Source organism: Eucyclogobius newberryi, unplaced genomic scaffold (genome assembly GCF_026437365.1).
Source record: "Eucyclogobius newberryi isolate DKJ021-1_F unplaced genomic scaffold, fEucNew1.0.hap1 SCAF_6, whole genome shotgun sequence".
Classification (NCBI taxonomy): domain Eukaryota; kingdom Metazoa; phylum Chordata; class Actinopteri; order Gobiiformes; family Gobiidae; genus Eucyclogobius; species Eucyclogobius newberryi.
The window spans coordinates 35949014-36020342 of record NW_027316278.1 but is presented as its reverse complement, the minus strand read 5'-3'; the positions used below and the strand labels follow the sequence as shown (position 1 = coordinate 36020342).

At 49.1% G+C, this 71329-nt stretch overlaps 7 non-coding genes across 7 annotated transcripts; 5 read left to right on the top strand and 2 right to left on the bottom strand.

Annotated features, from left to right (window-relative positions):
• Positions 1 to 7417: 7417 nt before the first annotated feature.
• Positions 7418 to 7504, bottom strand: trnay-gua (transfer RNA tyrosine (anticodon GUA)). The gene is given in 2 exon segments: positions 7418 to 7453; positions 7468 to 7504. It is a non-coding gene; the product is annotated as a tRNA-Tyr (tRNA).
• An 11849-nt stretch (positions 7505 to 19353) lies between these two features.
• Positions 19354 to 19435, top strand: trnas-gcu (transfer RNA serine (anticodon GCU)). Its single transcript has one exon. It is a non-coding gene; the product is annotated as a tRNA-Ser (tRNA).
• Positions 19436 to 24008: 4573 nt separating this feature from the next.
• On the top strand, positions 24009 to 24095 carry trnay-gua (transfer RNA tyrosine (anticodon GUA)). The gene is given in 2 exon segments: positions 24009 to 24045; positions 24060 to 24095. It is a non-coding gene; the product is annotated as a tRNA-Tyr (tRNA).
• A 5665-nt stretch (positions 24096 to 29760) lies between these two features.
• trnay-gua (transfer RNA tyrosine (anticodon GUA)) lies at positions 29761 to 29847 on the top strand. Its single transcript is given in 2 exon segments — positions 29761 to 29797; positions 29812 to 29847. It is a non-coding gene; the product is annotated as a tRNA-Tyr (tRNA).
• Positions 29848 to 35513: 5666 nt separating this feature from the next.
• On the top strand, positions 35514 to 35600 carry trnay-gua (transfer RNA tyrosine (anticodon GUA)). The gene is given in 2 exon segments: positions 35514 to 35550; positions 35565 to 35600. It is a non-coding gene; the product is annotated as a tRNA-Tyr (tRNA).
• A 547-nt stretch (positions 35601 to 36147) lies between these two features.
• trnas-gcu (transfer RNA serine (anticodon GCU)) lies at positions 36148 to 36229 on the top strand. Its single transcript has one exon. It is a non-coding gene; the product is annotated as a tRNA-Ser (tRNA).
• An 18207-nt stretch (positions 36230 to 54436) lies between these two features.
• trnac-gca (transfer RNA cysteine (anticodon GCA)) lies at positions 54437 to 54508 on the bottom strand. Its single transcript has one exon. It is a non-coding gene; the product is annotated as a tRNA-Cys (tRNA).
• Between the last annotated feature and the right edge of the window lie 16821 nt (positions 54509 to 71329).

Here is a 71329-nt window from a genome sequence, read left to right as displayed (position 1 = left end):
TATCATCTGGCACTGTGTCCAGCGTAAGGGTGAGCCAGCGCAAATCAGGACCACAAATGCCAACAACCCCGCAGTGCGCAGGAGCCTTCGAAGCTGGATGAAACCAGAACGGGGCCCTACGATGGCGGTGACCAGCCAGTTGATAGCAAAGTGAGCCCTGGACAGGAGCTGCATTTGACAAACTCAGAGACGAGGAAGGGACCGGAGTCGGACCAAATATATCATCTGGCGCTGTGTCCAGCGTAAGGGTGAGCCAGCGCAAATCAGGACCACAAATGCCAACAACCCCGCAGTGCGCAGGAGCCTTCGAAGCTGGATGAAACCAGAACGGGGCCCTACGATGGCGGTGACCAGCCAGTTGATAGCAAAGTGAGCCCTGGACAGGCGCTGCATTTGACAAACTCAGAGACGAGGAAGGGACCGGAGTCGGACCAAATATATCATCTGGCGCTGTGTCCAGCATAAGGGTGAGCCAGCGCAAATCAGGACCACAAATGCCAACAACCCCGCAGTGCGCAGGAGCCTTCGAAGCTGGATGAAACCAGAACGGGGCCCTACGATGGCGGTGACCAGCCAGTTGATAGCAAAGTGAGCCCTGGACAGGCGCTGCATTTGACAAACTCAGAGACGAGGAAGGGACCGGAGTCGGACCAAAAATATGCGCCGGCCCTGCCCCCCGCCCCGCGCAGAGCCATCGGACACGTTGAGGCTGAAGGGGACTGGCGCAGAGCCCTTGGGCCCAGGGGCTAAGCGCAGCCATCATCCTTCAAGCCGCGCCTCCTGCTGCGCGGGGGTGAGTGACAATGGGCTCGGACTGTGGTTCCGTCGGACGCGTTGAGGCTGAAGGAGACTGGCGCAGAGCCCCTGTAACAGGGGCTAAGCGCAGCCATCATCCTCCAAGCCGCGCGTCCTTCAGTGCGGGGGTGAGTGACAGTGGGCCTGGACTGTTGTTCCACCGGACGCGTTGAGGCTGAAGGGGACTGGTGCAGAGCCCCTGTGCCAGGGGCTAAGCGCAGCCATCATCCTCCAAGCCGCGCGTCCTTCTGCGCAGGGGTGAGTGACAGTAGACCCGGACTGTGTTCCCACCGGACGCGTTCAGGCTGAAGGGGACTGGCTCAGAGCCCCTGGCACAGGGGCTAAGCACAGCCATCATCCTTCAAGCCGCGCGTCCTTCAGTGCGGGGGTGAGTGACAGAGGGCCTGGACTGTTGTTCCACCGGACGCGTTGAGGCTGAAGGGGACTGGTGCAGAGCCCCTGTGCCAGGGGCTAAGCGCAGCCATCATCCTCCAAGCCGCGCGTCCTTCTGCGCAGGGGTGAGTGACAATGGACCCGGACTGTGTTCCCACCGGACGCGTTGAGGCTGAAGGGGACTGGCTCAGAGCCCCTGGCACAGGGGCTAAGCGCAGCCATCATCCTCCAAGCCGCGCGTCCTTCAGTGCGGGGGTGAGTGACAGTGGGCCTGGACTGTTGTTCCACCGGACGCGTTGAGGCTGAAGGGGACTGGTGCAGAGCCCCTGTGCCAGGGGCTAAGCGCAGCCATCATCCTCCAAGTCGCGCGTCCTTCTGCGCAGGGGTGAGTGACAGTGGACCCGGACTGTGTTCCCACCGGACGCGTTGAGGCTGAAGGGGACTGGCTCAGAGCCCCTGGCACAGGGGCTAAGCACAGCCATCATCCTTCAAGCCGCGCGTCCTTCAGTGCGGGGGTGAGTGACAGAGGGCCTGGACTGTTGTTCCACCGGACGCGTTGAGGCTGAAGGGGACTGGTGCAGAGCCCCTGTGCCAGGAGCTAAGCGCAGCCATCATCCTCCAAGCCGCGCGTCCTTCTGCGCAGGGGTGAGTGACAATGGACCCGGACTGTGTTCCCACCGGACGCGTTGAGGCTGAAGGGGACTGGCTCAGAGCCCCTGGCACAGGGGCTAAGCGCAGCCATCATCCTTCAAGCCGCGCGTCCTTCAGTGCGGGTGTGAGTGACGGTCCCATCTCCGGAGACAAGGGGCCAGGCGCGGGGGAAGCCAGTCAGACTGAAGCCCCGCGCCTGGTGGGACCTCTGTCTCGGCCTCGCTTCCAACGTGTCCGGCGTGAGGTTAGCCGGAGCAAACCACAGCCGCAAAATGTAAACAAACCCGCAGTGCGCAGGAGCCTTCGAAGCTGGATAAAACCAGAACGGGGCCCTACGATGGCGGGTCTTGAGTGCCAATAGACCAAGCTCCTTGTCTGGTATACATAGAACCATGATTTGTACCATTTTCATGGTTGATTCACGGATGATCCCTGCTCCGCCTCACGCGAGTTGGACGGCTGGGTGCCTTTTATCCATGAGGCACTGCACTGCCTCCGGCAGCCGAGTTCGGGGCCCGGTGAGGGCTCCAGGCTCCAGGGGCTCCGACCCGGAGCCTCCGACCCGCAGAAGGTGCTCCCTGGCCGGGCAAAGTCTGGCCGTATGCGGGGTGGATGGCCCTGGGTCTGGGCGGCGCTAAGATCACGGAGCGGGTCACCTCCGCGTACAGCCCGTGGTCAGCGTGACACCGTGCTCTGCCCCGAGCAATCAGAGCAAACAGGAAGCTTCTGGAAGTGCCCGGGAGTCTGGTAAAATCAAGCCGAAAATAGACCCTCTCATGCCGGGTCTGAGCGGCGCTTAGAGCCCGGAGGAGCGCGGAGCGCGGGGCTCCATTCAGAGGCTCCGTGATCCGCCTTACAACCAGCTCTCACCTCCGCGTACAGCCCGTGGTCAGCGTGACACCGTGCTCTGCCCCGAGCAATCAGAGCAAACAGGAAGCTTCTGGAAGTGCCCGGGAGTCTGGTAAAATCAAGCCGAAAATAGACCCTCTCATGCCGGGTCTGAGCGGCACTTAGAGCCCGGAGGAGCGCGGAGCGCGGGGCTCCATTCAGAGGCTCCGTGATCCGCCTTACAACCAGCTCTCACCTCCGCGTACAGCCCGTGGTCAGCGTGACACCGTGCTCTGCCCCGAGCAATCAGAGCAAACAGGAAGCTTCTGGAAGTGCCCGGGAGTCTGGTAAAATCAAGCCGAAAATAGACCCTCTCATGCCGGGTCTGAGCGGCGCTTAGAGCCCGGTGGAGCGCGGAGCGCGGGGCTCCATTCAGAGGCTCCGTGATCCGACGCTCACCTCCGCACCTCCGAACCATGACTTGACATTACGGCTGTGAAGGAGCCTTGGAAGCTGGATAAAACCAGAACGGGGCCCATCGATCGCGGTTCTCGTGTGCCCGTCAAACGAGCTCCTTGCCCGGTATCCGCACAACCAGGAAATGTACCTGTTTCGATTGCGAAAAACGTCATTCTCAAAAACCGCCCGCCCCTCCCTCCCAGCATTACCATTTTGCACATTCCGCGTGAGAGCAGCGTAAGAATTTCTCGGGAGCAGCGTGATTTAGCCCGGGAATTTTGAGCTGAACGCTTATTCCCACGAGCCCAAAAAACGACTAAGTCCAACGGTATATAGTGTACTATTGCCGAAAAACGACAGAGTCGCTCTGGTATAGTGTACTATTGCCGAAAAATGACAGAGTCTTTTCAGGTATAGTGTACTATTTCGGTTTTTACTCTAAGTCCCTCAGGGGCATATGGTGCTATACTATGATGGTCAGATCACCTCCAGGCCCCAGGGGAGTGCTTTTCTGGGGGCAAACAGTGCACTGATGATGGGGGATTATTTCATTTTGCTCATTTTGGTGTTTTTTCACATTTTAACCCATTTTCACCCCATTTGCTCACAACTTCATACTACGGCCCGGAAAAACGACAGAGTCGCTCGGGTATAGTGTACTATTGCCGAAAAATGACAGAGTCTTTTCAGGTATAGTGTACTATTTCGGTTTTTACTCTAAGTCCCTCAGGGGCATATGGTGCTATACTCTGATGGTCAGATCACCTCCAGGCCCCAGGGGAGTGCTTTTCTGGGGGCAAACAGTGCACTGATGATGGGGGATTATTTCATTTTGCTCATTTTGGTGTTTTTTCACATTTTAACCCATTTTCACCCCTTTTGCTCACAACTTCATACTACGGCCCGGAAAAACGACAGAGTCCCTCGGGTATAGTGTACTATTGCAGAAAAACGACAGAGTCTTTTCAGGCATAGTGTACTATTTCGGTTTTTACTCTAAGTCCCTCAGGGGCATATGGTGCTATACTCTGATGGTCAGATCACCTCCAGGCCCCATTGGAGTGCTTTTCTGGGGGCAAACAGTGCACTGATGATGGGGGATTATTTAATTTTGCTCATTTTGGTGTTTTTTCACATTTTAACCCATTTTCACCCCTTTTGCTCACAACTTCATACTACGGCCCGGAAAAACGACAGAGTCCCTCGGGTATAGTGTACTATTGCCGAAAAACGACAGAGTCCCTCGGGTATAGTGTACTATTGCCGAAAAACGACAGAGTCCCTCGGGTATAGTGTACTATTGCCGAAAAACGACAGAGTCCCTCGGGTATAGTGTACTATTGCCGAAAAACGACAGAGTCCCTCGGGTATAGTGTACTATTGCCAAAAAACGACAGAGTCCCTCGGGTATAGTGTACTATTGGCTGGAATCTCGGTTTTTTTTCTAAGACCAACAGGGGTATATGGTACTATATTCTGGTGGTCAGATCACCTCCAGGCCCCAGGGGAGTGCTTTTCTGGGGGCAAACTGTGCACTGATGATGGGGGATTATTTCATTTTGCTCATTTTGGTGTTTTTTCACATTTTAACCCATTTTCACCCCTTTTGCTCACATCTTCAAACTCGGGCCCTGATTACAAGTTCTGACCAAATGATGACAAACACGGTATTTATTATGTATTTTTTTCATTTTTTTTATTTTTCCAACTTATACATCCATCATTGGTGCCAGGCAGGTTGTGGAGAAAGCAGTGAAGAAAGGAGAGAGCCATCACAGAAAAGATGTCCATCCAGGGTCAAGGTACCCTGCACTTTTACATATCCAAATGACAGCATTTAAAGTTTTTTAGCGTATGGTATCTCTCGTTGCATGGAACCGCACAGAGGGTTAGGGTTAGGGTTAGGCCACACTGACGGCACCTGTACTTTGTTTGCCGCCTGCCTTTGGTACGAGAGCGGTCAGAGCACACGGCGCAGTCTGGACGTCCCTCTGCTTGACAAAGCCAATGACGCTCTGTGAGTCTCTGTGGCATTTCACCCTCCGGTCTTGAGCGCCTTTCTTGTTTTTTGGAGTGATCAGCCAGTAATGCATCAATAATGTTCTGAATGTAAACCTTTAAAGGTTTGTGTGGGCCTGGAGTGGATTTGGTGTATATGATGTGTGAGTTGACAATACTTATGCTTATAATGGCATTGAATATGCGATGATACCATTTCCGGGACCTGTGTGGAAAGAGGTATGTCTTCATCCTCTGGTCAGCAGTGTCCACTCCACCCATGTAGGCGTTGTACTGGTCGACACATACAGGTCTTTTGATGTCACGGAAGCCAGTGTCATCTGTCTTGGATCGGATCCTCCTCTGAACACAATCATTTCCATGGACTGTGGACAACATGGTGAGACGTTTAGTATCGTGCCAAGCACAAGCCAGGAGTTTTCCCTTTCTGCAAAAAACTGGGTCATCTCCTTTTTTCAGCTGTAAGACACTTTTACCAAGGCATTTTGGCATCCCCAACCTGGTAATCCTTACCGTCCCACACAGTCCAGTTTCCAAATCTGCTAATTCATTTGCAATTACAGGCGAGGTATAGTAACTGTCCATGTAAATCTCGTGTCCTTTGCCCGTAAAGGGAGAAACCAACTCACGGACAACTGCGTGTGTTGCACTGATGTTGCTTGCATTATTTTTGTACTGTCCAGTGTGCATTGACCAGCGCAAAACATACCCTGAACAGCTTTCACTCAGGGCATACACTCTATAGCCATATTTGTCAGGTTTATTCGGAGAGTAACATTTTAGTGAAGATCTCCCCTTGAAAGCTATTGTCATTTCATCTAAAGAAAGCTCCTTGATTGGACTGTAAACTGCTGCAAATTTGGGAATAATCAAATCTATTATTGGGCGGACTTTGAACAGTTTATCGTGCCCGGGCTCTCCTGTTCTCACATAATCATTACTGTTGACAAAATGAAAGAACGAAAGAATGATTTCAAATCTGTTTCTTGACATTACATTTCCAAATCCAGGCGTTTGTGTAAGCCAAAATGTTCCACAGTAATCCTCGATTTCAGGTTTCTCAACAAGGCCCATGGAGAGATGCAAAGCGAAGAAAGCTTTCATTTCGGTGACTGATACATCATACCACTCAAGAAATCTTGAATGTGGCTTCAGAATCATAGGTGCCATACACTGATGTGCATATCTATTTGTCTCATCAGTAATGAAAGTCCAAAACTGATCGGTCAGAAAGAGTGACAGAATATCAAATGGATTAGCATCCGTCAGATCCATCTCTCCTGTGTAGCCAACTGGGTCTTCAAAAGGTTTGATCCATGCCTCAAATACCTCGACCTCTCTCAGCATGTCCCAGCTCTCATCCACCGGGCAAGTTTTACTGCAGCCACTGGTTCCACTGGTTCCTCGCCTCCGTCTGTCCTTTGCACCTGTCCGTTGTTTCGAAGTCCCTTCATCTCCACTTGGAAATCCATCGTCACTCTCGGGGAGATAATACCCTTCAGAGTCAGAATCTGCTGTAAATTGCATGCCACGTGTACTTCCTCCAGCCATTTTTTTCCTTACCGGATCTGCCCTGGATCATACCTGGCTAATAAAGGGAAGTTGCACCGAACCGACCAATGACTGAAGTGATTCATTTTCTACTATTATTTCATTAATTTCCTTGTACGGTAAAGTTGCATTTCTGCGACTTTGGCGCTTAAAGGGTTAGCATACATAACAAGGCAAGGTAAGGCAAGTTCTGTTGTAGAGCAAAATTCGTCCACAAAGCAATTCAAAGTGTTTTACACAACAGGAAAAGATGCAGTATTGATGAAAGAGTAAAACCGAATGGGCACTTCATTTTTTTTTATCTTGCATCTTAAAAATACAAATGGCCTACTAGTATAGGATTTTAACTCCCAGATTCTGAAGAAATAGTCACCTTGCATTAAAAAATGTCATTGCAAAGATGTTGCAAAAAATGGCTAAAATCTGCAAACAATGTGGATTTTCTTAAAGAAACCAAGAAAGAGGGCCTAGCACTGTACCAACTGAGCTATCGAAGGTGACAGAGGGGCACTAAGTGTTGAAAGCTACGACCACAATAAATGTCTTAAATGCCATCTTTTTGTCCTCTTGAGACACGGCTATACAGTTCAAAGGGCAGTCTAAATATTGCTGAAGGACATTGTTGTATTTGGTCTTTTAAGAAATACAAAATCTGTTTACGTAAAGAGCATCAAACTCACAGGGGCATCCGGGTATGAACCGTGGACCCGATAAAAGTACATCCTTCGAGCCGGATTTGAACCAGCGACCTAAGGATTACAGGATTGCAGACTACAGTCCTCCGCTCTTCCAACTGAGCTATCGAAGGTGACAGCACATAACCTAGTGTAAAAAACTATAGCCGTGTATAGCCAACCTGTGTCCGTGCTCTTGCCCTTACAGTCTCATGAACGTTTTCATGTAGTGTGAGCCCAGTCTTTGAGGTCATTTCAAGTCACACAGTAGATATAGTAGCTATAGTATATTCCGAGTGTGAAGAGGCTGGGATGAAAATCAGCACCTCCAAAACCGAGGCCATGGTTCTCAACCAGATAAAGGTGCCACCCTGGACCCGCCCCTTTGCAATCAGTGCAGGTGCGTGCAATTTGTTTTGTGCTGCATGGTCTGGAGCTGGAGGTTTGGGAGTTTTTTGGAGTTTTTAATCGTTATTTTGATCATTTTCATTTACTTTTTGCAGTTCTTTTGTTTGTTCCCCTCCCAGTAAACTTACTGGGAGGTGGATTTTTTGTTTTTTTGTGAGCATGGCTCAAAGGACGGACAACACGGCATCGGACACTGGAATGGACACGACAAAGGCAAGACAAAGTTTGAAAGAATCTGTAAATAATAGAAAGAACGAAGAAAGAAGAATGAAATTTATGAAAGAACTCACTGTGGTGTTGGAGTTGACGGAGGGAGCACAAATCACGCCACTTGCATTCTTAAAAGCGACACAGGAGGTGTGCGGCTCCATAGTAGCATGCAGACTCATCTCGAAGGACAAATATGAAGTAACCGTCAGTACCACCAAAGCGAAGGAGCGGCTCCTGGACGGGTACTGCATTGGAGGAGTCAGGGTTCACGCCCGTGACATCTCGGTGGATGAGCTGGTCGTGTCCTTCATGGGGCTGCCGGCTTATATCGAGGACGAGGAGATCCTGGCCAAGCTCTACGCCTGGGGGGTCTCTGCGGTCTCCGAGGTGAGGAGGAGAATGTGGCCGGGGACGAACGTGGCGGACGGCACCAGGTTTGTACGGGTAAGGTTCACGGACACGGTGCAGTCCTTACCGTATTCTGTCAGGTTTGACACCGCGGGGGGCCCCGAGTACTTCAGGGTAATACACGACAGGCAGGTGCGGGTGTGTAGGGGGTGTCTCCAGCCTGGCCATATTCTGAGGGAGTGCCCTGACTTTCTGTGCCGCAACTGCGGGAGCCAGGGGCATTACGCGCGCGAGTGCGTCGCGCAGCGGGCCCCGAAGTGCAGAGAGTGCCGCATGTTCCGCCACTTATGTCCGTGTGGTGCGGGTGACAGAGAGGAGGACAGAGGGGAGGACAGAGGGGAGGACAGAGGGGAGGACAGAGGGGAGGACAGAGGGGAGGACAGAGGGGAGGACAGAGGGGAGGACAGGGAGGACGCCATTGGAGGAGAGAGCAGTGACGTGGCCCAGAACGTGCCCGCAACTGCTCTCTCCGAAGTAGAGGAGGTTTTGGAGGAGGAGGCTGTGGAGGAGTCAGGGGAGCCAGAGGTGTCTGGCTCCTCTTGCTCCTCTGACTCCTCAGACGAGGAGGCGCCCGTCGCACTGGAGATGGTGCTCGGCTCAGCGCTGGCGTCTGGGAAGGTGGGAGCAGGACAAACTGCTCCTCCTGACCAGAGGGAGGGGACTCGTGAGGGTCCAACTCCTAAGCCCGTGGAGGAAGAGGCTGAACCCGGGAGGAGGATGGGTGCGGGACAGGCCCCGCATCTTACTTCTAAAGGGGGGGACATCACCACAGGGCTGGGTGATGATCCCAAGCTCCAGTCGGACGGTGGTAAGAGGGGACAGGTGGAGAAGAAGGATAAGAAAGGGGCAAGACGCAGGAAGCAGGTGGCAGGAGACGGAGAGGGCGCTGCTGCTGAGAGCGGCTCTGCCTCCTCCGTTCCAACCACCTCAAAAGCGCCAGCAGAAAGCTCCATCAACCCACCATCCTCCACACGCAGCTCTGCCCCACGAGGTGAGCTCGAGACTGTTTTTAATGATGACTTCATGGATTTCTCCACCCGTGAAGTCAGAAAAAGAGTGTGGCAGTCGGATGCGACGGGCGCCAAAAAGAAGTCGAAATAAAAGATGGGTTGTATCCTCCAAAGTCTCCTCTTAATGGCGTTCTCCTTGTCTTCTTGGAACGCAGGCGGCCTGCGGAGCCCAGTGCGGATGCAGAGCGCGTTACACTTTTCCAAGTGGGACGTGCTCTGCATCCAAGAAACGCACTGGGATGTCAGCCACGCGCAACAAGTGCGGAACATGGGACTAGGCTCTGTATTTTGGGCCCTGGGCACGGCGTGCTCGCGCGGTGTGGCCACGGTGGTGAGGCCTGGTGTCTTAGGCCAACCCACCCTGGTACACGCCGACCCAGAGGGCTCCTTCCTGGTCCTGGACTTCACGGACACAGTGAAGTTCAGACTAATTAACATCTACGCCCCGAACGATGATGGTCTGAGGAGGCAATTCTTCAAAAAAATATTTCGCTTTGCGAACGACAATACAATCATAATCGGTGACTTTAATACAACACTTTGCAAGACAGACATCGGCATTAACAACTCTTTTAAAAACAGCACTGCCAGGACAGCCCTGTTGGAAGAAGCCGCCAGCAGGAACCTGACGGAGGTGTGGCGGTTCGTCCACCCCTTCCTGAAGGATTTCTCCAGGCGGCAGGTCGTCCAGGGCGTCCTGAAGCAGTCCCGCATTGACCTCTGTTTTGCCTCCTCAGACCTGGCACAGAGAGTCAGTGGTGCTTCCTACAAGTGGTCAGGCTTGAGTGATCACTCCACTTTAGATATTTATTTTGGGTTAGTTTCATCACCGAGGAATGGAGGACTGTGGGTCCTAAACAGCTCCATCCTCGGTGATGAAACTTTTTGTAGGAAAATGGACTTTTTGTTTGATGTATTTGACATGGAGCTGGAGCTGATCGACAGCGTGGTCGATTGGTGGCCGACGGCAAAAACACGCATTAAAAAGCTCTGTGTCAATTACAGCAAACACAAGGCGTGGCTGTCGACCAGGAGGGAGACCGCTCTCCGCCAGCGCCTGCAGGTCCTGGACCAGGGCGCAGCTTCCACCACTGGCCCTGTGGATCCAGAGTACCTGGTGGTGCGCGCTGAGCTGGAGCAGCTCGAAGGAGAACGCTCGACAGCGTTCTTCTTCGGCTGTGAGAAGGTTACACAGGGAAAGATGCACATAGATAAGTTGATAGATAAGACAGGTAAGATTGTTTCCGAGGTAAGTGAGGTTTTAGAGACAGCGCAGGATTTCTATAGTAGGCTTTTTAGTTCAGACGGAGTGGCAGAGCAGGCTGTAGGTGCTCTGGAGCGCACACTGAGCAGGGAGGATAGGGAGCTGTGCGACGCGCCTCTGTCTCTCATGGAGATAGAGGCTGCAGTCAAGAGTTTAAATACAGGAAAAAGCCCCGGAGAGGACGGACTAACCTGTGAGTTTTTCAAGCGTTTCGCTTCCAGGTTAGCTCCGATCCTACTCCTATTATATCAGGATTTTGAGAGTGAGAGTAGAGTTGGCGATGGTTTTGCGATGAGTGTCGTCACTCTGCTTTTTAAGAAGGGCGACAGGAGCAGCCTCGCCAACTACAGGCCCATTAGCCTTTTGAACGTAGACTATAAAATTTTAGCAAAGGTATTAGCAGGTAGGTTAAAGCGTGTGATTGGATCCGTCATACACCCCTCGCAGGCCTCAGACACAGTTTTGTCTCTGAGATATCTCCTTCGGCAGATGCACGCGACCGGTGGTATTCACGTTAGTGTAGACTTTAACAAGGCGTTCGACAGAGTTGAGCATTCGTTCCTCTGGACTGTATTAGGTAAGTTAGGTTTCGGCGAACGGTTTGTTAATTGGCTACAGCTCATCTATTCCTTTGCGGTCAGTAAGGTCAAAGTCAACGGGTTTCTAACTGACTCTTTCCCCTTAAAAAGATCAGTCAGGCAGGGCTGTCCCCTCTCGTCGCTCCTCTACAGCATCGCCGCTGAGCCTTTGGCGGCCATGTTGAGGGCGGACGCGGCGGTGAGGGGACTGACCACGCCTGCGGGTAGGGAAGTCAAAATTTTTCAGTACGCAGATGACACGAATCTGATCCTCCGAGACGTGGAGAGCCTGAACGCCTCTCTCCACGTGCTCAATGTTTACGGCCTCGCTTCAGGGGCCAAAATCAATTTCGATAAAACCACGGTTAAATTTTGCGGCAGCGTCACGCCTGTTCCTCTCCCTGTCCAGCTCCGGGAGGCCGGGGACTCCTACAAGGTCCTCGGCGTCCCCCTGGGCAGAGACGAGGAGGCGTGTCGTACTGCACTTTGGTCGCCTTTGTGCGAGAAAATTACAGCGCGCTTGAATTTTTGGAGACGTCGTAATCTGACATTAAAAGGTAAAGTCTTAGTTGTAAATTCTTTGTGCATGTCCATGTTGAACCATGCACTCTCCGTGTACGGCCTGCCGGGGGTCTATGCTAACAAATTAAGGTTAGTGATAAACCACTTTTTGTGGAATCGTGAGAGGGGCTTTATTGCACATAAGGTTATGATAGGTGAGTACGATCAGGGAGGTTTAAAGTTAGCAGATTTAGAGTTAAGGAAGAAGGCCTTCAGGCTGAAAACAATTCGGAAATTTCTAGACGTTGAGGTAGATGCTCCATGGAAGGATTATATAGGTGAGTTTGTTAATAGTCTAGGTAAGTTTGGTGTTTATAATTTGTGTTTGTTGCCCCCTGTTTCGGTCCTGGAAGGCCTCCCCCCCTTCGAGAGGGAACTCTTGGAGGCGTGGAGGACTTTCAGGCCCCTGACTGTGGCGGTTCCAGACAGCGGTGAGGGTCTCGCGCACATGCCCCTCCGTCATAACCCTGACTTGCTCTCCGCTCCCCCCGGGAAGCGCGAGTGCATGATCAGTGGGGCGATGGAGGAGGCTGGGCTGGAATATGTAGGTAAGGTATTTGACGTGAAAGGTAATTTTAGTGTAGATTACATAGGGAAGTGTTTTAGGTTAGCAGGTAAAGTGTTTAGGAGAAAGTATATTAGTGGTATGGTAAGTATTTTTAAGAGGAATCTGGTCAGGCATTGGGGAAGCACTTTGGGCCAAATGGGGAGCACGACAGGTAAGTTGAATTTTAATGTATTTGTTAGCATGGGGAGGTTTAGGATTTTCACAGACCTACCCACCCGCATCCTGTATCAGTTGTTGTTGCCGGGAGTGCTCGGGCGTCCCGCCTCGGAACACAAATGGTCATTAACATTCCCCGCACGCACCATCGCAACCATCTGGGCCAACATCTTTAATTGGTACACCCCACATAACGTAGGTCATTTTGACTTCAGATTTAGACACAGGATCGTCTTTACATCCGCAGCACTGCACGCATTTCTTCCCGACAGCTACGCTGCGGACTGCCCCGTGTGCCACGGACCCCCCGAGACCCTGGAGCACATGCTGTACACCTGCCCGGCCGTCCGCCCGTTCTGGTCCCGACTGCAGGACCTCCTCGCTCGGAGGCTGTCCTGGAGGCTCCCACCGCCGGCGGCCCTAGGAGGGGACGACCAGGAGCCCTGGCTCCTCCTCTTTGGTCCCGGACAGAGTCGCTCTGGAGCCAACACCCATCTCGCCCGACTAACCCTCTCCATAGCCCGGTACACATTATATCTCAACAGGAACATCCATCTCCGTGACAATAAAACAGCAGCACCCTGGCCCATCTTCAAAGGACTCTTGGCCGCACACCTCCGACACCTCCACATGGCAGCAGAGCACCGGTTCATCACCCACCTCGTCCCCCACAACACCCTGATCCACCTCACACCCTCTGGAAACCTGGACATCCTCTTCTGACCCCGGCATCACCCCCCCCAACCACGGCATCACCCCCCATCACTGAAGAATGTTTCGAGAATGATTGTGTGTTTGATTTTCTGTAATTTTTTTTTGTCTCGTCTCCCCTTGCCCTTGTGTATCCTATTCCCTTGCCCTTGTGTGTCATGTATGTCTGTACATTCATGTAAATATATGTAAATACTTGTTTTAAGATGTTTTTGATAATAAAAGATAAAAAAAAAAAAAAAAAAAAAAGAACCGCGATCGATGGGCCCCGTTCTGGTTTTATCCAGCTTCCAAGGCTCCTTCACAGCCGTAATGTCAAGTCATGGTTCGGAGGTGTGGAGGTGAGCGTCGGATCACGGAGCCTCTGAATGGAGCCCCGCGCTCCGCGCTCCTCCGGGCTCTAAGCGCCGCTCAGACCCGGCATGAGAGGGTCTATTTTCGGCTTGATTTTACCAGACTCCCGGGCACTTCCAGAAGCTTCATGTTTGCTCTGATTGCTCGGGGCAGAGCACGGTGTCACGCTGACCACGGGCTGTACGCGGAGGTGACCCGCTCCGTGATCTTAGCGCCGCCCAGACCCAGGGCCATCCACCCCGCACACGGCCAGACTTTGCCCGGCCAGGGAGCACCTTCTGCGGGTCGGAGGCTCCGGGTCGGAGCCCCTGGAGCCCTCACCGGGCCCCGAACTCGGCTGCCGGAGGCAGTGCAGTGCCTCATGGATAAAAGGCACCCAGCCGTCCAACTCGCGTGAGGCGGAGCAGGGATCATCCATGAATCAACCATGAAAATGGTACAAATCATGGTTCTATGTATACCAGACAAGGAGCTTGGTCTATTGGCACTCAAGACCCGCCATCGTAGGGCCCCGTTCTGGTTTTATCCAGCTTCGAAGGCTCCTGCGCACTGCGGGTTTGTTTACATTTTGCGGCTGTGGTTTGCTCCGGCTAACCTCACGCCGGACACGTTGGAAGCGAGGCCGAGACAGAGGTCCCACCAGGCGCGGGGCTTCAGTCTGACTGGCTTCCCCCGCGCCTGGCCCCTTGTCTCCGGAGATGGGACCGTCACTCACCCCCGCACTGAAGGACGCGCGGCTTGAAGGATGATGGCTGTGTTTAGCCCCTGTGCCAGGGGCTCTGAGCCAGTCCCCTTCAGCCTCAACGCGTCCGGTGGGAACACAGTCCGGGTCCACTGTCACTCACCCCTGCGCAGAAGGACGCGCGGCTTGGAGGATGATGGCTGCGCTTAGCCCCTGGCACAGGGGCTCTGCACCAGTCCCCTTCAGCCTCAACGCGTCCGGTGGAACAACAGTCCAGGCCCACTGTCACTCACCCCCGCACTGAAGGACGCGCGGCTTGGAGGATGATGGCTGCGCTTAGCCCCTGTGCCAGGGGCTCTGAGCCAGTCCCCTTCAGCCTCAACGCGTCCGGTGGGAACACAGTCCGGGTCCATTGTCACTCACCCCTGCGCAGAAGGACGCGCGGCTTGGAGGATGATGGCTGCGCTTAGCCCCTGGCACAGGGGCTCTGCACCAGTCCCCTTCAGCCTCAACGCGTCCGGTGGAACAACAGTCCAGGCCCTCTGTCACTCACCCCCGCACTGAAGGACGCGCGGCTTGAAGGATGATGGCTGTGCTTAGCCCCTGTGCCAGGGGCTCTGAGCCAGTCCCCTTCAGCCTCAACGCGTCCGGTGGGAACACAGTCCGGGTCCACTGTCACTCACCCCTGCGCAGAAGGACGCGCGGCTTGGAGGATGATGGCTGCGCTTAGCCCCTGGCACAGGGGCTCTGCACCAGTCCCCTTCAGCCTCAACGCGTCCGGTGGAACAACAGTCGAGGCCCACTGTCACTCACCCCCGCACTGAAGGACGCGCGGCTTGGAGGATGATGGCTGCGCTTAGCCCCTGTTACAGGGGCTCTGCGCCAGTCTCCTTCAGCCTCAACGCGTCCGACGGAACCACAGTCCGAGCCCATTGTCACTCACCCCCGCGCAGCAGGAGGCGCGGCTTGAAGGATGATGGCTGCGCTTAGCCCCTGGGCCCAAGGGCTCTGCGCCAGTCCCCTTCAGCCTCAACGTGTCCGATGGCTCTGCGCGGGGCGGGGGGCAGGGCTGGCGCATATTTTTGGTCCGACTCCGGTCCCTTCCTCGTCTCTGAGTTTGTCAAATGCAGCGCCTGTCCAGGGCTCACTTTGCTATCAACTGGCTGGTCACCGCCATCGTAGGGCCCCGTTCTGGTTTCATCCAGCTTCGAAGGCTCCTGCGCACTGCGGGGTTGTTGGCATTTGTGGTCCTGATTTGCGCTGGCTCACCCTTACGCTGGACACAGCGCCAGATGATATATTTGGTCCGACTCCGGTCCCTTCCTCGTCTCTGAGTTTGTCAAATGCAGCGCCTGTCCAGGGCTCACTTTGCTATCAACTGGCTGGTCACCGCCATCGTAGGGCCCCGTTCTGGTTTCATCCAGCTTCGAAGGCTCCTGCGCACTGCGGGGTTGTTGGCATTTGTGGTCCTGATTTGCGCTGGCTCACCCTCACGCTGGACACAGCGCCAGATGATATATTTGGTCCGACTCCGGTCCCTTCCTCTTCTCTGAGTTTGTCAAATGCAGCTCCTGTCCAGGGCTCACTTTGCTATCAACTGGCTGGTCACCGCCATCGTAGGGCCCCGTTCTGGTTTCATCCAGCTTCGAAGGCTCCTGCGCACTGCGGGGTTGTTGGCATTTGTGGTCCAGAGCCCCGGCTCTAAATTAAACCTGTTACCCTAGTAGGCCGGCCTCCGGGTCCCCCTCTCTTCTTCGGTTATGGAGTACATTGGGCGCGGGGGCAGCCAGTGGAGGGCAAGGGCCCTGCCTCCAAGTGTGGTGTAGGGGACAGGGGAGCCAGGGCCTTGGGGTCCTGGTGCTTTTTATCTTTTAAAGTGGCTCAGAGTACCAAGGGCATGGACTTCCAGGGGGCTGCACCAAGGGTGTGTAGCTCGTGTTGGGGTGCTTAAGTGTGGGTACCCGGGGACGAAAGGTGGGCCGGGGCCGGCGCGAGCCTCTGTGGTGAGTGCTGGGCCGTTCCCTTGGTACTCCAGTCGGAGTACCAAGGGCACGGACCTCCAGGGGGCTGAAACAAGGGTGTGTAGCCCGTGTGGGGGTGCTTAAGTGTGGGTCCCCGGGTTCGAAGGGAGGGCCTGGTCCCCGGTGGTCATCCCCGGAGTCCCAGATTCTGCAACCCGGGGAAGAGTGGCCCGTCCCCAGACTGAGTTTGGGGGAATGCGGGGTGGCTCTGGAGGGGCTCCAGGGGTTCCAGGGGGTGCTCGGCGGAGGCCATGCCCAGCCAGAGTGGCCCTTCCCCGGGCAGAATCTGGGGAGAGTGGGGGGTGGCTCTGGAGGTGCTCCGGGGGCTCCAGGGGTTCCAGGGGGTGCTCAGTGGGGGCCATGCCCAGCCAGAGTGTCCCTTCCCCGGGGTGAGTCTGGAGGAGTGGGGGGTGGCTCTGGAGGGGCTCCAGGGGTTCCAGGGGGTGCTCGGCGGAGGCCATGCCCAGCCAGAGTGGCCCTTCCCCGGGGTGAGTCTGGAGGAGTGGGGGGTGGCTCTGGAGGGGCTCCAGGGGTTCCAGGGGGTGCTCGGCGGAGGCCATGCCCAGCCAGAGTGGCTCTTCCCCGGGCAGAGTCTGGAGGAGTGGGGGGTGGCTCTGGAGGGGCTCCAGGGGTTCCAGGGGGTGCTCGGCGGAGGCCATGCCCAGCCAGAGTGGCCCTTCCCCGGGCATAGTCTGGGGAGAGTGGGGGGTGGCTCTGGAGGTGGTCCGGGGGCTCCAGGGGGTGCTCAGTGGAGGCCATGCCCAGCCAGAGTGTCCCTTCCCCGGGGAGAGTCTGGAGGAGTGGGGGGTGGCTCTGGAGGTGCTCCGGGGGCTCCAGGGGGTGCTCAGTGGAGGCCATGCCCAGCCAGAGTGACCCTTCCCCGTGCAGAGTCTGGAGGAGTGGGGGGTGGCTCTGGAGGTGCTCCGGGGGCTCCAGGGGTTCCAGGGGGTGCTCAGTGGGGGCCATGCCCAGCCAGAGTGGCCCTTCCCCGGGGTGAGTCTGGAGGAGTGGGGGGTGGCTCTGGAGGTGCTCCGGGGGCTCCAGGGGGTGCTCAGTGGAGGCCATGCCCAGCCAGAGTGGCCCTTCCCCGGGCAGAGTCTGGAGGAGTGGGGGGTGGCTCTGGAGGTGCTCCGGGGGCTCCAGGGGGTGCTCAGTGGAGGCCATGCCCAGCCAGAGTGGCCCTTCCCCGGGCAGAGTCTGGAGGAGTGGGGGGTGGCTCTGGAGGTGCTCCGGGGGCTCCAGGGGGTGCTCAGTGGAGGCCATGCCCAGCCAGAGTGGCCCTTCCCCGGGCAGAGTCTGGAGGAGTGGGGGGTGGCTCTGGAGGTGCTCCGGGGGCTCCAGGGGGTGCTCAGTGGAGGCCATGCCCAGCCAGAGTGGCCCTTCCCCGGGCATAGTCTGGAGGAGTGGGGGGTGGCTCTGGAGGTGCTCCGGGGGCTCCAGGGGGTGCTCAGTGGAGGCCATGCCCAGCCAGAGTGTCCCTTCCCCGGGCAGAGTCTGGAGGAGTGGGGGGTGGCTCTGGAGGTGCTCCGGGGGCTCCAGGGGTTCCAGGGGGTGCTCAGTGGGGGCCATGCCCAGCCAGAGTGGCCCTTCCCCGGGCAAAGTCTGGTCGTGTGCGGGGTGGATGATCCCTGCTCCGCCTCACGCGAGTTCGAGACCGGCTGGGTGCCCTTTTATCCATGAGGCACTGCACTGCCTCCGGCAGCCGAGTTCGGGGCCCGGTGAGGGCTCCAGGCTCCAGGGGCTCCGACCCGGAGCCTCCGACCCGCAGAAGGTGCTCCCTGGCCGGGCAAAGTCTGGTCGTGTGCGGGGTGGATGATCCCTGCTCCGCCTCACGCGAGTTCGAGACCGGCTGGGTGCCCTTTTATCCATGAGGCACTGCACTGCCTCCGGCAGCCGAGTTCGGGGCCCGGTGAGGGCTCCAGGCTCCAGGGGCTCCGACCCGGAGCCTCCGACCCGCAGAAGGTGCTCCCTGGCCGGGCAAAGTCTGGCCGTGTGCGGGGTGGATGATCCCTGCTCCGCCTCACGCGAGTTCGAGACCGGCTGGGTGCCCTTTTATCCATGAGGCACTGCACTGCCTCCGGCAGCCGAGTTCGGGGCCCGGTGAGGGCTCCAGGCTCCAGGGGCTCCGACCCGGAGCCTCCGACCCGCAGAAGGTGCTCCCTGGCCGGGCAAAGTCTGGCCGTGTGCGGGGTGGATGATCCCTGCTCCGCCTCACGCGAGTTCGAGACCGGCTGGGTGCCCTTTTATCCCTGAGGCACTGCACTGCCTCCGGCAGCCGAGTTCGGGGCCCGGTGAGGGCTCCAGGCTCCAGGGGCTCCGACCCGGAGCCTCCGACCCGCAGAAGGTGCTCCCTGGCCGGGCAAAGTCTGGCCGTGTGCGGGGTGGATGATCCCTGCTCCGCCTCACGCGAGTTCGAGACCGGCTGGGTGCCCTTTTATCCAAGAATCAACTGGAGTGTGGAGCTTCTACGGGCCTCCAGGGGCACTGCCGACCCAGAGCTGTGCCCCGGCTTCAGTTCTCTTTATCTCAGGAAGTTTTTTATTTATACATTTATTTCATCCATAATCTCTGGCGCCTAAAGGGTTAAATACGTGGTGAGATGAATATCGTTTGGTTTTTCAAATCCAAAGGTAATGGCATTATGTATTCATGCAGCAGTGAACCAAATGGAGCTTTCGGTTTTCACTCAGCAAAAGAAATAATTATACAAATATTTGAGATTTGAATTCAAAGAAAGGATCACCTGTGTTCCTACGTACAGTTTGTTGAATGGGACTGTCTCAGAGCTGTGTGACCATCTTTCAAAGGACATCTTCAGTTCGTCTCAGTCACACCAACTTTGGACGGCTCAACCGAGATTACGCAGCTCCTGTGATTTCAGACATCTTTTGGTAACCAGCCAGGGCTGCATGGGCACCACAGCAATATGAAATGGCCCTCGTGTATCTACTGTAACTCTTTTGGAGGAAAGTGAAACCCAAGGATAAATCATTAGTCTGGTTGGAATTTTACTTCCACCAACACGTTTCCATAGGATATAGGAAAGTGCACTGACGAGGTGGCCGAGTGGTTAAGGCGATGGACTGCTAATCCATTGTGCTCTGCATGCGTGGGTTCGAATCCCATCCTTGTCGATATAAGTACCTTGTTATTATACTCCACCAAAGAATTTAAGAGCGTACCAGAAGGTTGATACTGATACTGGTTCAGCACATTTAACAACAGGACACTTAACGTGTCCCTGATTACTTCAGGGCTTTGTATGTTTACACTGGCTCTGTAAGTGCGAGCACATGAGCCAATGTAAACAGTCCTTTCTGTGAGTTCTCTCCCATCTTTTTCCATGATGAGTTCAAATGGTAGAGCATTGTCTATGGACCCCATAAATATGTTGAGACATCATCCATGAGAAAGAGCAGGAAACGGAACACAAATTCTTTCTTGGAGAAAACACAAGGAACATCCAGCAAACGTCCAGCGTTATAGTAACATCAGCCACATACAGGTGAAACAGAGGTACTCAGTTTTAGACTACACGCAGAGCCCCTGAGCTGCTCTTAAGGGATCTAAGGCAAGGCAAGGGCAAGGCAAGTTTTTTGGAGAGCACATTTCATACACAAGGCAATTCAAAGTGCTTCACTGCAGGAAAAATGCATTCAAATCACAAAGAAATTACAGAAACAGAAATACAATAAAATTAACTAAATTAAAAATTATCAATCCAACTGATTTTCTAAACTAATAAAATCACAAACAAAAGAGAAGAGTGCAAAGAAAAAATCCTTTCAGTCATATGCGCAGCTAAACAAAACTGTTTTTAGCTTAGATTTGAACATTGTCAGAGTAGAAGCCTGTCTCACAACTTCAGGAAGACTGTTCCAGATTTTAGCTGCATAAAACTGAAACGCAGATTCCCCATGTTTTGTCCTGACTCTGGGCACCAGCAAGAGGCCGGTCCCTGAGGTCCTCAGAGTCCGAGATGGTTCATATGGCACTAACATATCCAAGATGTACTTTGGTGCTAGGCCATGGAGAGACTTGTACACAAGCAGAGCTGCTTTAAAGTCTATTCTCTGAGCCACAGGGAGCCAGTGCAGAGACCTGAGAACAGGACTAATGTGATCATACTTCCTGGTTCTAGTCAGGACCCGAGCAGCAGCGTTCTGGATGTACTGCAGCTGTTTTACAACTCGTTTGGAGAGGCCAGTGAGCAGGCCGTTACAGTAGTCTAATCTACTGGAGACAAACGCATGGATAAGTCTCTCTAAATCTGGTTTTGACACTATATTTTTGATTTTGGCAATGTTTTTTAGATGGTAAAAAGCTGCTGATGTTATTGATTTGACGTGGCTATTAAAGTTCAAGTCTGAGTCCATTATTACCCCCAGATTTCTAATTTGGTTTGTAGGTTTTAGAGCGAGACTCTGGAGGTGACCGCTAACACTTTCTCTTTGTTTCTGTGGGCCAAAAACGATTATTTCAGTCTTGTCTGAGTTCAGCTGGAGAAAGTTGTTTTGCATCCACAAACTGATCTGTTGGATGCAGTGACAGAGTGAATCTACTGGTCCATAGTCACCTGCCGATAGTGAAACATAGATCTGAGTGTCGTCTGCATAATTGTGATAGGACACATTTTCACTGCGTATCAACTGACCTAACGGCAGCATGTAGAGGTTGAACAGAAGGGGACCCAGGACTGACCCTTGGGGCACTCCACAGGTCAGTGTCATGTGGTCTGAGACACAGCTACCAATTTCAACAAAGTACTTCCTGTCTTCCAGATAGGACCTTAACCAGTTTAGGGCAGTGCCAGTGATGCCCACCCAGTCCTCTAGTCTCTGTAAGAGGATCCCATGATCGACAGTGTCAAAAGCAGCACTCAGATCTAACAGAATTAAGACTGAGGCTTTGCCCGTGTCAGTGTTCAGAAGGATGTCATTTGTCACCTTGACAAGAGCAGTCTCAGTGCTGTGATGAGGTATAAAACCTGACTGAAAAACATCAAATGAGTTGTTTATTAAGAGGAAATCTGTCAGCTGTTGGTAAACAACCTTTTCAAGGACTTTGCCCAAAAATGGCAGATTAGAGATGGGCCGGTAATGACTCAGTACTGCGGCATCAAGACTGCTCTTCTTTAGGAGAGGCTTTATGACCGCAGTTTTCAAAGACATTGGGAATGTTCCAGATTGAAGCGACATGTTAATTATGTGAGTGAATGGTGCTAACAAACTGTTCAGCACAGACTTTAGAAATCTGGTGGGTAACACATCAAGGCAGCATGTAGATGAACTCAGACTGGTGATGATCTCATGGACAGTTTTGTCAGTTACTGGTGCAAAGTGAGTTAGCTCTAAGTGTCTTGGTGGTTTTAGGGTAATTTTTTGCATTGTGGGATTTATAGCATTTTAATGCCCTGAACTTTGTCATTAAAGAATAATGCAAACTCATTACACTTGGATGTGGAAATGAGTTCTAACGGCAGCTGAGCTGGAGGGTTTGTTAATCTGTTTACTGTGGCAAACAGGACACGCGAGTTGTTACTGCAGCTTCCAATTATTTCAGAAAAATATCTTTCCCTAGTTCTACATAAGATTAGGTTGTACATGTTCAGCTTTTCTTTGTAAATCTCTTTTTGAACCTGGAGCTTTGACTTGCGCCATTTCCGTTCGGCCCTGCGGCACTCCCTTTTCTGTGCCCTGACCGAATCATCATTTCTCCACGGCGCCTTCTGCTTATTTTTAACCATTTTAGCCTTTATAGGGGCGATGGTGTCCAGAACATTCAAAACACTAGATGTAACAGAGTTCAACAAATCATTTACATTAGAACATGAGACATTTTCAAAGTTTATCATTTCCATAAACAGTGCACCTGTGCCATCACTTATGTGTCTCCTCTGAACAACTGCAGGACCAACCGGAGGTTGGGGAGAAACAGACAGGTCAAAGAAGACACAGAAATGATCAGACAGAGCAACATCGATCACATTAACATTTGAAATATTTACCCCCTTTGTAATTATGAGATCTAGAGTGTGTCCTTTGCTGTGGGTGGGGCCTCTCACATGCTGAGTAAGACTGAAGGTTTCAAGGACAGCATCAAGCTCTTTAGCGTTTCTGTCACAAATATTATCAACATGCACGTTGAAATCACCTGTAATGACCAAACCATCAAAGTCTGTGCATATGACTGAAAGCATCTCAGTAAAATCATCAATAAAACTTTGGCAGTGCTGGGGAGGCTTGTATAAAACAATGAAGAGAATGGATGGAGACCGTTTTAGCTCCATTTTAAAGGATACATACTCAAATGATGAAAACACCCCAAAAGACAACCTGCGGGTAATTATTTCATCTCTAAAGACAGCACAGACTCCACCCCCTTTTTTGTTTTCTCGTGTTTCAGATTCAAACTTAAAGTTGGGTGGAGCAGATTCTATCAGAACTACATTTCCTGTGTTTTTGTCAAGCCATGTTTCAGTTAAAAACATAAAATCAAGATTATAAGAAGAAATAAAATTATTGATTAAGAGAGATTTGTTACATAAGGATCTGACATTTAGCACAGCAAGTTTCAGACTAGTTTCAGTGGGACTGGGCTTTATCTTTTCACAGGGAATATGAATCAAATTTCTCAGATTGGGCCTGACTCGCATTTTGTTTTTCCATCTGTGTGATGATGTGACTACAGAAATAGCACTAGGGGGGGCTCTTTTTACATAGGGCCCCGGGTTGGTTTGATTTTTAATGTGACAATAAGTCCCGGCAACGCTGAGACCCAGTGCATCCTAGCTATGGGAGATACCAGGTAAAAGGCGAGGTTGGATGGGTGGTGGGGCTTTTGTAGCCAAGGAGAGTTTGGGACCAGGTGAGAGGCGAGGGGGGATGGGTGGTGGGGCTTTTGTTGGTGTAGTCGGCATAGCCCTTGCTATATTGGGCGTGAGTGGAGCCATCTTAATGCCTGATTTGATCAGACTTTCAAAATGGCTGGGAAGGCCCATGGGTGAGAGTGGAGATGAGAAGGAGAATGATGAATCTTTAGTGGGAGTAGATGTTGCAGGGGGAACCCAGGGCTGGTGTGAAGGCAGGGGCGATGACAGGGATGTTGTTGGGCTTGTCACAGATGGGTCCAAGGCCTTTGAAGATTGTTCCTTTGCTGGAGGCGGTGGAGGTGAATGTGGAGCAGCTGGAGCTGAATCCTTTGCTGGTGGTGGTGGAGCAGCTGCTGATGAATCCTTTGGTGGAGGCTGAGGTTGTGGTGCTTTTGATGTTGAAACATTGGCTCGGTCTCTGGCTGAGGGAGGAAGGGATGAGGATTAGCTCAAATGCTACAGTGCTTGCTGAGAAAGCGAGAAGGATGCCCACATCCTCCAGCTGCCTTCTGGACTTTAAGCATCTTCCTTGGTGGAACGGCCCAGTGTCCACGAGATAGCCGAATGTTGACCCATAGATACTGGGGCTTCCCACCCGGCAAGCCACCTTTATCTGGTTGAGAACCATGGCCTCGGTTTTGGAGGTGCTGATTTTCATCCCAGCCTCTTCACACTCGGAATATACTATAGCTACTATATCTACTGTGTGACTTGAAATGACCTCAAAGACTGGGCTCACACTACATGAAAACGTTCATGAGACTGTAAGGGCAAGAGCACGGACACAGGTTGGCTATACACGGCTATAGTTTTTTACACTAGGTGATGTGCTGTCACCTTCGATAGCTCAGTTGGTAGAGCAGAGGACTGTAGTCTGCAATCCTGTAATCCTTATATCGCTGGTTCAAATCCGGCTCGAAGGATGTCCTCTTATCGGGTCCACGGTTCATACCCGGAAGCCCCTGTGAGTTTGATGCTCTTTACGTAAACAGATTTTGTATTTCTTAAAAGACCAAATACAACAATGTCCTTCAGCAATATTTAGACCGCCTTTTGAACTGTATAGCCGTGTCTCAAGAGGACAAAAAGATGGCATTTAAGACATTTATTGTGGCCGTAGCTTTCAACACTTAGTGCCCCTCTGTCACCTTCGATAGCTCAGTTGGTACAGTGCTAGGCCTTCTTTCTTGGTTTCTTTAAGAAAATCCACATTGTTTGCAAATTTTAGCCATTTTTTGCAACATCTTTGCAATGACATTTTTTAATGCAAGGTGACTATTTCTTCAGAATCTGGGAGTTAAAATCCTATACTAGTAGGCCATTTGTATTTTTAAGATGCAAGATAAAAAAAAAAAATGAAGTGCCCATTTGGTTTTACTCTTTCATCAATACTGCATCTTTTCCTGTTGTGTAAAACACTTTGAATTGCTTTGTGGACGATTTTTGCTCTACAACAGAACTTGCCTTACCTTGCCTTGTTATGTATGTTAAATACGTGGTGAGATGAATATCGTTTGGTTTTTCAAATCCAAAGGTAATGGCATTATGTATTCATGCAGCAGTAAACCAAATGGAGCTTTCGGTTTTCACTCAGCAAAAGAAATAATAATACAAATATTTGAGATTTGAATTCAAAGAAAGGATCACCTGTGTTCCTACGTACAGTTTGTTGAATGGGACTGTCTCAGAGCTGTGTGACCATCTTTCAAAGGACATCTTCAGTTCGTCTCAGTCACACCAACTTTGGACGGCTCAACCGAGATTACGCAGCTCCTGTGATTTCAGACATATTTTGGTAACCAGCCAGGGCTGCATGGGCACAACAGCAATATGAAATGGCCCTCGTGTATCTACTGTAACTCTTTTGGAAGAAAGTGAAACCCAAGGATAAATCATTAGTCTGGTTGGAATTTTACTTCCACCAACACGTTTCCATAGGATATAGGAAAGTGCACTGACGAGGTGGCCGAGTGGTTAAGGCGATGGACTGCTTGGTTCGAATCCCATCCTCGTCGATAACAGTACCTTGTTATTATACTCCACCAAAGAATTTAAGAGCGTACCACAAGGTTGATACTGATAGCTTCAGCACATTAAACAACAGGACACTTAACGTGTCCCTGATTACTTCAGGGCTTTGTATGTTTACACTGGCTCTGTAAGTGCGAGCACATGAGCCAATGTAAACAGTCCTTTCTGTGAGTTCTCTCCCATTTTTTTCCATGATGAGTTCAAATGGTAGAGCATTGTCTATGGACCCCATAAATATGTTGAGACATCATCCATGAGAAAGAGCAGGAAACGGAACACAAATTCTTTCTTGGAGAAAACACAAGGAACATCCAGCAAACGTCCAGCGTTATAGTAACATCAGCCACATACAGGTGAAACAGAGGTACTCAGTTTTAGACTACACGCAGAGCCCCTGAGCTGCTCTTAAGGGATCTAAGGCAAGGCAAGGGCAAGGCAAGTTTATTTGTAGAGCACATTTCATACACAAGGCAATTCAAAGTGCTTCACAGCAGGAAAAATGCATTCAAATCACAAAGAAATTACAGAAACAGAAATACAATAAAATTAACTAAATTAAAAATTATCAATCCAACTGATTTTCTAAACTAATAAAATCACAAACAAAAGAGAAGAGTGCAAAGAAAAAATCCTTTCAGTCATATGCGCAGCTAAACAAAACTGTTTTTAGCTTAGATTTGAACATTGTCAGAGTAGAAGCCTGTCTCACAACTTCAGGAAGACTGTTCCAGATTTTAGCTGCATAAAACTGAAACGCAGATTCCCCATGTTTTGTCCTGACTCTGGGCACCAGCAAGAGGCCGGTCCCTGAGGTCCTCAGAGTCCGAGATGGTTCATATGGCACTAACATATCCAAGATGTACTTTGGTGCTAGGCCATGGAGAGACTTGTACACAAGCAGAGCTGCTTTAAAGTCTATTCTCTGAGCCACAGGGAGCCAGTGCAGAGACCTGAGAACAGGACTAATGTGATCATACTTCCTGGTTCTAGTCAGGACCCGAGCAGCAGCGTTCTGGATGTACTGCAGCTGTTTTACAACTCGTTTGGAGAGGCCAGTGAGCAGGCCGTTACAGTAGTCTAATCTACTGGAGACAAACGCATGGATAAGTCTCTCTAAATCTGGTTTTGACACTATATTTTTGATTTTGGCAATGTTTTTTAGATGGTAAAAAGCTGCTGATGTTATTGATTTGACGTGGCTATTAAAGTTCAAGTCTGAGTCCATTATTACCCCCAGATTTCTAATTTGGTTTGTAGGTTTTAGAGCGAGACTCTGGAGGTGACCGCTAACACTTTCTCTTTGTTTCTGTGGGCCAAAAACGATTATTTCAGTCTTGTCTGAGTTCAGCTGGAGAAAGTTGTTTTGCATCCACAAACTGATCTGTTGGATGCAGTGACAGAGTGAATCTACTGGTCCATAGTCACCTGCCGATAGTGAAACATAGATCTGAGTGTCGTCTGCATAATTGTGATAGGACACATTTTCACTGCGTATCAACTGACCTAACGGCAGCATGTAGAGGTTGAACAGAAGGGGACCCAGGACTGACCCTTGGGGCACTCCACAGGTCAGTGTCATGTGGTCTGAGACACAGCTACCAATTTCAACAAAGTACTTCCTGTCTTCCAGATAGGACCTTAACCAGTTTAGGGCAGTGCCAGTGATGCCCACCCAGTCCTCTAGTCTCTGTAAGAGGATCCCATGATCGACAGTGTCAAAAGCAGCACTCAGATCTAACAGAATTAAGACTGAGGCTTTGCCCGTGTCAGTGTTCAGAAGGATGTCATTTGTCACCTTGACAAGAGCAGTCTCAGTGCTGTGATGAGGTATAAAACCTGACTGAAAAACATCAAATGAGTTGTTTATTAAGAGGAAATCTGTCAGCTGTTGGTAAACAACCTTTTCAAGGACTTTGCCCAAAAATGGCAGATTAGAGATGGGCCGGTAATGACTCAGTACTGCGGCATCAAGACTGCTCTTCTTTAGGAGAGGCTTTATGACCGCAGTTTTCAAAGACATTGGGAATGTTCCAGATTGAAGCGACATGTTAATTATGTGAGTGAATGGTGCTAACAAACTGTTCAGCACAGACTTTAGAAATCTGGTGGGTAACACATCAAGGCAGCATGTAGATGAACTCAGACTGGTGATGATCTCATGGACAGTTTTGTCAGTTACTGGTGCAAAGTGAGTTAGCTCTAAGTGTCTTGGTGGTTTTAGGGTAATTTTTTGCATTGTGGGATTTATAGCATTTTTAATGCCCTGAACTTTGTCATTAAAGAATAATGCAAACTCATTACACTTGGATGTGGAAATGAGTTCTAACGGCAGCTGAGCTGGAGGGTTTGTTAATCTGTTTACTGTGGCAAACAGGACACGCGAGTTGTTACTGCAGCTTCCAATTATTTCAGAAAAATATCTTTCCCTAGTTCTACATAAGATTAGGTTGTACATGTTCAGCTTTTCTTTGTAAATCTCTTTTTGAACCTGGAGCTTTGACTTGCGCCATTTCCGTTCGGCCCTGCGGCACTCCCTTTTCTGTGCCCTGACCGAATCATCATTTCTCCACGGCGCCTTCTGCTTATTTTTAACCATTTTAGCCTTTATAGGGGCGATGGTGTCCAGAACATTCAAAACACTAGATGTAACAGAGTTCAACAAATCATTTACATTAGAACATGAGACATTTTCAAAGTTTATCATTTCCATAAACAGTGCACCTGTGCCATCACTTATGTGTCTCCTCTGAACAACTGCAGGACCAACCGGAGGTTGGGGAGAAACAGACAGGTCAAAGAAGACACAGAAATGATCAGACAGAGCAACATCGATCACATTAACATTTGAAATATTTACCCCCTTTGTAATTATGAGATCTAGAGTGTGTCCTTTGCTGTGGGTGGGGCCTCTCACATGCTGCGTAAGACTGAAGGTTTCAAGGACAGCATCAAGCTCTTTAGCGTTTCTGTCACAAATATTATCAACATGCACGTTGAAATCACCTGTAATGACCAAACCATCAAAGTCTGTGCATATGACTGAAAGCATCTCAGTAAAATCATCAATAAAACTTTGGCAGTGCTGGGGAGGCTTGTATAAAACAATGAAGAGAATGGATGGAGACCGTTTTAGCTCCATTTTAAAGGATACATACTCAAATGATGAAAACACCCCAAAAGACAACCTGCGGGTAATTATTTCATCTCTAAAGACAGCACAGACTCCACCCCCTTTTTTGTTTTCTCGTGTTTCAGATTCAAACTTAAAGTTGGGTGGAGCAGATTCTATCAGAACTACATTTCCTGTGTTTTTGTCAAGCCATGTTTCAGTTAAAAACATAAAATCAAGATTATAAGAAGAAATAAAATTATTGATTAAGAGAGATTTGTTACATAAGGATCTGACATTTAGCACAGCAAGTTTCAGACTAGTTTCAGTGGGACTGGGCTTTATCTTTTCACAGGGAATATGAATCAAATTTCTCAGATTGGGCCTGACTCGCATTTTGTTTTTCCATCTGTGTGATGATGTGACTACAGAAATAGCACTAGGGGGGGCTCTTTTTACATAGGGCCCCGGGTTGGTTTGATTTTTAATGTGACAATAAGTCCCGGCAACGCTGAGACCCAGTGAATCCTAGCTATGGGAGATACCAGGTAAAAGGCGAGGTTGGATGGGTGGTGGGGCTTTTGTAGCCAAGGAGAGTTTGGGACCAGGTGAGAGGCGAGGGGGGATGGGTGGTGGGGCTTTTGTTGGTGTAGTCGGCATAGCCCTTGCTATATTGGGCGTGAGTGGAGCCATCTTAATGCCTGATTTGATCAGACTTTCAAAATGGCTGGGAAGGCCCATGGGTGAGAGTGGAGATGAGAAGGAGAATGATGAATCTTTAGTGGGAGTAGATGTTGCAGGGGGAACCCAGGGCTGGTGTGAAGGCAGGGGCGATGACAGGGATGTTGTTGGGCTTGTCACAGATGGGTCCAAGGCCTTTGAAGATTGTTCCTTTGCTGGAGGCGGTGGAGGTGAATGTGGAGCAGCTGGAGCTGAATCCTTTGCTGGTGGTGGTGGAGCAGCTGCTGATGAATCCTTTGGTGGAGGCTGAGGTTGTGGTGCTTTTGATGTTGAAACATTGGCTCGGTCTCTGGCTGAGGGAGGAAGGGATGAGGATTAGCTCAAATGCTACAGTGCTTGCTGAGAAAGCGAGAAGGATGCCCACATCCTCCAGCTGCCTTCTGGACTTTAAGCATCTTCCTTGGTGGAACGGCCCAGTGTCCACGAGATAGCCGAATGTTGACCCATAGATACTGGGGCTTCCCACCCGGCAAGCCACCTTTATCTGGTTGAGAACCATGGCCTCGGTTTTGGAGGTGCTGATTTTCATCCCAGCCTCTTCACACTCGGAATATACTATAGCTACTATATCTACTGTGTGACTTGAAATGACCTCAAAGACTGGGCTCACACTACATGAAAACGTTCATGAGACTGTAAGGGCAAGAGCACGGACACAGGTTGGCTATACACGGCTATAGTTTTTTACACTAGGTGATGTGCTGTCACCTTCGATAGCTCAGTTGGTAGAGCAGAGGACTGTAGTCTGCAATCCTGTAATCCTTATATCGCTGGTTCAAATCCGGCTCGAAGGATGTCCTCTTATCGGGTCCACGGTTCATACCCGGAAGCCCCTGTGAGTTTGATGCTCTTTGCGTAAACAGATTTTGTATTTCTTAAAAGACCAAATACAACAATGTCCTTCAGCAATATTTAGACCGCCCTTTGAACTGTATAGCCGTGTCTCAAGAGGACAAAAAGATGGCATTTAAGACATTTATTGTGGCCGTAGCTTTCAACACTTAGTGCCCCTCTGTCACCTTCGATAGCTCAGTTGGTACAGTGCTAGGCCTTCTTTCTTGGTTTCTTTAAGAAAATCCACATTGTTTGCAAATTTTAGCCATTTTTTGCAACATCTTTGCAATGACATTTTTTAATGCAAGGTGACTATTTCTTCAGAATCTGGGAGTTAAAATCCTATACTAGTAGGCCATTTGTATTTTTAAGATGCAAGATAAAAAAAAAAAAATGAAGTGCCCATTCGGTTTTACTCTTTCATCAATACTGCATCTTTTCCTGTTGTGTAAAACACTTTGAATTGCTTTGTGGACGATTTTTGCTCTACAACAGAACTTGCCTTACCTTGCCTTGTTATGTATGTTAAATACGTGGTGAGATGAATATCGTTTGGTTTTTCAAATCCAAAGGTAATGGCATTATGTATTCATGCAGCAGTAAACCAAATGGAGCTTTCGGTTTTCACTCAGCAAAAGAAATAATAATACAAATATTTGAGATTTGAATTCAAAGAAAGGATCACCTGTGTTCCTACGTACAGTTTGTTGAATGGGACTGTCTCAGAGCTGTGTGACCATCTTTCAAAGGACATCTTCAGTTCGTCTCAGTCACACCAACTTTGGACGGCTCAACCGAGATTACGCAGCTCCTGTGATTTCAGACATATTTTGGTAACCAGCCAGGGCTGCATGGGCACAACAGCAATATGAAATGGCCCTCGTGTATCTACTGTAACTCTTTTGGAAGAAAGTGAAACCCAAGGATAAATCATTAGTCTGGTTGGAATTTTACTTCCACCAACACGTTTCCATAGGATATAGGAAAGTGCACTGACGAGGTGGCCGAGTGGTTAAGGCGATGGACTGCTTGGTTCGAATCCCATCCTCGTCGATAACAGTACCTTGTTATTATACTCCACCAAAGAATTTAAGAGCGTACCACAAGGTTGATACTGATAGCTTCAGCACATTAAACAACAGGACACTTAACGTGTCCCTGATTACTTCAGGGCTTTGTATGTTTACACTGGCTCTGTAAGTGCGAGCACATGAGCCAATGTAAACAGTCCTTTCTGTGAGTTCTCTCCCATTTTTTTCCATGATGAGTTCAAATGGTAGAGCATTGTCTATGGACCCCATAAATATGTTGAGACATCATCCATGAGAAAGAGCAGGAAACGGAACACAAATTCTTTCTTGGAGAAAACACAAGGAACATCCAGCAAACGTCCAGCGTTATAGTAACATCAGCCACATACAGGTGAAACAGAGGTACTCAGTTTTAGACTACACGCACACCCCCTGAGCTGCTCTTAAGGGATCTAAGGCAAGGCAAGGGCAAGGCAAGTTTATTTGTAGAGCACATTTCATACACAAGGCAATTCAAAGTGCTTCACAGCAGGAAAAATGCATTCAAATCACAAAGAAATTACAGAAACAGAAATACAATAAAATTAACTAAATTAAAAATTATCAATCCAACTGATTTTCTAAACTAATAAAATCACAAACAAAAGAGAAGAGTGCAAAGAAAAAATCCTTTCAGTCATATGCGCAGCTAAACAAAACTGTTTTTAGCTTAGATTTGAACATTGTCAGAGTAGAAGCCTGTCTCACAACTTCAGGAAGACTGTTCCAGATTTTAGCTGCATAAAACTGAAACGCAGATTCCCCATGTTTTGTCCTGACTCTGGGCACCAGCAAGAGGCCGGTCCCTGAGGTCCTCAGAGTCCGAGATGGTTCATATGGCACTAACATATCCAAGATGTACTTTGGTGCTAGGCCATGGAGAGACTTGTACACAAGCAGAGCTGCTTTAAAGTATATTCTCTGAGCCACAGGGAGCCAGTGCAGAGACCTGAGAACAGGACTAATGTGATCATACTTCCTGGTTCTAGTCAGGACCCGAGCAGCAGCGTTCTGAATGTACTGCAGCTGTTTTACAACTCGTTTGGAGAGGCCAGTGAGCAGGCCGTTACAGTAGTCTAATCTACTGGAGACAAACGCATGGATAAGTCTCTCTAAATCTGGTTTTGACACTATATTTTTGATTTTGGCAATGTTTTTTAGATGGTAAAAAGCTGCTGATGTTATTGATTTGACGTGGCTATTAAAGTTCAAGTCTGAGTCCATTATTACCCCCAGATTTCTAATTTGGTTTGTAGGTTTTAGAGCGAGACTCTGGAGGTGACCGCTAACACTTTCTCTTTGTTTCTGTGGGCCAAAAACGATTATTTCAGTCTTGTCTGAGTTCAGCTGGAGAAAGTTGTTTTGCATCCACAAACTGATCTGTTGGATGCAGTGACAGAGTGAATCTACTGGTCCATAGTCACCTGCCGATAGTGAAACATAGATCTGAGTGTCGTCTGCATAATTGTGATAGGACACATTTTCACTGCGTATCAACTGACCTAACGGCAGCATGTAGAGGTTGAACAGAAGGGGACCCAGGACTGACCCTTGGGGCACTCCACAGGTCAGTGTCATGTGGTCTGAGACACAGCTACCAATTTCAACAAAGTACTTCCTGTCTTCCAGATAGGACCTTAACCAGTTTAGGGCAGTGCCAGTGATGCCCACCCAGTCCTCTAGTCTCTGTAAGAGGATCCCATGATCGACAGTGTCAAAAGCAGCACTCAGATCTAACAGAATTAAGACTGAGGCTTTGCCCGTGTCAGTGTTCAGAAGGATGTCATTTGTCACCTTGACAAGAGCAGTCTCAGTGCTGTGATGAGGTATAAAACCTGACTGAAAAACATCAAATGAGTTGTTTATTAAGAGGAAATCTGTCAGCTGTTGGTAAACAACCTTTTCAAGGACTTTGCCCAAAAATGGCAGATTAGAGATGGGCCGGTAATGACTCAGTACTGCGGCATCAAGACTGCTCTTCTTTAGGAGAGGCTTTATGACCGCAGTTTTCAAAGACATTGGGAATGTTCCAGATTGAAGCGACATGTTAATTATGTGAGTGAATGGTGCTAACAAACTGTTCAGCACAGACTTTAGAAATCTGGTGGGTAACACATCAAGGCAGCATGTAGATGAACTCAGACTGGTGATGATCTCATGGACAGTTTTGTCAGTTACTGGTGCAAAGTGAGTTAGCTCTAAGTGTCTTGGTGGTTTTAGGGTAATTTTTTGCATTGTGGGATTTATAGCATTTTTAATGCCCTGAACTTTGTCATTAAAGAATAATGCAAACTCATTACACTTGGATGTGGAAATGAGTTCTAACGGCAGCTGAGCTGGAGGGTTTGTTAATCTGTTTACTGTGGCAAACAGGACACGCGAGTTGTTACTGCAGCTTCCAATTATTTCAGAAAAATATATTTCCCTAGTTCTACATAAGATTAGGTTGTACATGTTCAGCTTTTCTTTGTAAATCTCTTTTTGAACCTGGAGCTTTGACTTGCGCCATTTCCGTTCGGCCCTGCGGCACTCCCTTTTCTGTGCCCTGACCGAATCATCATTTCTCCACGGCGCCTTCTGCTTATTTTTAACCATTTTAGCCTTTATAGGGGCAATGGTGTCCAGAACATTCAAAACACTAGATGTAACAGAGTTCAACAAATCATTTACATTAGAACATGAGACATTTTCAAAGTTTATCATTTCCATAAACAGTGCACCTGTGCCATCACTTATGTGTCTCCTCTGAACAACTGCAGGACCAACCGGAGGTTGGGGAGAAACAGACAGGTCAAAGAAGACACAGAAATGATCAGACAGAGCAACATCGATCACATTAACATTTGAAATATTTACCCCCTTTGTAATTATGAGATCTAGAGTGTGTCCTTTGCTGTGGGTGGGGCCTCTCACATGCTGAGTAAGACTGAAGGTTTCAAGGACAGCATCAAGCTCTTTAGCGTTTCTGTCACAAATATTATCAACATGCACGTTGAAATCACCTGTAATGACCAAACCATCAAAGTCTGTGCATATGACTGAAAGCATCTCAGTAAAATCATCAATAAAACTTTGGCAGTGCTGAGGAGGCTTGTATAAAACAATGAAGAGAATGGATGGAGACCGTTTTAGCTCCATTTTAAAGGATACATACTCAAATGATGAAAACACCCCAAAAGACAACCTGCGGGTAATTATTTCATCTCTAAAGACAGCACAGACTCCACCCCCTTTTTTGTTTTCTCGTGTTTCAGATTCAAACTTAAAGTTGGGTGGAGCAGATTCTATCAGAACTACATTTCCTGTGTTTTTGTCAAGCCATGTTTCAGTTAAAAACATAAAATCAAGATTATAAGAAGAAATAAAATTATTGATTAAGAGAGATTTGTTACATAAGGATCTGACATTTAGCAAAGCAAGTTTCAGACTAGTTTCAGTGGGACTGGGCTTTATCTTTTCACAGGGAATATGAATCACATTTCTCAGATTGGGCCTGACTCGCATTTTGTTTTTCCATCTGTGTGATGATGTGACTACAGAAATAGCACTAGGGGGGGCTCTTTTTACATAGGGCCCCGGGTTGGTTTGATTTTTAATGTGACAATAAGTCCCGGCAACGCTGAGACCCAGTGCATCCTAGCTATGGGAGATACCAGGTAAAAGGCGAGGTTGGATGGGTGGTGGGGCTTTTGTAGCCAAGGAGAGTTTGGGACCAGGTGAGAGGCGAGGGGGGATGGGTGGTGGGGCTTTTGTTGGTGTAGTCGGCATAGCCCTTGCTATATTGGGCGTGAGTGGAGCCATCTTAATGCCTGATTTGATCAGACTTTCAAAATGGCTGGGAAGGCCCATGGGTGAGAGTGGAGATGAGAAGGAGAATGATGAATCTTTAGTGGGAGTAGATGTTGCAGGGGGAACCCAGGGCTGGTGTGAAGGCAGGGGCGATGACAGGGATGTTGTTGGGCTTGTCATAGATGGGTCCAAGGCCTTTGAAGATTGTTCCTTTGCTGGAGGCGGTGGAGGTGAATGTGGAGAAGCTGGAGCTGAATCCTTTGCTGGTGGTGGTGGAGCAGCTGCTGATGAATCCTTTGGTGGAGGCTGAGGTTGTGGTGCTTTTGATGTTGAAACATTGGCTCGGTCTCTGGCTGAGGGAGGAAGGGATGAGGATTAGCTCAAATGCTACAGTGCTTGCTGAGAAAGCGAGAAGGATGCCCACATCCTCCAGCTGCCTTCTGGACTTTAAGCATCTTCCTTGGTGGAACGGCCCAGTTTCCACGAGATGGCCGAATGTTGACCCATAGATACTGGGGCTTCCCACCCGGCAAGCCACCTTTATCTGGTTGAGAACCATGGCCTCGGTTTTGGAGGTGCTGATTTTCATCCCAGCCTCTTCACACTCGGAATATACTATAGCTACTATATCTACTGTGTGACTTGAAATGACCTCAAAGACTGGGCTCACACTACATGAAAACGTTCATGAGACTGTAAGGGCAAGAGCACGGACACAGGTTGGCTATACACGGCTATAGTTTTTTACACTAGATGATGTGCTGTCACCTTCGATAGCTCAGTTGGTAGAGCAGAGGACTGTAGTCTGCAATCCTGTAATCCTTAGTTCACTGGTTCAAATCCGGCTCGAAGGATGCCCTTTTATCGGGTCCACGGTTCATACCCGGATGCCCCTGTGAGTTTGATGCTCTTTACGTAAACAGATTTTGTATTTTTTAAAAGACCAAATACAACAATGTCCTTCAGCAATATTTAGACTGCCCTTTGAACTGTATAGCCGTGTCTCAAGAGGACAAAAAGATGGCATTTAAGACATTTATTGTGGCCGTAGCTTTCAACACTTAGTGCCCCTCTGTCACCTTCGATAGCTCAGTTGGTACAGTGCTAGGCCCTCTTTCTTGGTTTCTTTAAGAAAATCCACATTGTTTGCAGATTTTAGCCATTTTTTGCAACATCTTTGCAATGACATTTTTTAATGCAAGGTGACTATTTCTTCAGAATCTGGGAGTTAAAATCCTATACTAGTAGGCCATTTGTATTTTTAAGATGCAAGATATATATGAAATGGCCCTCGTGTATCTACTCTCTTTTGGAAGAAAGTGAAACCCAAGGATAAATCATTAGTCTGGTTGGAATTTTACTTCCACCAACACGTTTCCATAGGATATAGGAAAGTGCACTGACGAGGTGGCCGAGTGGTTAAGGTGATGGACTGCTAAACCATTGTGCTCTGCACGCGTGGGTTCGAATCCCATCCTTGTCGATATAAGTACCTTGTTACTATACTCCACCAAAGAATTTAAGAGCGTACCACAAGGTTGAAACTGGTACTGCTTCAGCACATTAAAAAACAGGACACTTGACGTGTCCCTGATTACTTCAGGGCTTTGTATGTTTACACTGGCTCTGTAAGTGCGAGCACATGAGCCAATATAAACAGTCCTTTCTGTGAGTTCTCTCGCATCTTTTTCCATGATGAGTTCAAATGGTAGAGCATTGTCTATGGACCCCATAAATATGTTGAGACATCATCCATGAGAAAGAGCAGGAAACGGAACACAAATTCTTTCTTGGAGAAAACACAAGGAACATCCAGCAAACGTCCGGCATCATATAGTAGAAAAAGCTTCAGTTGTAGTCATCTGGACTCAGTTTGAAAAAAAAGACGTTTCGACTCTCATCCAAGAGTCATTGTCAATAACAGAATTTAGGTCGAGAACTCCGATATTAATACTGTTCTGTGGTAAGACCCGCCCATGGGGAGGAGCCTTCCTGAAGTAGAAAGAGTTGTTTGTTTCAACAGAAACTCCCCCTTGTATCTACCGAGCTAGCCTATTCAGAATCTTAATGGGCTATTAGAAACCTCTTTGTCTTTGTGAGACCCTGGCTCAACCACCCTGAGTACCTGATTAGCATCTGAATGTCCTCTACCTTTCCAGGGGTTCAGTAACCCATTATAAATAACAGGAAGATTAAACCTTAGCCCTCCATTTCTGTTTAAAGAAGGTCTTTCTTTTTTAACAAAAATAGCTTCCTTGACTCCTCTTTCAAACCATCTTTTCTCCCTGCTTGATGTGAAGGTTTTAAGCAGCCGGTCTCGAACTCGCGTGAGGCGGAGCAGGGATCATCCACCCCGCACACGGCCAGACTTTGCCCGGCCAGGGAGCACCTTCTGCGGGTCGGAGGCTCCGGGTCGGAGCCCCTGGAGCCTGGAGCCCTCACCGGGCCCCGAACTCGGCTGCCGGAGGCAGTGCAGTGCCTCATGGATAAAAGGGCAACCAGCCGGTCTCGAACTCGCGTGAGGCGGAGCAGGGATCATCCACCCCGCACACGGCCAGACTTTGCCCGGGGAAGGGCCACTCTGGCTGGGCATGGCCCCCACTGAGCACCCCCTGGAACCCCTGGAGCCCCCGGAGCACCTCCAGAGCCACCCCCCACTCTCCCCAGATTCTGCCCGGGGAAGGGCCACTCTGGCTGGGCATGGCCTCCGCCGAGCACCCCCTGGAACCCCTGGAGCCCCTCCAGAGCCACCCCCCACTCCTCCAGACTCACCCCGGGGAAGGGCCACTCTGGCTGGATATGGCCCCCACTGAGCACCCCCTGGAACCCCTGGAGCCCCCGGAGCACCTCCAGAGCCACCCCCCACTCTCCCCATCTCCCCAGATTCTGCCCGGGGAAGGGCCACTCTGGCTGGGCATGGCCTCCGCCGAGCACCCCCTGGAACCCCTGGAGCCCCTCCAGAGCCACACCCCACTCCTCCAGACTCACCCCGGGGAAGGGCCACTCTGGCTGGGCATGGCCCCCACTGAGCACCCCCTGGAACCCCTGGAGCCCCCGGAGCACCTCCAGAGCCACCCCCCACTCTCCCCAGATTCTGCCCGGGGAAGGGCCACTCTGGCTGGGCATGGCCTCCGCCGAGCACCCCCTGGAACCCCTGGAGCCCCTCCAGAGCCACCCCCCACTCCTCCAGACTCACCCCGGGGAAGGGCCACTCTGGCTGGGCATGGCCCCCACTGAGCACCCCCTGGAACCCCTGGAGCCCCCGGAGCACCTCCAGAGCCACCCCCCACTCTCCCCAGATTCTGACCGTGGAAGGGCCACTCTGGCTGGGCATGGCCTCCGCCGAGCACCCCCTGGAACCCCTGGAGCCCCTCCAGAGCCACCCCCCACTCCTCCAGACTCACCCCGGGGAAGGGCCACTCTGGCTGGGCATGGCCCCCACTGAGCACCCCCTGGAACCCCTGGAGCCCCCGGAGCACCTCCAGAGCCACCCCCCACTCTCCCCAGATTCTGCCCGGGGAAGGGCCACTCTGGCTGGGCATGGCCTCTTCCGAGCACCCCCTGGAACCCCTGGAGCCCCCGGAGCACCTCCAGAGCCACCCCCCACTCTCCCCAGATTCTGCCCGGGGAAGGGCCACTCTGGCTGGGCATGGCCTCCGCCGAGCACCCCCTGGAACCCCTGGAGCCCCTCCAGAGCCACCCCCCACTCCTCCAGACTCACCCCGGGGAAGGGCCACTCTGGCTGGGCATGGCCTCCACTGAACACCCCCTGGAACCCACGGAGCACCTCCAGAGCCACCCCGCATTCCCCCAAACTCAGTCTGGGGACGGGCCACTCTGGCTGGGCATGGCCTCCACTGAACACCCCCTGGAACCCACGGAGCACCTCCAGAGCCACCCCGCATTCCCCCAAACTCAGTCTGGGGACGGGCCACTCTGGCTGGGCATGGCCTCCACTGAACACCCCCTGGAACCCACGGAGCACCTCCAGAGCCACCCCGCATTCCCCCAAACTCAGTCTGGGGACGGGCCACTCTGGCTGGGCATGGCCTCCACTGAACACCCCCTGGAACCCACGGAGCACCTCCAGAGCCACCCCGCATTCCCCCAAACTCAGTCTGGGGACGGGCCACTCTGGCTGGGCATGGCCTCCACTGAACACCCCCTGGAACCCACGGAGCACCTCCAGAGCCACCCCGCATTCCCCCAAACTCAGTCTGGGGACGGGCCACTCTGGCTGGGCATGGCCTCCACTGAACACCCCCTGGAACCCACGGAGCACCTCCAGAGCCACCCCGCATTACCCCAAACTCAGTCTGGGGACGGGCCACTCTGGCTGGGCATGGCCTCCACTGAACACCCCCTGGAACCCACGGAGCACCTCCAGAGCCACCCCGCATTCCCCCAAACTCAGTCTGGGGACGGGCCACTCTGGCTGGGCATGGCCTCCACTGAACACCCCCTGGAACCCACGGAGCACCTCCAGAGCCACCCCGCATTCCCCCAAACTCAGTCTGGGGACGGGCCACTCTGGCTGGGCATGGCCTCCACTGAACACCCCCTGGAACCCACGGAGCACCTCCAGAGCCACCCCGCATTCCCCCAAACTCAGTCTGGGGACGGGCCACTCTGGCTGGGCATGGCCTCCACTGAACACCCCCTGGAACCCACGGAGCACCTGCAGAGCCACCCCGCATTCCCCCAAACTCAGTCTGGGGACGGGCCACTCTTCCCCGGGTTGCAGGCTCTGGGACTCCGGGGATGACCACCGGGGACCAGGCTCTCCCTTCGTCCCCGGGTACCCACACTTAAGCACCCCCACACGGGCTACACACCCTTGGTTCAGCCCCCTGGAGGTCCGTGCCCTTGGTACTATACCATCGAAGTCCGTGCCCTTGGTACTCTGACTGGAGTACCAAGGGAACGGCCCAGCACTCACCACAGAGGCTCGCGCCGGCCCCGGCCCACCTTTCGTCCCCGGGTACCCACACTTAAGCAGCCCCACACGAGCTACACACCCTTGGTGCAGCCCCCTGGAAGTCCGTGCCCTTGGTACTCTGAGCCACTTTAAAAGATAAAAAGCACCAGGACCCCAAGGCCCTGGCTCCCCTGTCCCCTACACCACACTTGGAGGCAGGGCCCTTGCCCTCCATTGGCTGCCCCCGCGCCCAATGTACTCCATAACCGAAGAAGAGAGGGGGACCCGGAGGCCGGCCTACTAGGGTAACAGGTTTAATTTAGAGCCGGGGCTCTGGACCACAAATGCCTACAACCCCGCAGTGCGCAGGAGCCTTCGAAGCTGGATGAAACCAGAACGGGGCCCTACGATGGCGGTGACCAGCCAGTTGATAGCAAAGTGAGCCCTGGACAGGCGCTGCATTTGACAAACTCAGACACGAGGAAGGGACCAGAGTCCGACCAGATGTATCATCTGGCGCTGTGTCCAGCGTGAGGGTGAGCCAGCGCAAATCAGGACCACAAATGCCTACGACCCCGCAGTGCGCAGGAGCCTTCGAAGCTGGATGAAACCAGAACGGGGCCCTACGATGGCGGTGACCAGCCAGTTGATAGCAAAGTGAGCCCTGGACAGGCGCTGCATTTGACAAACTCAGAGACGAGGAAGGGACCGGAGTCGGACCAAAAATATGCGCCGGCCCTGCCCCCCGCCCCGCGCAGAGCCATCGGACACGTTGAGGCTGAAGGGGACTGGCGCAGAGCCCTTGGGCCCAGGGGCTAAGCGCAGCCATCATCCTTCAAGCCGCGCCTCCTGCTGCGCGCGGGTGAGTGACAGTGGGCCCGGACTGTGGTTCCGTCGGACGCGTTGAGGCTGAAGGAGACTGGCGCAGAGCCCGTGTAACAGGGGCTAAGCGAAGCCATCATCCTCCAAGCCGCGCGTCCTTCAGTGCGGGGGTGAGTGACAGTGGGCCTGGACTGTTGTTCCACCGGACGCGTTGAGGCTGAAGGGGACTGGTGCAGAGCCCCTGTGCCAGGGGCTAAGCGCAGCCATCATCCTCCAAGCCGCGCGTCCTTCTGCGCAGGGGTGAGTGACAGTGGACCCGGACTGTGTTCCCACCTGACGCGTTGAGGCTGAAGGGGACTGGCTCAGAGCCCCTGGCACAGGGGCTAAGCGCAGCCATCATCCTTCAAGCCGCGCGTCCTTCAGTGCGGGGGTGATTGACAGAGGGCCTGGACTGTTGTTCCACCGGACGCGTTGAGGCTGAAGGGGACTGGTGCAGAGCCCCTGTGCCAGGGGCTAAGCGCAGCCATCATCCTCCAAGCCGCGCGTCCTTCTGCGCAGGAGTGAGTGACAATGGACCCGGACTGTGTTTCCACCGGACGCGTTGAGGCTGAAGGGGACTGGCTCAGCCATCATCCTTCAAGCCGCGCGTCCTTCAGTGCGGGGGTGAGTGACGGTCCCATCTCCGGAGACAAGGGGCCAGGCGCGGGGGAAGCCAGTCAGACTGACGCCCCGCGCCTGGTGGGACCTCTGTCTCGGCCTCGCTTCCAACGTGTCCGGCGTGAGGTTAGCCGGAGCAAACCACAGCCGCAAAATGTAAACAAACCCGCAGTGCGCAGGAGCCTTCGAAGCTGGATAAAACCAGAACGGGGCCCTACGATGGCGGGTCTTGAGTGCCAATAGACCAAGCTCCTTGTCTGGTATACATAGAACCATGATTTGTACCATTTTCATGGTTGATTCATGGATGATCCCTGCTCCGCCTCACGCGAGTTCGAGACCGGCTGGGTGCACTTTTATCCATGAGGCACTGCACTGCCTCCGGCAGCCGAGTTCGGGGCCCGGTGAGGGCTCCAGGCTCCAGGGGCTCCGACCCGGAGCCTCCGACCCGCAGAAGGTGCTCCCTGGCCGGGCAAAGTCTGGCCGTGTGCGGGGTGGATGGCCCTGGGTCTGGGCGGCGCTAAGATCACGGAGCGGGTCACCTCCGCGTACAGCCCGTGGTCAGCGTGACACTGTGCTGTGCCCCGAGCAATCAGAGCAACCAGGAAGCTTCTGGAAGTGCCCGGGAGTCTGGTAAAATCAAGCCGAAAATAGACCCTCTCATGCCGGGTCTGAGCGGTGCTTAGAGCGCGGAGAAGCGGGAGCGCGGGGCTCCATTCAGAGGCTCCGTGATTCGCCTTACTACCAGCGGTCACCTACGCGTACAGCCCGTGGTCAGCGTGACACTGTGCTCTGCCCCGAGCAATCAGAGCAACCAGGAAGCTTCTGGAAGTGCCCGGGAGTCTGGTAAAATCAAGCCGAAAATAGACCCTCTCATGCTGGGTCTGAGCGGCGCTTAGAGCGCGGAGGAGCGCAGGAGCGCGGGGCTCCATTCAGAGGCTCCGTGATCCGACGCTCACCTTCGCACCTCCGAACCATGACTTGACATTACGGCTGTGAAGGAGCCTTGGAAGCTGGATAAAACCAGAACGGGGCCCATCGATCGCGGTTCTCGTGTGCCCGTCAAACGAGCTCCTTGCCCGGTAGCCGCACAACCAGGAAATGTACCTGTTTCAAAAACCGCCCGCCCGTCCCTCCCAGCATTACCATTTTGCACATTCCGCGTGAGAGCAGCGTAAGAATTTCTCGGGAGCAGCGTGATTCAGCCCGGGATTCTTGAGCTGAACGCTTATTCCCACGAGCCCAAAAAACGACAGAGTCCAACGGGGTATAGTGTACTATTGCCGAAAAACGACAGAGTCCCTTTGGGCATAGTGTACTATTTCGTTTTTTTTTCTAAGTACAGCAGGGGCATATGGTACTATACTCTGGTGGTCAGATCACCTCCAGGCCCCAGGGGAGTGCTTTTCTGGGGGCAAACAGTGCACTGATGATGGGGGATTATTTCATTTTGCTCATGTTGGTGTTTTTTCACATTTTAACCCATTTTCACCCCTTTTGCTCACAACTTCATACTACGGCCCGGAAAAACGACAGAGTCCCTCGGGTATAGTGTACTATTGCCGAAAAACGACAGAGTCCCTTCGGGCATAGTGTACTATTTCGTTTTTTTTTCTAAGTACAGCAGGGGTATATGGTACTATACTCTGGTGGTCAGATCACCTCCAGGCCCCAGGGGAGTGCTTTTCTGGGGGCAAACAGTGCACTGATGATGGGGGATTATTTCATTTTGCTCATTTTGGTGTTTTTTCACATTTTAACCCATTTTCACCCCTTTTGCTCACATCTTCAAACTCGGGCCCTGATTACAAGTTCTGACCAAATGATGACAAACACGGTATTTATTATGTATTTTTTTCATTTTTTTTATTTTTCCAACTTATACATCCATCATTGGTGCCAGGCAGGTTGTGGAGAAAGCAGTGAAGAAAGGAGAGAGCCATCACAGAAAAGATGTCCATCCAGGGTCAAGGTACCCTGCACTTTTACATATCCAAATGACAGCATTTAAAGTTTTTTAGCGTATGGTATCTCTCGTTGCATGGAACCGCACAGAGGCCAACGCCACACTGACGGCACCTGTACTTTGTTTGCCGCCTGCCTTTGGTACGAGAGCGGTCAGAGCACACGGCGCAGTCTGGACGTCCCTCTGCTTGACAAAGCCAATGACGCTCTGTGAGTCTCTGTGGCATTTCACCCTCCGGTCTTGAGCGCCTTTCTTGTTTTTTGGAGTGATCAGCCAGTAATGCATCAATAATGTTCTGAATGTAAACCTTTAAAGGTTTGTGTGGGCCTGGAGTGGATTTGGTGTATATGATGTGTGAGTTGACAATACTTATGCTTATAATGGCATTGAATATGCGATGATACCATTTCCGGGACCTGTGTGGAAAGAGGTATGTCTTCATCCTCTGGTCAGCAGTGTCCACTCCACCCATGTAGGCGTTGTACTGGTCGACACATACAGGTCTTTTGATGTCACGGAAGCCAGTGTCATCTGTCTTGGACCGGATCCTCCTCTGAACACAATCATTTCCATGGACTGTGGACAACATGGTGAGACGTTTAGTATCGTGCCAAGCACAAGCCAGGAGTTTTCCCTTTCTGCAAAAAACTGGGTCATCTCCTTTTTTCAGCTGTAAGACACTTTTACCAAGGAATTTTGGCATCCCCAACCTGGTAATCCTTACCGTCCCACACAGTTCAGTTTCCAAATCTGCTAATTCATTTGCAATTACAGGCGAGGTATAGTAACTGTCCATGTAAATCTCGTGTCCTTTGCCCGTAAAGGGAGAAACCAACTCACGGACAACTGCGTGTGTTGCACTGATGTTGCTTGCATTATTTTTGTACTGTCCAGTGTGCATTGACCAGCGCAAAACATACCCTGAACAGCTTTCACTCAGGGCATACACTCTATAGCCATATTTGTCAGGTTTATTCGGAGAGTAACATTTTAGTGAAGATCTCCCCTTGAAAGCTATTGTCATTTCATCTAAAGAAAGCTCCTTGATTGGACTGTAAACTGCTGCAAATTTGGGAATAATCAAATCTATTATTGGGCGGACTTTGAACAGTTTATCGTGCCCGGGCTCGCCTGTTCTCACATAATCATTATTGTTGACAAAATGAAAGAACGAAAGAATGATTTCAAATCTGTTTCTTGACATTACATTTCCAAATCCAGGCGTTTGTGTAAGCCAAAATGTTCCCCAGTAATCCTCGATTTCAGGTTTCTCAACAAGGCCCATGGAGAGATGCAAAGCGAAGAAAGCTTTCATTTCGGTGACTGATACATCATACCACTCAAGAAATCTTGAATGTGGCTTCAGAATCATAGGTGCCATACACCTATGAAGTAATTTAGTGTTAAAAGTAACACTAAATTCCTTTTCAGCACTGTAGCTAGGCTAACAAACTGTCACAGTGCAGTAGAGCCCTCAATCCCAGCTTCTCTCAGCTCTGATGATTTCCTCCTATTTTTTTAATAATAAAATAAAAACAATCAGAGATAAATTAGATGAAATTACCCCCGCTATTAGCCCTGAACTAGCCCAAGCTGTAAATCTAACGTCCCATATAAATCCACCTGTAAACCTAGAAAGGTTCACAGCTGTTGATCAAGCAGAGATAACTTCAGCCATTATGTCCTCTAAAAGCTCAACTTGTGTCCTAGACCCCATTCCAAGCAGACTCCTCAAAGACATTCTTCCCCTAATTATAGACCCTATTCTTAATATAATAAATACTTCACTCGAAAGTGGCTATGTTCCACAGTCCTTCAAACATGCAGTCATTAAACCTCTTCTGAAAAAGCCTAATCTAGATCCCGACCTATTGGTAAACTACAGACCTATTTCAAATCTTCCCTTCGTCTCTAAAATCCTTGAAAAAGTTGTAGTAAAACAGCTTTGTCGCCACCTGCAGGACAATAACTTATTTGAAGTTTTCCAGTCAGGGTTCAGAGCCCACCACAGCACTGAAACTGCACTAGTTAAAGTCACAAATGATTTGTTATTAGCCGCTGACGATGGACTGGTCTCAATCCTGGTTCTGTTGGACCTCAGCGCAGCGTTTGACACCATTGACCACAACATTCTACTGCAGAGGTTAGAATGTGATGTAGGTGTTGGAGGAACAGCCCTCAGCTGGTTTAAATCCTATCTATCTGATAGGTTCCAATTTGTTAATGTAAACCTGAGCTCCTCACCAAGCTCTAAAGTAATTTACGGTGTGCCACAGGGTTCGGTACTCGGTCCAATTCTGTTTGCTCTTTATATGCTACCATTAGGCAACATTATCAGAAAGCATGGCATTAACTTCCACTGCTATGCAGATGACACTCAGCTGTATTTATCAATGAAACCTGATCAGAGCGATCAAGTAGACAGACTTAGTACTTGTGTGAAGGAGATAAAAACCTGGATGACACTAAACTACCTGCTTCTTAACCCTGAAAAAACCGAGGTCATTGTGCTTGGCCCTAAGCATCTACGAGACGCTCTATCTGAGCAGATAGTCACACTGGACAATGTCAGTGTAGCCTCCAGTTCTACTGTAAGAAACCTTGGAGTCTTATTTGACCAGGAGCTCTCATTTAAAGATCATATAAATCAAGCTTGTAAAACAGCCTATTTCCATTTGCGCAACATCGCCAAAATCAGAAGAATCCTGCCTAAAAGTGATGCCGAAAAACTTATCCATGCATTTGTAACGACTAGATTAGACTACTGTAACTCCCTGCTTGCAGCGTGTCCTAAAAGCTCCATAAAAAGCTTTCAACTGGTTCAAAATGCAGCAGCAAGATTACTAACAGGAACAAAAAGAAGAGAGCACATTACGCCAGTGCTGAAGTCTCTTCACTGGCTCCCCGTCGAGTCTAGAATCAAATTCAAAATTCTACTCTTGACCTACAAAGCCATAAATGACATGGCCCCATCCTACCTCAAAGATGCTATAGAACCATATCATCCAAACAGAGCTCTTTGCTCTCAGAATGCTGGCCTTCTGGTGGTGCCAAGAGTCTCTAAAAGTACTGTAGGAGGTAGAGCGTTTAGCTACCAAGCTCCTGTGTTATGGAATCAGCTCCCGACCCATGTTAAATATGCTGACACAGTCTCTTCATTTAAGTCCAGGCTTAAAACGTTGCTCTTCGAAATCGCTTATGGTCAGAGTAGTTAGGAACATAAAGATAAACCCACAGCTTCAGCTACGCTGCCCTAGGAGTAACTATGCTGGGGGAAGTATGACAGCTTGAGCACTATCCTCTTCTTCTGACTACTTATGCTATCAAACAATATTTATTTTTTGATTCCACTTGCAAACTGTTCACCGCCTTCTTTTCTTTCTCTCACTTCTGAGGACCTGTGGACCCAGATGCCCCTCCCCTGGTGAAGTGGTCCCTGCCCTGTGTGGACGGTCCCTCATCTGCCTGAAGAGTGGCTCCAGTTCGCCTCAGTCGGTCCCTCATCTGCCTGAAGAGTGGGTCCAGCTCGCCTCCGACGGTCCCTCGTCTGCCTGAAGAGTGGGTCCAGCTCGCCTCCGACGGTCCCTCTTCTGCCTGAAGAGTGGATCCAGCTCGACTCAGACGGTCCCTCTTCTGCCTGAAGAGTGGGTCCAGCTCGACTCAGACGGTCCCTCTTCTGCCTGAAGAGTGGGTCCAGCTCGACTCAGACGGTCCCTCTTCTGCCTGAAGAGTGGGTCCAGCTCCAGTCTCCTCGTGTCCGTCTGTCCGTCTGTGAGAGTCGGATCTCTCCTTCACTGGAACTCCTCCAGGTTTCTACGCTTTTTTCCCAAAGAGGTTTTTTTTGTAGTTTTTCCTGGCCGAGAAGGAGAGTCTAAGGACAGAGGACCCTGGGACATCGTCCCTCGCCACCACAGACATTGTCTGACTTCATCGCCACCACAGACATTGTCTGACTTCATCGCCACCGCAGACATTGTTGATTCATTTCTCCCTGTGGCCCTCAGAGGCAACTGTTGTTGTGATTTTGGGCCTTACAAAAATAAATTGATTTGATTTGATTTGATACACTGATGTGCATATCTATTTGTCTCATCAGTAATGAAAGTCCAAAACTGATCGGTCAGAAAGAGTGACAGAATATCAAATGGATTAGCATCCGTCAGATCCATCTCTCCTGTGTAGCCAACTGGGTCTTCAAAAGGTTTGATCCATGCCTCAAATACCTCGACCTCTCTCAGCATGTCCCAGCTCTCATCCACCGGGCAAGTTTTACTGCAGCCACTGGTTCCACTGGTTCCTCGCCTCCGTCTGTCCTTTGCACCTGTCCGTTGTTTCGAAGTCCCTTCATCTCCACTTGGAAATCCATCGTCACTCTCGGGGAGATAATACCCTTCAGAGTCAGAATCTGCTGTAAATTGCATGCCACGTGTACTTCCTCCAGCCATTTTTTTCCTTACCGGATCTGCCGTAGATCATACCTGGCTAATAAGAGGAAGTTGCACCGAACCGACCAATGACTGAAGTGATTAATTTTCTACTATTATTTCATTAATTTCCTTGTACGGTAAAGTCGCATTTCTGCGACTTTGGCGCTTAAAGGGTTAATTTAGAGCCGGGGCTCTGGACCACAAATGCCAACAACCCCGCAGTGCGCAGGAGCCTTCGAAGTTGGATGAAACCAGAACGGGGCCCTACGATGGCGGTGACCAGCCAGTTGATAGCAAAGTGAGCCCTGGACAGGCGCTGCATTTGACAAACTCAGAGACGAGGAAGGGACCGGAGTCGGACCAAATATATCATCTGGCGCTGTGTCCAGCGTGAGGGTGAGCCAGCGCAAATCAGGACCACAAATGCCAACAACCCCGCAGTGCGCAGGAGCCTTCGAAGCTGGATGAAACCAGAACGGGGCCCTACGATGGCGGTGACCAGCCAGTTGATAGCAAAGTGAGCCCTGGACAGGCGCTGCATTTGACAAACTCAGAGACGAGGAAGGGACCGGAGTCGGACCAAAAATATGCGCCGGCCCTGCCCCCCGCCCCGCGCAGAGCCATCGGACACGTTGAGGCTGAATGGGACTGGCGCAGAGCCCTTGGGCCCAGGGGCTAAGCGCAGCCATCATCCTTCAAGCCGCGCCTCCTGCTGCGCGGGGGTGAGTGACAATGGGCTCGGACTGTGGTTCCGTCGGACGCGTTGAGGCTGAAGGAGACTGGCGCAGAGCCCCTGTAACAGGGGCTAAGCGCAGCCATCATCCTCCAAGCCGCGCGTCCTTCAGTGCGGGGGTGAGTGACAGTGGGCCTGGACTGTTGTTCCACCGGACGCGTTGAGGCTGAAGGGGACTGGTGCAGAGCCCCTGTGCCAGGGGCTAAGCGCAGCCATCATCCTCCAAGCCGCGCGTCCTTCTGCGCAGGGGTGAGTGACAGTGGACCCGGACTGTGTTCCCACCGGACGCGTTGAGGCTGAAGGGGACTGGCTCAGAGCCCCTGTCACAGGGGCTAAGCACAGCCATCATCCTTCAAGCCGCGCGTCCTTCAGTGCGGGGGTGAGTGACGGTCCCAATCACCGGAGACAAGGGGCCAGGCGCGGGGGAAGCCAGTCAGACTGACACCCCGCGCCTGGTGGGACCTCTGTCTCGGCCTCGCTTCCAACGTGTCCGGCGTGAGGTTAGCCGGAGCAAACCACAGCCGCAAAATGTAAACAAACCCGCAGTGCGCAGGAGCCTTCGAAGCTGGATAAAACCAGAACGGGGCCCTACGATGGCGGGTCTTGAGTGCCAATAGACCAAGCTCCTTGTCTGGTATACATAGAACCATGATTTGTACCATTTTCATGGTTGATTCATGGATGATCCCTGCTCCGCCTCACGCGAGTTCGAGACCGGCTGGGTGCCCTTTTATCCATGAGGCACTGCACTGCCTCCGGCAGCCGAGTTCGGGGCCCGGTGAGGGCTCCAGGCTCCAGGGGCTCCGACCCGGAGCCTCCGACCCGCAGAAGGTGCTCCCTGGCCGGGCAAAGTCTGGCCGTGTGCGGGGTGGATGGCCCTGGGTCTGGGCGGCGCTAAGATCACGGAGCGGGTCACCTCCGCGTACAGCCCGTGGTCAGCGTGACACCGTGCTCTGCCCCGAGCAATCAGAGCAAACAGGAAGCTTCTGGAAGTGCCCGGGAGTCTGGTAAAATCAAGCCGAAAATAGACCCTCTCATGCCGGGTCTGAGCGGCGCTTAGAGCCCGGAGGAGCGCGGAGCGCGGGGCTACATTCAGAGGCTCCGTGATCCGCCTTACAACCAGCTCTCACCTCCGCGTACAGCCCGTGGTCAGCGTGACACCGTGCTCTGCCCCGAGCAATCAGAGCAAACAGGAAGCTTCTGGAAGTGCCCGGGAGTCTGGTAAAATCAAGCCGAAAATAGACCCTCTCATGCCGGGTCTGAGCGGCGCTTAGAGCCCGGAGGAGCGCGGAGCGCGGGGCTCCATTCAGAGGCTCCGTGATCCGCCTTACAACCAGCTCTCACCTCCGCGTACAGCCCGTTCTCAGCGTGACACTGTGCTCTGCCCCGAGTAATCAGAGCAAACAGCAAGCTTCTGGAAGTGCCCGGGAGTCTGGTAAAATCAAGCCGAAAATAGACCCTCTCATGCCGGGTCTGAGCGGCGCTTAGAGCGCGGAGGAGCGCGGAGCGCGGGGCTCCATTCAGAGGCTCCGTGATCCGCCTTACAACCAGCTCTCACCTCCGCGTACAGCCCGTTCTCAGCGTGACACTGTGCTCTGCCCCGAGCAATCAGAGCAAACAGCAAGCTTCTGGAAGTGCCCGGGAGTCTGGTAAAATCAAGCCGAAAATAGACCCTCTCATGCCGGGTCTGAGCGGCGCTTAGAGCGCGGAGGAGCGCGGGAGCGCGGGGCTCCATTCAGAGGCTCCGTGATCCGACGCTCACCTCCGCACCTCCGAACCATGACTTGACATTACGGCTGTGAAGGAGCCTTGGAAGCTGGATAAAACCAGAACGGGGCCCATCGATCGCGGTTCTCGTGTGCCCGTCAAACGAGCTCCTTGCCCGGTAGCCGCACAACCAGGAAATGTACCTGTTTCGATTGCGAAAAACGTCATTCTCAAAAACCGCCCGCCCGTCCCTCCCAGCATTACCATTTTGCACATTCCGCGTGAGAGCAGCGTAAGAATTTCTCGGGAGCAGCGTGATTTAGCCCGGGATTCTTGAGCTGAACGCTTATTCCCACGAGCCCAAAAAACGACTAAGTCCAACGGTATATAGTGTACTATTGCCGAAAAACGACAGAGTCTTTTCAGGTATAGTGTACTATTTCGGTTTTTACTCTAAGTCCCTCAGGGGCATATGGTGCTATACTATGATGGTCAGATCACCTCCAGGCCCCAGGGGAGTGCTTTTCTGGGGGCAAACAGTGCACTGATGATGGGGGATTATTTCATTTTGCTCATTTTGGTGTTTTTTCACATTTTAACCCATTTTCACCCCTTTTGCTCACAACTTCATACTACGGCCCGGAAAAACGACAGAGTCGCTCGGGTATAGTGTACTATTGCCGAAAAATGACAGAGTCTTTTCAGGTATAGTGTACTATTTCGGTTTTTACTCTAAGTCCCTCAGGGGCATATGGTGCTATACTATGATGGTCAGATCACCTCCAGGCCCCAGGGGAGTGCTTTTCTGGGGGCAAACAGTGCACTGATGATGGGGGATTATTTCATTTTGCTCATTTTGGTGTTTTTTCACATTTTAACCCATTTTCACCCCTTTTGCTCACATCTTCAAACTCGGGCCCTGATTACAAGTTCTGACCAAATGATGACAAACACGGTATTTATTATGTATTTTTTTCATTTTTTTTTATTTTTCCAACTTATACATCCATCATTGGTGCCAGGCAGGTTGTGGAGAAAGCAGTGAAGAAAGGAGAGAGCCATCACAGAAAAGATGTCCATCCAGGGTCAAGGTACCCTGCACTTTTACATATCCAAATGACAGCATTTAAAGTTTTTTAGCGTATGGTATCTCTCGTTGCATGGAACCGCACAGAGGCCAACGCCACACTGACGGCACCTGTACTTTGTTTGCCGCCTGCCTTTGGTACGAGAGCGGTCAGAGCACACGGCGCAGTCTGGACGTCCCTCTGCTTGACAAAGCCAATGACGCTCTGTGAGTCTCTGTGGCATTTCACCCTCCGGTCTTGAGCGCCTTTCTTGTTTTTTGGAGTGATCAGCCAGTAATGCATCAATAATGTTCTGAATGTAAACCTTTAAAGGTTTGTGTGGGCCTGGAGTGGATTTGGTGTATATGATGTGTGAGTTGACAATACTTATGCTTATAATGGCATTGAATATGCGATGATACCATTTCCGGGACCTGTGTGGAAAGAGGTATGTCTTCATCCTCTGGTCAGCAGTGTCCACTCCACCCATGTAGGCGTTGTACTGGTCGACACATACAGGTCTTTTGATGTCACGGAAGCCAGTGTCATCTGTCTTGGATCGGATCCTCCTCTGAACACAATCATTTCCATGGACTGTGGACAACATGGTGAGACGTTTAGTATCGTGCCAAGCACAAGCCAGGAGTTTTCCCTTTCTGCAAAAAAACTGGGTCATCTCCTTTTTTCAGCTGTAAGACACTTTTACCAAGGCATTTTGGCATCCCCAACCTGGTAATCCTTACCGTCCCACACAGTCCAGTTTCCAAATCTGCTAATTCATTTGCAATTACAGGCGAGGTATAGTAACTGTCCATGTAAATCTCGTGTCCTTTGCCCGTAAAGGGAGAAACCAACTCACGGACAACTGCGTGTGTTGCACTGATGTTGCTTGCATTATTTTTGTACTGTCCAGTGTGCATTGACCAGCGCAAAACATACCCTGAACAGCTTTCACTCAGGGCATACACTCTATAGCCATATTTGTCAGGTTTATTCGGAGAGTAACATTTTAGTGAAGATCTCCCCTTGAAAGCTATTGTCATTTCATCTAAAGAAAGCTCCTTGATTGGACTGTAAACTGCTGCAAATTTGGGAATAATCAAATCTATTATTGGGCGGACTTTGAACAGTTTATCGTGCCCGGGCTCGCCTGTTCTCACATAATCATTATTGTTGACAAAATGAAAGAACGAAAGAATGATTTCAAATCTGTTTCTTGACATTACATTTCCAAATCCAGGCGTTTGTGTAAGCCAAAATGTTCCCCAGTAATCCTCGATTTCAGGTTTCTCAACAAGGCCCATGGAGAGATGCAAAGCGAAGAAAGCTTTCATTTCGGTGACTGATACATCATACCACTCAAGAAATCTTGAATGTGGCTTCAGAATCATAGGTGCCATACACTGATGTGCATATCTATTTGTCTCATCAGTAATGAAAGTCCAAAACTGATCGGTCAGAAAGAGTGACAGAATATCAAATGGATTAGCATCCGTCAGATCCATCTCTCCTGTGTAGCCAACTGGGTCTTCAAAAGGTTTGATCCATGCCTCAAATACCTCGACCTCTCTCAGCATGTCCCAGCTCTCATCCACCGGGCAAGTTTTACTGCAGCCACTGGTTCCACTGGTTCCTCGCCTCCGTCTGTCCTTTGCACCTGTCCGTTGTTTCGAAGTCCCTTCATCTCCACTTGGAAATCCATCGTCACTCTCGGGGAGATAATACCCTTCAGAGTCAGAATCTGCTGTAAATTGCATGCCACGTGTACTTCCTCCAGCCATTTTTTTCCTTACCGGATCTGCCCTGGATCATACCTGGCTAATAAAGGGAAGTTGCACCGAACCGACCAATGACTGAAGTGATTCATTTTCTACTATTATTTCATTAATTTCCTTGTACGGTAAAGTTGCATTTCTGCGACTTTGGCGCTTAAAGGTTTAAGGGTTGATTGTAGTTTACCCTCCTCTGGTATTGACTGAGTTTAACCTCATGCCGTTTTTCTGTGCATTCCAAACTTTTATCTGCCCTATTGCAACCCATTCAAAAAAGGCTGAATACACAGTTTGAACGCGCATCTAAAGTAGAACGGTTCCGCTTGTTTTATTTGTCGTCTTGACATGAGTGGCTTTATTCTGGACCGGAGGAAACAGCCGATGCCAGCTGCGCTAGCTTTTGCACAACAGTTGTTTATTATCCTTCAGCCCCGAAACTTGTGTAAGGCGCAGCTTGTTTACAGATGCCACAACAGTGTTCCGACAACTTCTGCTTCTGCAGAAACGTTACACTTTTACCCAATCAACATCTGATAGTCTGTGGACGTCACGTTTAGTCCCTGCTTTGCTAGACTTGGCCCAAGGGAGAAGAGGGTACTAAAAGTGTACCTGGTCTGAGGCGGTAGCACCAAATGGAAATATGCTAAAGCAGGGCTGAATAGAGTTGAGCAAAGTAGGTGCTAATGGAAAAGGGGCACTAGTAATGCTTATAAATAGGTTTAGCATCATACAAATGCTATAGGTTGGGCGTTTACTGGGTATTCTCCTAAAGAAAAAGGATTTGTCAGATTTGTCAGATTTGTCAGACTTTTCAGATTTGTCAGTAGTTTTTGACTTATCTTGTGTCTGTGCGATAGACCTTACAGGCTCATCAAGGTTTCCATATAGTGTGAGGCAAGCCTTTGAGGTCTTTTCAAATCACACAGCACATGCTGCTGCGGAGTTGAGAGAATGTGGGCATGGAAACCTTCAGGGGACTTCATTGTGTGTTGTACTTTCTGTGCCCCGTTTTTCCGCTCCTTCTCATTGATGATGGATGGGCATAGGCATATCTTTTGGATGCTTAGCGACAACGCTGAATGAGGACGTGTAAATTGCTGTAGATTGACTATTATGTGAAAAGCAAACGTAATCAGGAACTCTTCAACTGTCCTTTTGTTCAAAATATACAAGATGTACCTGTAGCCACCTCACTTGTGTATATTCTGAAATATTTGGTGGCGCACTTGCATTGGCTCAACAGAACTGTTACATCATACTTTATATGCTGTGTCGCTGCACACCTATCTATTTGTTTTAAATACTTCTCAAGGCAAGGATAAGATTTGACCTCATGCATTAGGCTCGAAGGCGAGCGCCTGATGGTCAGGCCTTTGCGCCACTGTTGTTTGCAGAGGATGTTGTCTTGATGTCTTAATCAACCACGCTCACTACGACGATGACAGAGTGTTACCAAGTGCAAAAAAGCTATAGCTAAAATCAACTCAAGGAAAGGGGCGGAACTGTATCTTAAACGCCATCTTACACCCTCTTGAGACATTGGTATGAAGTTGAAAGGGCAGTCTGCGGAATGCCAACATTGCAGTTGGTCTTTTAACAAATACAAATTCTATTTAAGTAAAGGGAGCATCCGCATTTGAACCGGGGACCTCTTGATCTGCAGTCAAATGCTCTACCTCTGAGCTATACTCCCCTACCTGTCTGCAAATATGAGGGTGGCAAGGACACATTGACACAATCACACAGTGTTAGCTGAGCTTTGAAGCTTGCACACTTATCTACCTTTTTATTAAGGGTTGATTGTAGTTTACCCTCCTCTGGTATTGACTGAGTTTGACCTCATGCCGTTTTTCTGTGCATTCCAAACTTTTATCTGCCCTATTGCAACCCATTCAAAAAAGGCTAAATACACAGTTTGAACGCGCATCTAAAGTAGAACGGTTCCGCTTGTTTTATTTGTCGTCTTGACATGAGTGGCTTTATTCTGGACCGGAGGAAACAGCCGATGCCAGCTGCGCTAGCTTTTGCACAACAGTTGTTTATTATCCTTCAGCCACGAAACTTGTGTAAGGCGCAGCTTGTTTACAGATGCCACAACAGTGTTCCGACAACTTCTGCTGCTGCAGAAACGTTATACTTTTACCCAATCAACATCTGATAGTCTGTGGACGTCACGTTTAGTCCCTGCTTTGCTAGACTTGGCCAAAGGGAGAAGAGGGTACTAAAAGTGTACCTGGTCTGAGGCGGTAGCACCAAATGGAAATGTGCTAAAGCAGGGCTGAATAGAGTTGAGCAAAGTAGGTGCTAATGGAAAAGGGGCACTAGTAATGCTTATAAATAGGTTTAGCATCATACAAATGCTATAGGTTGGGCGTTTACTGGGTATTCTCCTAAAGAAAAAGGATTTGTCAGATTTGTCAGATTTGTCACTTGTCAGTAGTTTTGGACTTATCTTGTGTCTGTGCGATAGACCTTACAGGCTCATCAAGGTTTCCATGTGGTGTAAGGCAAGCCTTTGAGGTCTTTTCAAATCACACAGCACATGCTGCTGCGGAGTTGAGAGAATGTGGGCATGGAAACCTTCAGGGGACTTCATTGTGTGTTGTACTTTCTGTGCCCAGTTTTTCCGCTCCTTCTCATTGATGATGGATGGGCATAGGCATATCTTTTGGATGCTTAGCGACAACGCTGAATGAGGACATGTAAATTGCTGTAGATTGACTATTATGTGAAAAGCAAACGTAATCAGGAACTCTTCAACTGTCCTTTTGTTCAAAATATACAAGATGTACCTGTAGCCACCTCACCTTTGCCCTTGTGTATATTCTGAAATATTTGGTGGAGCACATGCATTGGCTCAACAAAACTGTTACATCATACTTTATATGCTGTGTCTCTGCACACCTATCTATTTGTTTTAAATACTTCTCAAGGCAAGGATAAGATTTGACCTCATGCATTAGGCTCGAAGGCGAGCGCCTGATGGTCAGGCCTTTGCGCCACTGTTGTTTGCAGAGGATGTTGTCTTGATGTCTTAATCAACCACGCTCACTACGACGATGACAGAGTGTTACTAAGAGCAAAAAAGCTATAGCCAAAATCAACTCAAGGAAAGGGGCGGAATTGTATCTTAAATGCCATCTTACACCCTCTTGAGACATTGGTATGAAGTTGAAAGGGCAGTCTGCGGAATGCCAACATTGCAGTTGGTCTTTTAACAAATACAAATTCTATTCAAGTAAAGGGATTTGAACCGGGGACCTCTTGATCTGCAATCAAATGCTCTACCACTGAGCTATACTCCCCTACCGATCTGCAAATATGAGGGTGGCAAGGACACATTGACACAATCACACAGTGTTAGCTGAGCTTTGAAGCTTGCACACTTATCTACCTTTTTATTAAGGGTTGATTGTAGTTACCCTCCTCTGGTATTGACTGAGTTTGACCTTATGCCGTTTTTCTGTGCATTCCAAGCTTTTATCTGCCCTACTGCAACCCATTCAAAAAAGGCTAAATACACAGTTTGAACGTGCATCTAAAGTAGAACGGTTCCGCTTGTTTTATTTGTCGTCTTGACATGAGTGGCTTTATTCTGGACCGGAGGAAACAGCCGATGCCAGCTGCGCTAGCTTTTGCACAACAGTTGTTTATTATCCTTCAGCCACGAAACTTGTGTAAGGCGCAGCTTGTTTACAGATGCCACAACAGTGTTCCGACAACTTCTGCTGCTGCAGAAACGTTACACTTTTACCCAATCAACATCTGATAGTCTGTGGACGTCACGTTTAGTCCCTGCTTTGCTCGACTTGGCCCAAGGGAGAAGAGGGTACTAAAAGTGTACCTGGTCTGAGGCGGTAGCACCAAATGGAAATGTGCTAAAGCAGGGCTGAATAGAGTTGAGCAAAGTAGGTTCTAATGGAAAAGGGGCACTAGTAATGATTATAAATAGGTTTAGCATCATACAAATGCTATAGGTTGGGCGTTTACTGGGTATTCTCCTAAAGAAAAAGGATTTGTCAGATTTGTAAGATTTGTCAGATTTGTCAGATTTGTCACTTGTCAGTAGTTTTTGACTTATCTTGTGTCTGTGCGATAGACCTTACAGGCTCATCAAGGTTTCCAAGTGGTGTGAGGCAAGCCTTTGAGGTCTTTTCAAATCACACAGCACATGCTGCTGCGGAGTTGAGAGGATGTGGGCATGGAAACCTTCAGGGGACTTCATTGTGTGTTGTACTTTCTGTGCCCAGTTTTTCCGCTCCTTCTCAGGCCTTTGCACCACAGTTGTTTGCAGAGGATGTTGTCTTGCTGTCTTAATCAACCACGCTCACTACGACGATAACAGAGGGTTACTAAGTGCAAAAAAGTTATAGCTTTGGCTATAGCTTTTTTTTTTTTTTTAAACTCAAGGAAAGGGTTAGTATTGTATCTTAAATGCCATCTTACAACCCTCTTGAGACATTGGTATGAAGTTGAAAGGGCAGTCTGCGGAATTGTTAGGTTTGGGTACTTCTCCTCCCTATTGTTTATAATTTGTCTGTTCAGTTTTTGTCTGATCTGTTTAGTTTTTTTAGATTGGCTCCCGGTCGCGGGTGCGCGCCTGGCAGCCTTTAACATGGAGACCGGATGGGCTCAGAGCTCTCAGCTCGGCTCCGCCCATCCCGCTACGGTCCCGCTTCGTTGACACACTCGGCTCGCCTGCTCCCAGCTGGCTCTCCCTAGCAGTAGCACTAGCCTGTTTTGTTTGGCCCGGTGGGACCGGTAGTCCCATTTTCGCTTTTGTTTGGGGCTAGATAGGGGGATTTGTGTGTCTTATTTTTGTGCTTTAGTTAGAGGTGTCGGCACCGGCTTCGACGGCCCTATACGGGGCTCGCCCGGTGTCGCTCCTATTTTATTTCTGTTTGGCTGGCCCACCAGGTCCATCTTTCTTTTTATAACTTTGGGGTGATTTTTAGGGCACGGAGGTTTGAAATTTGGCATTTATTTTGGTAAACCTAATAAACTTGTTAAAAATTGTCTTCGTCTCCGTGTCCGTTTAAATATGTTTAACCCTCTCTTCGGGGTCATAACAGGAATGCAGAAGGCCAACATTGCAGTTGGTCTTTTAAAAAATACAGAATCTATGTAAGTAAAGTAAGTCAAACTCTCAGGGAGCATCCGGATTTGAAACGGGGACCTCTTGATGTGCAGTCAAATGCTCTACCACTGAGTTATACTCCCCTACCTTTCAAGGAACATGAGGATGGCGCAGAGAAATTGACACAATCACCAAATGTTAGGCGAGCTTTGAAGCTTGCACAGAGGACTTATTTACCTTTTTAGTAAGGGTTGGCTGTAGTTTACCCTCCTCTGGTATTGACTGACTTTGACCGTATGCCGTTTTTCCATTAGTCACTACATGGCTCGACTACTCTACACAGCTTTGTGCTCGTGGCCCCGCTCAACCCTGGCTGCACTTACATTACAACTGGTAATCAGTGGTGCTGTGTGAAACTGGGCATGGAAACTGCCCAAAAGGATATCTGCTGGACAGACACCACAATACATGACAACTGCTACACACTACAATATAGTAGCAACAAAACATCAATAAAAATGCCACAGTAGTTGCCAATAAAGCAGAGCGAATCAGACGTGAATAAGGACACAGAGGAAAGATACAAACACGGAGAAATGCGAACAGAACAAATAAACCTACTCACCTTACGTGAAGCTAAATTTATACTTCTGCGTTGTTGTCATTAATAAACATTTAATATTGTAATGCTTTAATAAACCTTTCATTGTTATGCATACTGGCTACAAACACACACACACGTAGCAAGGAAAAAGGTAACAAATCAGAGACACAGAAATTGCAGGAAAAGTTACTAAAAATAAAAGTAAAAGATCTAAAAGACAATATACATAAGAAAGGTTGAGGTTTTAAGGGAGGATTCAGAGGAGGCTTTGGAGGAGCCCAAGGTGGAATAAGTCGTGGTCGAGGATTTCAGACTGAACAACAATGGGAGGAAGGAACATGCTATCGCTTTGGATCTACTGACCTTTGGGTGCGAGCCTGCCCACAACCGGCTCCTCACCGTGGAAGAGGAGGAACCCCCACTGGGCACAGGCCCCCACCTGATGCACCACTAAATGCTGAGGCTCCCACAGTGGGCAGTTTTACACTGGCCACGAAGATGACGAATACTAGGGGTGTCCAGAGGGACAGGAACTATGTCAAGCAGAGCCTATGCTCCATGTGAAGGTGGAGGGACAAGTTGTACCTGGTGGACATCGGAGCCATGCACTCGTCCATCCCCCTCCACCGTAACCAACTATTCGGACTGTCACTTCACTGGGACTCACCAATTTCTGCCATGGACTAAACCTCTGGACACTGACATTGAACCTGCTTGATTGCAATCTCCTGATGGTGCCACTATTTTTCCGATAAAGGACAAATTGCTGCATTTCCGGATCGACAATCTGTATGCTGCACTGCTAGTATCGCTACTGGACTATACTTGATGCATGACCAAGAGACACCAACTTTTGCTGACATTTACTGACCTGACCTGGCCTGACCGATATCACAGAAGGCATGGCTGCACAGTACCTGACATGGACACCCTGGATTGACACTCTGGCATCCTACCACGCACCACCGGACTCCCTCCATTGCACTCTGTTCGATAATTGAGTATTTAAATCTGAATTTGATTTTAAAATTTCCGGATTTACTAAGACTGTAGCATTTTTTTTTTTTTTTAAACTTCCTATATTCTGTTATCTGTCCTTTTCCTCTGTATCTACCTGCGTTGTATCAATGAAATTTCCCCATGTGTGGACAATAAAGGATTATCTTATCTTATCTTATCTTATCTTATGTGATAACATTTTGGTAGGAAAAGAAGGTGTAGCTACTTATTGTCAGCTGATATAAGAGTAATTGGATTGGTATGGAATGTCTGAGAGTAGCGTGCCACACGTGTCCCTGGCTGTCTCACCCGCGCATCATATGAAAGATTTAGGACCAATGACTAAAAGACTAACGTCCGTTACTGATTGGCTCCTGTGTGCTGGAACTATCATCATCCAACATGAACACTCCTATTCTGCCTGTACTTTAGAAGGACCTCTCTAAATTTAGACCTGCTCATGACTTTAGGAAAATCAGTGAACTAGTCACAGACCCATGCCCCCTGTACCCGACCCGTACAGGAGTTTGCAGACATTGGAACCATCTCATAAGTGGTTTACCATTGAGTTGGCCAATTGGCTGTCTCCTGAGGTCCGACATGTTTTTGCACTCACCCATAAGGGAGCGAAATTGCAATACACTAGATGACCACAAGGGTTTAAATAAAGTCCTGGAATCTTTAACCAGGTGCTGAAGAAAGCGCTTTCAACCTTTCAGCTGCCAGAGGATGTCATACTGATGCAGTATGTGGATGATCTCCTGCTGGCTGCTCCCACTGTCTCAACGTGTCTGTCCGCCACCAAAGATGTCTTATAATGCTGTAGGAGATCTCTCAACTTTTTAGGATGAACAGTGTCTAGTATAGGTAATAGTATTTCTCCTGAACATAAAAATATGATTCCGACCCATCCTAAACCCATGACTGTGGACACATGCTCTCTTTTCTTAGCCTTTGTGGCTAACGTCGCCTGTTCATACCCGATTATATATCGGTCACTGCCTCGTTGCGTGCACTTGAAGAATAACACTGAAGAACAACACTGCCACCTTGGACTGGACTTAATTTTCTGTGGAGGGTGTCAAATTGGCTGACAACTTCTCTTGTGAGGGTTCTCCTCATGACTGTATTTCTCTTACTAATATCTTGGCCAAGGCACGATGTGGATATGACCTCTCTTTTAAACCTCTGTTTCTGCTGTCGCTGCTGTTGTTAAAGCTGAAGGAGATTCATTTGTTGACTGGTGTTCTTCTACACTCTCTGACTTCCCATCTGCACAACGTGCAGACATCTTGGATATTGTGCTTACTCTTGAGGTCTCAGCTGACTAACCAGTGACTATCTACTCGGACTCTGCTTATGCCGTGGCCGTCATAGTCACTTACCTGGCAGAATGGAGAAGAAATTATTTCAAAACAGCTAAAGGTGGTCTAGTCAAACATCCAGATTTAATCAAAAGGTTAGATTCTGTGCTTACCCACACCAAAGCGCAGGACTTTGTTTCCAGGGGTACTGAGGGCGCAGATTGCCTGGCCAAAAGAGTGGCAGGCTATATCGCTTCAGACGGCTGTCGGATGGTGATTAACTCCCTGTTCTCCAAATTGCTGCTACCTACATTATCTACTGACGTCATTGTCAAAGCCCAAGCTGACTGTTCGTCTGATGAACATGCTAATAGCGGGGTCCCAAACGGAAGCCTGTTCTTCTCACTGGACCTCTGCTAGACGCTGTATTAACTGCAGCCCATGGTCAGTCACATGTTAACCCCACTGCAATTAATGTTCGCCTCAAACCCTGGTACTACCCCCAAATGACCCATCGCATATGGGCCCACTGTAATTCCTGTGTTGTCTGTCAAAATTTCAATCCAAAAGCCACTCTGAAACCTGACATGGGCAAGTTTGCCCCCGCTACATGGCCTGGAGCAGAAAATACCATTGATTTTACTAACATGAGTACCAGAGTTTGTGGCAAATGTTTCCTTTTGACTATTATTGACTCATCCTCCCACTGGCCACAAGCATATTGTTAGAAAAATGTATATAATTATCTCCTATTATTTTACTCTTATTATACTGTATCGTGAAATTAACTGTATTAATGATGTGTTTTTTGAGCAACAGAGATGTCTCCAGTAACGCTCAAGGTCAACCTGCCCTGAGTGCTGTGAACATCTGCAGCGGAATCACGGTTTTAGGAGTGAACGGGAAAAGGGAAGCCCAAGTTTCGCTCCCTTTCCCTTTTGCTCATAATATGTCTGATGTCTTTTATTTTTAATCTTATGTACCAAGTTGCCTTGGCGTTTATCCCCCCTCCCCTCAGGCTCCGGCAACTTGTTTTATGTAACTATGGGCGTGAAGAAGTTTCAATAAATGCGGTGAGAACGGCCAAAGGAGTTCAGAACGAGCAGGGATCAGACCCTGGTTGCTTATTGTGAGTCGTTTATTCTTGACCGTTCTCCTCGCGAGTAAATTATATTAATCTGTCTTGTCTACCTTTCCTTGTTTACAGTGTTTTAATTACTGTTGGGTCGCCAGCCCCAACACATATCCATGCACTGAATCAAATCTGACAAGGGTTCCCATTTTAAGAATGTTTATCTGCACACTGTTGAAGCCATGCTTGACCTTTGATACTCTTTTGGCACTGTTATCATCCCCAGTCCCAAAGGAAATTTCGAACGCTTGAATGGCACTCTAAAATTACGTTTGGCCAAATTATGGCTATCACTGGCATGAATTGGCTTGATTCATTACCCCTTGCTTTGCTTGCAGTACGACAGACCGTTTGTAGGGCAATGGGACACACCCCATTTGAACTGTTGACTGGAAGACCCATGCCATCTCTCCAAACATCTTTTCTGCCCCAAGATCGTAATGTTAACAGCTCTCCTGTTTTTTACAAACTCTGTTGGAATCAATTACATGCCTTGGCATCTAGTCTTTCCACCCAGATCCACAAGGAGGCGGTCCCGGCTCCAAATGAACCTCTGCCCGGCAAGGTTCTCCTGAAAGTACTCCGGAGATGTTGGACTGAACCTCGCTGGTCTGGTCCATTCACTGTCAAAGCCAGGACCTTGCACGCAGTGAAACCGGGGAAAAAGGAGAATTGTGGCATCATCAATCTCAGATTACCCTTGCCACTGTCATATGTGTACATGTTATGTGTTGACACTTGACCCGGATGCTCGACGGCAAACACTATATATGGGAGTGTGACCACCTGCATGAGATCTGTAATCAAACCTGTGTGTGATAAGGATTACCTCGTGCTGCCTGTGTTCGGGAAATAAACACGTTTGCAACCAAACTACCGCTCGTCATTTTACATGGTGTCAGGAGTGACCTGGACTGGACGATCGTCATAAAAAAGAGACTTTGAAGCGCAATGGCAAAATTTAATCCACCCGTGAACTTTCCCTTCGACAAGCCGACAGAATGGCCGGACTGGAAACAGCGGTTTGAGCGATACAGGATCGCCACAAAACTCAATAAAGAAGAGGGAGCAGTGCAGGTGAGCTGCCTGATCTATGCCATGGGCGCTGAAGCCGAGAACATTTATAAGTCATTCACGTTCGCTGCAGACGAGGACCTTGATGACATAAGGATTTTACTGGCAAAGTTTGACGAATACTTCTTTCCGCGGAGGAACGTGATACAGAGAGAGCGTGTTTTCACCAGCGCGTCCAGCGGCTCGGTGAGAAAGCGGAGAGCTTTATACGAGCTTTGTACGAGCTCTCGGAGCATTGCGAGTTCGGAGCCGCCAGAGAGGAGCATATCCCCGACCGGATCGTTGTGGGAATCTTGGACAAAGACATCTCACATAAACTGCAGCTGATGTCGGATCTCACGTTAGCGCTCACAATCCAGAGTGTGAGGCAGTCCGAGGAGGTCGCGGCTCAGATAAGTCTGCAAGGAGATGCAGCAGCGGCTGTGCAGGAGGTGCGGCGCAAAAGCAGAGGCACGACGTGGAAAACACCATACAAGCAAGGCAAGTCAAATGTGGGCAGAAGATGGGGTGATTCAGACAGAAAGTGTGGCAGATGTGGGAAAACGGCTCATAGAACTGAGGAAAAGTGCGCAGCTTCAAAAGCCACATGTCATTGTTGTCACAAGATGGGACATTGGGCCAGAGTGTGTCGTAGTGGCAGGTCAGTAAATGAAGTCACAGAGAATGAAACTACTGGACAAACCTCCTACTTTCTGGGCTCAGTCAGCACCCCTAAAGACAAAAATGAGTGGACTGTATTTCTACAGGTGGATTCTGTCCCGGTTGAATTTAAAATCGACACAGGGGCGGATGTAAATGTAATAAATGAAGACACTTTCCACACAGTTGCCCCTGGAATAGCACTGCAGCCATCCGATCTTCCACTGGACAGCCCAGGTGGAGAATTAATGTGTCTTGATTGTTTTGATGTGACTATAAATTATACAGGCAAACATTATGCAACAAAAATGTATGTGGTCCGTGGACGCAGAGTCAACAATCTACTCAGCCGCTCCCTGTCAGTCAAAATGAACATTGTGAGGAGAGTAGATGCAGTCTCATTGAAGGAGGGACAGCCTTATGGGTAACATGGCACTTTAAAGACTGAACCAGTTAAGATCCTGTTAAGAGAGGATGCTGTGCCATATGCTGTACACACCGCACGCCGTGTGCCATTTCCAATGCTACAAAAGGTTAAAGAGGAACTAGTTAGAATGGAACAAAATGGTGTAATAGAACGTGTCACTCAGCCAACTGAATGGTGCGCTCCAATGGTCCCGGTTTTAAAGAAACACACGGGCAAAGCGAGAATCTGCGTGGACCTCACAAAACTCAACAAGTCAGTGAAAAGAGAGCGCTACATTTTGCCAACGTCCGATGAGATAACCTCAAAATTAAGTGGTGCAACAGTGTTCTCATCTCTCGATGCGGCGAGTGGATTCTGGCAGATTCCCCTGCATGAGGACAGCTGTAAACTAACAACATTCATAACACCATTTGGCAGGTACTGCTTCAAAAGGCTACCTTTTGGAATAACAAGTGCACCGGAAATCTTCCAGCGGAAAATGCTTGAGACTCTGGAAGGTTTGCCTGGTGTGGAGGTTTTCATGGACGACATCTTGGTGTATGGAGCCACTATGGAAGAACACGACGCTCGTCTAAACAAAGTTTTACATCGCGTTGAGACAGCTGGCCTAAAGCTCAACAAAGAAAAGTGCTCCTTGAAGCAGAGTCAACTGCGATTCCTGGGTCATCTGATTGACCACTCTGGGGTGAGACCAGACCCCGAAAAGGTTGAGGCTATTAGGCAGCTGCCGCCACCACGGGACATCCAAGAGCTGAAGAGAGTGCTCGGCATGGTCAACTACCTGGGCAAGTACATTCCGGCACTTGCCACTATTGGTCAGCCACTGTATGATTTATTAAAGACTAAAAATGCCTGGACCTGGGGTTCCTCACAGCAGTCATCTTTTGAGGACATTAAAAGCATGCTGACAACAGCACCAGTCCTTGCATTTTATGACATCACTAAACAAACTACTGTGTCCGCAGATGCAAGCAGCTACGGGTTGGGGGCGGTGCTACTTCAACTCCATGGGGAAATGTGGAAACCAGTCGCCTTCTGCTCCCGACGTCTCACTGAAGCTGAAACTCGTTATGCTCAGATAGAGAAAGAGTGTTTAGCCAGTGTTTGGGCTTGTGAAAAGTTTGACAAGTATTTGTGTGGCTTAGATCATTTTAGGCTAGAGACAGATCACAGACCGTTAGTGCCGCTCATCAACAGTCAGAGCTTGGATAATGTTCCACTGAGATGTCAGCGCCTTCTAATGCGGCTCATGAGGTACAAACCAGAGGCTGTTCATGTGCCAGGTAAATCTCTAGTTGTTGCAGATACACTGTCACGTAGCCCACAATCATACACAAAAGAGCAAATCGACACGCACAGTGAGGTGGAGTGCTACATAGCCACTGTGGTGCAGGGCATTCCAGCCTCTCCCAGCCGCATGGATAGTATAAGAGCGGCTACAGCAAAGGACAATGATCTGCAAACCGTCGTTAAGCTCATCAGGAATGGATGGCCTGAATTCAAAGACAAAGTACCACTAAATGCCCGTACGTACATGAAAGTGAAACATGAACTGTCAGAGAGCAATGGCTTTGTGATACGGGGGTGTCGAATAGTGATTCCCAAATCAGAGAGGGCAGATATCCTAAAGAAAATACATGCTGGACACCAAGGACTTACAAAGTGCAGAGACAGGGCAAACTCCTCTGTTTGGTGGCCAGGACTCTCTACTGAGCTCAAAGACGTGGTGACTCAGTGCCGCACCTGCCAGGAGCAGAGGCACACCCAGCAGAGGGAGCCACTCATCTCAACACCGTTGCCAGATCGACCTTGGAAAAGACTAGGACTGGATCTGTGTGAGTACAACAAAACCAACTACCTGATAGTATCTGACTACTATTCACGTTTTTTGGAAATTCTGCAACTGCCTTCTACCACAAGCTTTCAGGTAATACAAAGACTGAAAGGCACTTTTGCCCGATTTGGGATACCTGATGAGGTGGTAAGTGACAATGGACCTCAGTTTTCCAGCGCGGAATTCAGAGAGTTATCGCGTGAAATGGACTTTAAACATATCACGTCCAGTCCTCACAACCCTCAGGGAAATGGCCGTGCAGAAAGAGCAGTGCAAACCGCAAAGAAAATCCTCAGGCAGGAGGATCCGCTCATTGCTCTCATGTGCTACAGGTCAACACCTTGTGCCACCACCGGAGTCAGTCCAGCTGAGCTCCTCATGGGAAGGAAAACCAGAACAACTCTTCCCACACTGGAGAAGAATCTTCAACCAAAGTGGCCCAACAAAAAGACTGTCATGCAGAAAGATGCCACAGAAAAGGCCAAACAAGCTTTTTACTTCAACCGTCGCCATGGGGCCAGACCACTTCCTCCACTGCGTCCAGGAGATGCTGTAGTTGCTAAGCTGGATCAGGAAAAGACTTGGGTGACGCCCGCCGTTGTTTCAGGGGAGGCCACTACTCCAAGGTCTTACCTTGTCCAAACTCCACAAGGAGCAGTGTTGCGTCGTAACCGTCGCCATCTTTGTGTGAATAACTCTACACCATCTGACACTGTTCCTCTTCCTGCATCAGCTGAGAGTGGAGCCATTGAGCCTGCTGCGGTTGAGCCTGCTCCGTCCACTGGCTCCTCCGCTCAAGAGACTCAAATTGACACACGCCCATCGGAAGTATCGCCATCGCGAGTGTGTACCAGGTCTGGACGTGTGTGTAGACCAGTTAAGAGGCTGCATTTATAGCTTCTATGGGTGTATTTTTCACAATATTGCTTTTGGGGATGAATATGTAAAAAAAAAAAAAAAAGACATAGTATGCACTTTCCTAAACATTAACAGTGTTTGTTCAGTTATTGTTTAAGACCCTGTGTTGTCTGCTAATATGAGTAAGCTGAAATAAGTTGTTTATTGTAATTTTGGTTCGGGGAGTTTACATAAAAGGTGGAGATGTCATATGTGTACATGTTATGTGTTGACACTTGACCCGGATGCTCGACGGCAAACACTATATATGGGAGTGTGACCACCTGCATGAGATCTGTAATAAAACCTGTGTGTGATAAGGATTACCTCGTGCTGCCTGTGTTCGGGAAATAAACACGTTTGCAACTAAACTACCGCTCGTCATTTTACAGCCACGAGAGACTCGCTAAAGAATATTTCTTCTAAACAACCTTTTTACATTTGATTGTTTTCCTGTGCTTCTGCTAATCATTTCTGTGTTGTTCTGGTTTTAAAACTCAGTAAATCTCTGACCCACCTGGCTGTGGTCTGCTTAAAAGTGCAAGTCTACAGAGTCCTGATTGGTAACACACACGCTTACATGGCTTTTTTTTTCAGGAGTACTGGGTAATTCCCAGTCCAAGAGAGGGAGGTTGGTTTATGAAGTAATCGTTTTAATAGGATATATATATATATATATATATATATATATATATATATATATATATATATATATATATATATATATATATATATTAGTTGTTATTAATGAGTTGTCATTAATAAACATTTAATATTGTAAATACTTGCTTTACACGCACACTGCAAATTTTCTTGCTCTGTCTTGCTTCTTTCTCATGAACTCAAGGCCAACTGTTATCTGAAGTAATACCACCTGTTTCCAGCATGATCATACTAAGAGCCGGACTCTGTTTGGAAAAGTACTGCGAGAGGCTGGTCCCGAGAGATTCAACCTCATGAATATTCATATTCTTTGTTTTAAGAAAGTGACGGAAAGTGTTCCAAGCAGAACGCCTGGTGGAACATCGTGTGTTAGGGAAATAAATTATTCTTCATACGGACACGTCCTGTCTTGTTTTCTCAGATATATTGAATCTAACAATAGATAGATGGATAGATATTTTAACTAGAGAGCCATTTCATTAGTTAGCCACTACATTTGCACATCATTGGAAAGCTTGGAAATTTTCAAGAAAAAATGTTCAACAAAAATAGTTTAAGAAATTAAACAAATTAAAAACATTTAGATTTTGTTTAAAATGCACAATGACCACACCCAAAAGTGTGTCTGCTTCAAATTGATAACATTTCATTGCTCATGGGTAATGTGTCTTGTGGCGTGTTTTCAATGAAAACTGTAGTGTAGTGCCGTACTTGATCCAATATGGCCGACTTGCTGTACGATTTAGGGTGGGGTCATAATATAAATCTTTACATGTCCTCACATGAACTATTTTTTGGAGTGAGCGTTATATTTTTACTACGATTTTTTGGGGGGTTCAGGCTCCCATTGGTCCCATGTTAATCGGCTTTTGAAGTGGCACTACTGAACTCCTTGTGTTCTAATTTCCGGTACAACTCACTAGCATATTCGTCCTTGTTTACAACACGATTTTTGCGTTTTTCCAGCCCCTGCATAAAAGTCCCTCGCCTGGACGATTCTCATCCTTTGGCTTGGGCCTAATTATTAGAACCGGCAAATAACAATGGCTCTTACCATTATGGCTCGAGCCAATAATGTGTTTGGGTTTTCAGGTATTCCTGTAGCTACTTAAGTTTGTAGGTGTAATGTCAGATTTCAAAGATTTCCTGTCTTTAGAATTTTGTGAGGATAGATTTATTTAGGTAATGGTGTTTATTTTCCAAATAAACTTAGTAAATATTTTGTTGCTGAATCCTGTACATTACAGCCGGATAAACCAGTCTGGAAATACCTTCCGCCGTAGTTAATAAGACACGTCCAAAAATGGAAATGCCCATCTGTAGCCATATGTTTAAAGGTTGAATGGACGATTTTTTGGCCCAAATCTAAGTCTTATTTAGTCCTGCCACGTATCAATCATAAAACGCATCTACCGCTCACTTGCAGCCTCGTCTGGCTCGTCCCCACGTTTCCGCGTGTCTAAGCGCATTTATCTATCATATTATAGTGTACGGGACAAAATGAAGACGAGAAAGACTGTTCGGGCTGTTTCATAAGAGACGGAAATCTACGGGAGACAAGAGATGCGATCCGTCGCGCTGATAAACAAACGCACGTGTGTGTTGTATCAGTCCGCACGGGGGTGTGCGCACGAGCACTTCCGCCTGCGTTCTCAAATCGCCCAAAAATCGTCCATTGCACCTTTAATACAGTACTTGTCTTTTTGATTTGAAGGAAAGTTGTGCTTTGATTTGGTTTGATTTTGGTCAGCACTAGAACATACACTCATAACTCACGGAAGTGACAAATTCGGTCACGGAAGTGACGAATTCGGTCCCGCTGATACAGCTCAGGCAATAATTTTCTCTCTAAAAAGCATTTTTTATTGCATTACAGTCTGTTCCACTTCCCACATAGTATAGGGTTAATTAACCCCTAACCCTAAACCCTTCATCCTAACCCTTAACCCCTAACAACTAACCCCTAACAACTAACCCCTAACCCTTAACTCTAAGTTTTTTGTAGTAGTTAGGAGACGAGGAGGAAAAATTTAACAAACATAGCAATCTATAAGTTAAAACATTTAAACACAAAAGAAATTGATGGTCGGAGCGGGAGTTGACCCCAAAATTGACAGCATGGCACACTGTGGTTCAAACCGTTGGGCCAATTGATCTAGAAAATTTCTGCTGCAAGACAACAAATATATCTTGCATCTGATCCGCCATATTAGATTGTGTAACTTCCAAATTTGTCACTTCCGGGACCGAATTCGTCACTTCCGTGAGTTATGAGTGTATGATCTAGCGCTGACCTTTTGATTTTTGTTTAACCTCAGTCCAGTTCCTTTTTTCAGATTATTTCGGTCCATCTTTTGCCACCTCCCTTGTGTTCCTTCTCTCCTCAGCTGCCTCTCATTCCCTGATCATCCAAGGGTAATTTACATAAACTCCTTCTGTTTTTGCCAAGCTTTGCTAGATTATTGACCAGTCGAGAGAGACACTCTAGCGTTGCCTTTAAATCAGAGATTTTCACATTTTTGATGATTTTTAAGTTGTGTCAATAAAGAAGTATTTACCTGAGTTTTTTTACCGGTCTTCTTTGTCTTTTTTTTCCTGTTCAAAGGAAAAGTTTCAACAGAAAGTTTTTCTGTTGAACTTAACAGTGCGACTTTATTCGTGTGGCATTTCAGATTCAGTTTACCTGTGTGATTGTTCTGCTCTTGTTTTCATATCTTTACTCACCTAGCTCCTGAGATTTTTGACTCTTTCTCTGACTGCTGCATATAGAGTTATCCATTGTTTCATAAAGACTTAACATTTCACATTTAGACTTATACAATTCTAATCCAGAAGCAACAAATAGAGTCAATCTGACTCTACTTTCTCTTTCTATTTTTCCATATTTTCTTAAACTCTTTCCATTTTAAGAGTCAGGATTATCCATCTGCCATTTTCTGACGATTAAACTATATTTGCGTTGGCTTTTTTGAGAAGTATGGCGACTGCTGGCATAGTTTTTCCCCCCACCAGCAGGAGGCCCTGTGGTTTGTTTCATGCTTATGTTCACTGTTATTGCTGAAGAGTTAGCCCTGCAGCACACTTTGAGTAATGACTACTAGGCATGTTTTCCTGATGTAGTCTGCATCCATCCTTATTTGGTGTGTTGCAGAAAGCATTGCTTGTAAGCATTTTTGTTTGATTAAGAGTCTTTGAGACCATATTTGTTATGATATGTGAAGATTTGCACTAAAAATAGTACTTTTGTTAGCTAGTGTAAGCTATCAAATGTGTATTATTGCATGAGTATACATATTTATTTATCTTCTGGACATTACACCTGTTTGTTGTCAAGGAGATTATCTATCTGCATAGCTCTATCCAGAGTACAGCAAGGGTAGAATAGCAACCCATGCTGAATGTTGTGTGCTATGGCTGAAAAAGCATTAATGCCCCATTGGGATTTCCATATTTATTTGTATCACTCTAAAATGAATGCGTTTCTGAAGGTATGTCTTACTTGCATACCGCTTTCCCTGCTCCCGAGCCTCTTCTATCTGGGGCCATAGGAGCTTACAGATTTTCTCGTCACGTCCACATCGGATAAGTGATGTGGTGGGTGCGGCTGAGAGTACTGCTGAGCGTCCACCAGCAGAAGGGCCTGCACTCATTACCAAAATCCCAGGCAGTGGTGCAGGAGCTGGGAGTGACTGGAGTTGTGCTGGCACTGTTAATGGACGAGGGCGATTGTCTTCCCAGCCACAGCTTAGGAGCCTGTCCCACTCTGTTGGGAGGGAGAACAAACTCGAGTCAGGGCCCAGATGTGAAGGGAGCCTTGTCCAGCCTTACCAGAGGGGCAGGCTGTGACCTGGCCACAACAATGCA